Source organism: Dipodomys merriami, unplaced genomic scaffold, assembly GCF_024711535.1.
Source record: "Dipodomys merriami isolate MVZ:Mamm:240054 unplaced genomic scaffold, mDipMer1.0.p SCAF_4, whole genome shotgun sequence".
NCBI lineage: Eukaryota > Metazoa > Chordata > Mammalia > Rodentia > Heteromyidae > Dipodomys > Dipodomys merriami.
In genome coordinates, this window is record NW_027205603.1 from 75745418 (window position 1) to 75817506 (window position 72089).

A 72089-nucleotide genomic window follows, 5' to 3' on the forward strand; every position below is an offset into this window, starting at 1 on the left:
CTTCCTTTGTGTATTTAAAATAGAAGTGCATGAGCTCCCTGCTGGGAGAGCCACTGTAGAAGTGTTACCTTGCTCCCATGGTTCAGCTTCACCCTTTCCAGTTAGAAAAGAGGCACTCATCTTGATTGGGTCTTTGAAGACATTTTTCATTTTTCCAGCTGTAGCAGAGCTGAATTCTATACCTTCAAGAACATGTCAGAGGACTGGGAAGGTGGCTCAGTGGTAGAGTGCTTGCCTTGCATGCATGAGGCCCTGGGTTCGATTCCTCAGCACCACACAAGCAAAAAGAAAAAAGCCAGAAGTGGTGATGTGGCTCAAGTGGTAGAGCGCTAGCCTTGAGCTGAAGAGCTGAGGGACAGCGCCCAGGCCCAGAGTTCAGGACCCACGACCGGAACACCTCCCCCCCCCCAAAAAAAAGAACATGTCAGATCCACAGGCAGCCTGAGATTGGGTATTTTGATCAGGAGAGAAAAACATTTGCTATCTGTGAGGTTTCAGACTAAAGCAAGATACTCCAGTGCCATAGCAAACACTTTAGACAATATAACAATGCAAGTTGGTTGGTCTTATGCAAAGAAACTTAAACAATAGAATTAATTGTACATGTTAATGAAAAAAGTTCATAAGGAAGAACAAACAAGAACATAAATAAAATGAAAATGAATTTAACAAAGACAACTGTCTTTGTTTGACTCCTCATAGTCTCTTCAAATAATTGCCAGAGTAATTGGTTTAAAACTGTTAGAAGATTTTGGTGAATAAACTCTAGCATATTTTCCAAGGATACTAGAAAACCTTAAAAGAAATGATTGTAAATAGAAGCATCTTATCCACTCACATTAGTAAGTTTAAAGTTAAAATATTTATAATGTGATCATATATTTTAAGTCTTTAATCTCCTTGAGTGGAGCGTTGAAATAAGTAAACACTGGCAAAAAAAGATTTAAACTATCTCTGCAAATAACAAGGTATCTTTTAGAGGTTTTCACAAAAACACAACTATGGTAAATAATGACAAATAATTCTGGTCAGCAAAGTCTTCAAGGAGTGCTCTAGAGTCAAGACTTTGAGATTCCCTAAGAATTATTTGGACCCATCTTTTAATGAGCTGAAGTAAGGTTATGATGCATAGGCAGAGAAATTGTAATGGGCACATTTGAAGCTCTAAAGGTGGCAAGAGAGAGCAAACAAATTACCACCAGGGCTGGCTTCTTTTTCTTTTTTCTTTTACTTTTTATGACCCATAAAATCATAGTAATGGAATACTATCTAGTGTTTTTTTTAAAAAAATACGTTTTTTATTGTAAAAATACTGTACAGAGGGGTTACAGTTACATGAGTAAGGTCATGAGTACATTTCCTATCAAGCATTGTTACCTTCTCCTTTGTTTTTCCCCTATCATCCCTTCCCTCCTACCTCCACAACTACATTCCCCCACTTCCTTGCCTAGATTGTAAAGTTCCTTCTTCACCATAGTGTCTTGTACATCTTATTATTACAATGGGTCAACCTGTATCCCTATTTAAGCATTTTGTTTTTTTCCCCTTCCCCTCCCCAAGCTAGAGAGTGTATATACAAGACGTAGGGCACTGACATCAAATACAGTGAAAACAGGGGTTATAAACCGTGGGGAAGGAACATACAAAACAACAAAAAAATCACATGGTACATTATAAATACATTAGGAACAATAGCAAGAAAGAAAAAAAAACACTCGTATCCCTATCTTGGGGTTCATTTCGCTTAACATCATCTGATCCGGTCATATGTACATAGTTTTTTACCTTTTCTCTACTATAGAGCCATAGTAATCAAAACAGCTTGATTCTGGCACAAGAACAGACCTGAGGACCAATGGAATAGAATTGAAAAACCAGAAATGAACACATAGACCTATAGCCACCTAATCTTTGATAAGGGAGCTAAAAAAAAAGAATAGAAGAAAGACAGCCTCGGTAAATGGTGCTGACAAAATTGGTTAAACACCTATAGAAAACTAAAGCTAGATACTTATACATCAACCTGCACCAGAATCAACTCCAAATGGATCAAAAAACTCGGATTCAAAGCAGATACCCTGAAAACATTACAAGATGGAATAGGAGAAATCCTAGGTCTCCTTGGCACAGGCTGAAATTTTCTGAATAGAGACCCAGAAACACAAAAAATCAAAGAAAGTTTGGACAAATGGGACTGCATGAAACTGCAGAGCTTCTGCATGGCAAAGGACATAGCTAGCAAGATCAATAGAAAGCCCATGGATTGGGAGAAGATCTTCACTAACCATACAACGGACAAGGGTCTCATATCTAAAATATACCTGGAACTCAAAAAATTAAATCCCCTAACAACAAATCCTCAAAGAAACCACTGCCCGATAAGTAACTGGGCTAAAGACTTACCGAGAAACTTCTCTGAAGAGGAAATAAGAATGGCCAATAGACCCATGAAGAAATGCTCAACCTCTCTAGCCATAAAAGAAATGCAAATCAAAACAACATTGAGATAACACCTCACCCCAGTTAGAATGGCTATAATCAAGAAATCTAGTAACAACAGATGCTGGAGGGGATGTGGACAGAAGGGAACCCTACTACACTATTGGTGGGAGTGTTAACTTGTTCAACCATTTTGGAAAGCAGTATGGAGGTTCCTCAAAAGACTCCACATAGAGCCCCTCTATGACCAAGCAACCCCACTTTTGGGCATTTACCCAAATGTTCACAAACAAGACCATACTAAGGCTATCAGCACAATTATGCTTATTGCAGCATTATTTACCATAGCTAAGATATGGAACCAACCCAGCTGCCCCTCAGTGGATGAATGGATCAATGTGTTTATATATATATATATATATATATATATATATATATATATATATGCATATATATATATATGAATTCTATGCCTCCATCAGAAAGAGAATGACATCACCCCATTTGTTAGGAAATGGAAAGACTTGGAAAAAATTAAATTAAGTGAAATAAGCCTGGCCTAAAGAAACATAGGTCCTATGGTTTCCCTTTCCCTTATTTGCAATAACTAGTATATGTCTATGTTTTGATAAATGTATATGTTGCATAATTATTAAAAAGGTGGAAACATGTTGATCTCTTCAATTATCTATCAGTTCTTCATGGTGAAGCTATTCAACAGCTTTCTTATTCCTCCCTAACTGAAGTGTAGTAACCATTCTTAACCTTCTCCCACTCTCCTCATCTCCTCAAACATTGATAACTAACCTTCGACTCTTAACTTCTGAGAGAGTTTTTTAGATCCCACACAACAGGAAGGTTAAATGGTCCTTGTCTCCTGGGACTGGATTATTTAACTTTACATAATAATATCCATTTCAGAGATGAACACTTTGTTCTTTTCGTACTTGAATAATTTTCCGTGGTACATGTATTCCAGAATTCCTTTATGAGTTCATCATTTGATAGACATGTAGGCTGGTTCCAGATCTTGGCAACTGTGAACACTGCAGTGGAGACTTGTCAATAAATGGGGCCATGAAAACTATGTGACCACATGCAAAATCTTCTTTTACAGCTTTGCTTGGCTTTGCTCCTCAATATGGGCAATGATTCATTCAGACATCTTGCAACATCTCAAGATTGGGGCTCAAATAAAAGCATGAAGTAGGGGGTAAGTCTTGAAACTAATATTCAGAAATGAACAATAAAAGTTACTTCTCAGACTTACTGAGAACACTTGGCTGCATTTCAAAATGCTACCATTTCACAAGACAATTATCCAACATAGACAGCCAGCCTGGGATGCCCATATGGTGAAGACACTAGGATTTCTGTGAAGAAGAAAGTCATCTGTGGTATTGTGCATTTCACAGAACTAGAAGAAGGGATGTTGAATATTTTCACCAAAAGAAACAAGAAATTTGTAAAGAGATCAATATGTTTATTATGATTTAAGCTCAACACAATGCCTATATGTATTGAAACATCACATAGTACTCTGCAAATATGTACAAATGTAATGATTTTATGTATCAGATGAAAATAAGAACGTATTTAAATGGATAAAGAAAGAAAAAAGGAGGGAAGGGATTAAAAAGTGACAGAGGGAAGGAAAGAAGGAAGGAAGGGAGGAAGGAAGGGAGAAAGGGAGGAAGGAATTAGGAAAGGATGGAGGGAGGGAGAGGGGAGGAAAGGAGGAAGAAAGGGAGGGAGAGAGGAGAGAAAGGGAGTGAGGGAAGAGGGGAAGGAGGGAGGGAAGAAGAAAAGAAGAAAGGAAGAAAGGGAAGAAGGGAGGGAAGGAGAGAGTAAAGTAGGGAGAGCAGTCAGGATAGGGAGAAAGGGAGGGGGAAAAAGGAGGCAGGGAGGTAAGAAAATCACACATCATCTTTGCAGTTAAACATCCTAGGTAATTTTCAGCAGCCTTAATCATAGGACCTAACTTCTCCAGAGCCTGTGACCCCAGATCAGAGGAGAGAACCAGCCAGAAACATGTCTGCCTACTGCTCACTGGAGATACTACAGGCAGCAAGTGATTGTTCTCTTCCTTAGAAATCTCTCCAATCTGGAGTAAATTTCAGTCATTTACCAAACATGCTCCACATAAATCATTCCAAACCATGTTTACTTATTTGGGTCTAAAATCCTGTAGATGGACAAAGCACACATGGCCACAGAAAGAAAAAAAAGCCATCCTTACTGGAAGCCAGCCCAGTGAATGTAATTTTTCCTTCTCCAAGAAGTTAAGTCCAGGTTTTAACCCTCTGGCATCAGATGTGGCCACACAACAGAATATATTGAATTATGAGACTTCTTTTTCTCCTTTGGTCAAAGGCATATAAATAAATGATCAGGAAAAGCAAAGCTAATGTAAAAAAGAGTTTCACCAATGAGCTCATCAGGAACAGAAGACTATTATTCTTTCTTATTTGTGTGTGTGTGTGTGTGTGCATGCGTGCATGCGTGCGTGCGTGCGTACGTGCGTGCGTGCATGTGTGTGTGTGTGTGTGTGTGTGTGTGTGTGTGTGTGTGTGTATACCAGTATTAGGGATTGAACTCATGGCCTGGGTGCTTTCCCTGCATTTTTGCTCAAGGCTAATGCTCAACCACTTGAGCCACAGCTCCACTTCCAGCACTGAAAGCTTAACTGGATACAAAAATCTCACTGATTTTCCTGCTCAGGCTGGCTTTAAACTGCAATCTTCAAATCTCCCCCTTCTGAGTAGGTAGGATTACAGGAATAAGTCACCATCACCTGGCAAGACTATTGTGCTTTAAAAATTGTATCTCAGGATCATTCTCCCTCAAGTTCAAATACAATGATAAGAGTGTCCACAACTTTTTCTTCCAATTTGACCACACAATTTTAGTGATTATCTGGATTTTTTATTTTACATTTTGTCCCTTCTTTTTCAATCATTTTCTTAGAGATTTGCTAATAGAAAAGCTTCTCCCTCAGGTAATAAGATGTTTTTCCACTTCATCCCCCAGCTCATTCAGCCTGAGATTTTTAAGGGCAAAATTACTAATTCACAGGTCTGTTGTGAGAATTAATTAATTAGCATTTGCAAGATGTTCATATAAAAGGTGTTAAGAAGAATCAAACATAGTATAACAGAGAAGGCTACAAAAGGATACCTTCTCCTACTATTTTTTCTTTTAATTCTAAATAAAATTTAGGTACTGCTTGGAAATTCTTGGGCCATAGACTACTGATGTTTGAAATCTGATTGGTTTTTTTTGGGGGGGAGAGTGTTATTGATATTGTATTCCTGGTAGGAAATAACATTTTACTCCAGGATGCGCAGCATTATGTTTGCAGCTTCTTTCATTGGAGGGAATATTTTCAGCAAAGGCAAAAAATATCCAAGGAACTCACAGAAGTCTGGTAGCTTGTTTTCTACTTTGATGACTCTTCCTATTTTCCAGTTCATCAATGTTAGAGATGAATTTCTTACTTGGAAGATAATCTTCAACCATAACCTCTGAAATCCTTCTCCAGAGTCTTCATGTCTGTCCAGATTATTTACTTCCTTGTATAATTTGTAATCATTTTGGCTTTGTTATCCAAACCAGCAGTATTTCTCAAGTCCATCCACTTCCAGCTCAGAGGTACTGAAGCTATTTCCCATCTCAAGGTTTTAAGAATGTGCATAGCATCAGGAGCAATGTGCAGGTTAAGGCGGAAATCATCAGTAATTTCACATAGTTATGCTTTCTAAGGCAAGTTTCAGCAGACTCTACTTACCAGACTCTACCACCTAAGGGACTTTTGTCCCATATACTCATACTATGTGAAGGCAAAAGATCTTTATCCTATCCTTTGCTCACTGTGTACACAGCAGGCAGAGGACTAGCTTTTGAAGAAGGCAAAAACTGCATTTTGGATTTTTTGTTGTCATTCTCTCATAGAGAGAAGAAAAATGGGTGATTACATCAGAACCTAATGTAGGATGAACATCCAATTGATGTGAGATTCAGTTACTCACTCAGCACATCTTGTTGAGCTCCTACTATGTGTGAGCTAACATTTCCCAGAAAAGAGAATATAACAGGAAGCACAACAGACAAAACCATGGTCTTGATGAAACTTTACATCTTGCATAAGGAAGGGGAGTGGGGGGGGGGGGGAGAAGGGGGGAAGGAGTTCCCAGAGCCATGTAAGCCTATGTAGCTATCTTTTACATTTTAGTTGGAGTGTACTACAATTTCTCAATAAAACTTTGAGTAGGTTCGTATTCTTTTCTCTGCATTTATTTTTAACTTTGAGCAGGTTAGTATTCTTTCCTCTGCATTTATTTTTAACTTTGAGTAGGTTAGTATTCTTTTCTCTGCATTTATTTTTTGACAGTCGTGAGGTATGAACTCGGGCCTAGTACTTACTAGGCAGGTGATCTGCCACCAGAGTCCCAGCCCAAGCCCTTCTTTTCTCATATAATGGCTGTTAATTCTCTTTGACTTTAGCCAAAGCTTTTCTCCGATCTCATAGAAAAGCATATAAAAAGTGTTGGCATTTTGGGCTGGGAATGTGGCTTAAGGGTAGAGGGCTTGCCTCGCATGCATGAGACCCTGGGTTTGATTCCTCAGTACCACATGAACAGAAAAAGCTGGAAGTGGTGCTGTGGCTCATGTGGTAGAGTGCTAGCCTTGAGCAAAAGAAGCTCAGGGACAGTGCCCAGGACTGGCAAAAAAAAAATAAAAAGTTTGCATTTCAACCTTCAGCATTCTGACTTGAAGGTAATATAAAAAGTGCTAGGCCCAGTCATTGAAGGCTGAAAGAGTCTATAACTTTGCTCTAAGAATGGCAAGGTTGGTATTGTACTCTCTCACGGGGACTATGTTTCTTTGGTAAGTCTACTTTTGTAGACTAGGGGTCCATTCAAAAAAGGACTTCCTGAACGCACTGAATTAGTGATGATTCTGCACCCTGAGTACCACTTCATGACCTGGTTAGAGCCAAGATTCTGCCATACACAAAATTATTCTCTGCTAATTCACTTAGTCTGTAACACAAAGAACAAAAAAATACAGAGAGAGAGGGGGGAGGTAGGGAGAGGGAAGGAGAAAGAGAGGGAGGGAAAGTATTGGAGAGAATCTGAGAGGATTTATCTATTCTTAGGGTTCTCAGCAGATGAGTTTTTTAATTTCCTGTAACTTTGCAATCAAAGTACTTTAATATGATGACTCAAGGTAAATCCCTAGATACACGCACCATTTGCTAGTCCATCACTAATCAACAGTAAGTTCCCTGGTAAGTAAACTCTTCCAGTAACTTCTCACATATCTGTTGTAGTCAATTTTAAAAAACCAACAAAAACTTCTCTCTCTCTTTCTCTCTCTCTCTCTTTCTCTCTCTCTTTGTTTTCAGATATGTTTAGCAGAGGTTGCATTTTCTCATATGTAATATGGATCCTTAATACTATGGAAAGCCACGTTGTCATATTTGGGGATTAATTTCTTAGTAACAATGGATTTAACACAAAACATACTTCTATTGTAGTAAAGAAAAAAGCCAAAGGGAGCAATATGCATTTTTCTGTTTCTGCCAAACAAGGCAATGTTTGTTTATGCTTTAGAGAAAATAAATTAATGTGTTTTGTTTACATTTGCATGAATCTTTCTAGACACATGTAAACACAAAACACAGTTGTTGTTGTGTTATTATTAATATTTTTATGGGGCCTTTTCCTGTCAGCCCATATGGCTTCCTCCAAAAGACTTTACCTTTATACCCTAAGAAAGAATCTGTAACCCTTTCTAACCCTAAATAAGAACCCTAGAAAACATATACTTCTGTTGTGAACTGACTCTGCCATTGTCTTTTATGGAGACTTTATATGATGTGTATATGTGTATTGTGCATGTGTGAGTGGTGTGTGATCACACCCACATATGTATTTATGTGATTTTATATATATATATGTATATATACATACACAGAAGTCTCATAAGCTTTACACCTAAACTTCAGCCAATGAAATAAATAAGCAAATTCTCTTTTTTAAGTGAGTCATACTTAAAGGAGTAACTATTCTAATTATTCAGAATATTAAATTTAAAGGCAAAATTATTTTCCTCTTAAGGAATTTTGCATCAAATTGTATATTTGTTTTTTAATGTATTAAAAAGGGTTTATTTTAATCCGTAGTATACAAAAGTGTCCTCTTTGTAAAAAGTGTTTAACGTAGTTCTCACAGGAAGAGGACATATTTCTGACTCATATTTTGTTGTTTTAGTTACCCAATGCAATTGAAATTTGAACACAATTTTGTGAACCCAATATACTAACTGGTTATTTCTTATATTCTTAAACCCCTCCTTAACATTTTTCTTCTTCTTTCCTGTCTCTTTTCTTCTCATTTCTCTGTTTTTTTGCTTTATACTATGAATACATCTATTTACATATAACTATCTATGTAAATATATATGTAATCTGTTTACATAGTTGTATATTTGTATGTACACATCAAAATAAATGTATTTCTAACTCTACTCGCTTAGAAGACCATGAAACAACAGCTCCCCATGCATACTAATTATTCTAATAATTCAGATTTTAATTTCTAAGGACCTTTCTCCACTGAAAGAAATAAAGAGTTCTTTGGACAAATGATTACTTTCAGAATTTGGGCTGGTAACATAAAAATTGAACCTAATAGACTTTTGATCAAAACAAGGAGGAAATTTATTTAAAGGATGAAAAGATGTATGTCAGGGGAACACAGAAAGGAAATGCCATTAACCATTTATGAAAGTTCTGGTATTCAAACAAATAATTTGAAGAACAAAATGCAACTGATTAAATTTTTATGTTGGAATCCACTAGTTGATATTAATATGAACTAAGTCAGGAGAAGAAAAAATCTCTTTCAAAGTTAAATTTTAATTAATAAATGTGGCAAAAATAAGTAAAGTAGATAATTACATAAAGCAGTGACAAAAATAGCCATTGACTTCAAGGAAGGAAAGTTGTTGAAGGACAAAATTCCAACCTTTTGCCCTCATTGCTTTTTAGTTGGTTCTTCAGTTATTTGAATGTCTAATCCTTATATATTTTCAGAGCATTTGGTACTTTGAATTTGGATGTAGGGTATTGACACATTACACTTAGTGCGTAAGTGTCTCTTTAATGTATTACCTCCCCTCAAAGATGACAGTTACAAAGGCCTGTTTCATCATTCCACTATGTGAGCATATACACAAATATCACATCACACAGTAAAAAATGCATGTAATTTATTGCCAATGAAAAATAAAATGTTTGGTTTTGTGTTCCATGTTATAACCCTAGCTACTCAAAAAGTAGAATTATGAAGATTATAGTTTAAGAGAAGAAAGGGGAAAAAAGAGAAAAGAAAAGAAGAAAAGTGTTCATACTATATACTTTGCTTTTAGCTCTGCCCTTGTCGGGCCACAAAGCAAATATGTTTTTATTTTCATTTGACTCTAGGATGTTTAAATCTCCTCCATTATTTTTGACAACTTTCATAATTCAGAAATGTGTTATGCAAGCTCCATGTATATGAACATTTTCTGTGATTATTTTGTTGTTAGTATCTCATTTTATTCCATTGTAGATTGATAAAATTCAAGAAAGAAATTTCCATTTTACTTTATTAAGATTTGTTATATATTGTAAAAATAAGATCTACTTTGGAGAATGTAAAAAGGTTGCTGAGTGCTTACTCCATGGCTGTTGTGTAGACTATCCTATAGACATTTGTTAAGTTCCTTTTGATCAGTATTGTTGTTTAGTTCTGAAGACTTTGTGTCTGGACTTGTCTATTTGTGAGAATGAAGTACTGAAGTCACCACTATTATTGTGTTGGGATTTATTTGTGCTTTTATATCCAATAGTGCTTGTCTTATAAAATTGAGTGCGTCAAGTTTGGGTCCTGAAAGGTCACAGTTATCTCATGTTAATGGATTGTTTTTTTTTAATTTATATGAAAGGATCATCTTTGTCTCTTCACTCATTTTAAATTCTACTTAGTGATTCAGGTGCTCTGCCTATAGACCTCAATCCTCTCAGGCTCTGCTCAGCCTATGAAAGAGAAGAGAAGAGGGAAATATCACTTGAGCCCAGGGTGCTATACTGAGAGCTCTTAACCTCACATGGCAGCAAGACCCCTCTAACTGACAAGATAATTCCTTGATGATGAGCAATCTGCTAGCCAAAGTCTTGGTGTTGATTTTGCAGTGATTCTCAGGCACTAGGATTTGTTCTAGCTAGACATGGTGGGACCACCAACCACCAGGCCCGAGACTGACTAAACTCCTGGAGCTGCTTTAATTTCTCCACTTGCTCACATTAAAGCCCCTCCATTTCCACAATCACTTGTCATGGTTGTCTCATTCCCAGCTCACCCATGTCAAAGCCTGTCTTTCTCCACCAGCCTATCAAACTCTTCCTCCCAATCCTGTGGCCAAGTGTCTTGAGATATTTTGCACCAAAATTGTTTCCTTTTTTTTCAGGACCCCAAAGATCCTGTCTTGAAAAGTAGACCTGCCTTCAATATGGTACCTTCTCATTGCTCTCTAAGTTATTAGGTACTAAATATTGTCTTCTAAATGGCTTATCAAACTGGAGACGTTATTGTCCTGACAAATCTTTACACTGAGGTTTAAAGTTTACAAAACATATGGGCTTTTCCCACAGCTAGTGGCCAAGTAAGTGATGGCATCTGCCTGGCTTACCTTGTGAGGTAGGCTTTGGTTCTCCTATTGCAAGGTAGCTGGACTGGACTGGAGCTGTAAATTGTTTCCTAATTTACTCTGCTGCCTTTCTGGTTTACACCCTCCTTCTTTCCTTCATGGTTCTCCATGCCTTCCCACTCCTTTGCTCTTGACAATATAATCAGGTATAGACTCTTCTTCCTCGTGAAGTTTGGCAGAAAATACTTTTACTCTATCCCCTTCCATTATTACTACATGTAGTTTCCTCAATGTCTTTATGACAAGGCTTGGATGAAAATGCTTTTTGTCAATTGTTTGTTTTTTTTTCTTTTTCCAAAATGTCTCATTAGCTCTTATCTATTTTTATCATTAGTTTTTCTAATTTTCACTTGTGGAGTTTAAGTAAAAATTAGAAGCACACATTTTCAGGATTATTTTACTATATATTATATTTACTATATTACATTTATCATATCATCATGGAATTTCTTGTTAACTTTAGAAATGTATTTTCTCAAGAGAAAAAAAATTCTTCATAGTAAAAACTAATCCAAAAATAAAAAAATAAAAGCTAAACTAATTTTGCTTATCTCACCCAGACCTTGCAAGATTTCCCCATGACTACATATCTTGATTTTTAATCCATCATTTTTAATCCATTTGAGAACATATCTTTGGCTAGAGAGAACTTGAAATATTTCTTTATCTGGACCCATTACAACTTTGTTTCTCTGATTTTTGAGAAAAATAAGGATTTTATTAAACAAAATTCCTATCACCTTTAATATGTAGAGCTAATTTGTTCTACCTACTCTGCAATTCATCACATTTCATAATACAAACTTCCCAATTTAAAATTTAGAAAGTAATGTATACTTCTTAGAAAGGGAAGAAGAGGGCAAAAGTAAACTACTCTTAATGGAGCATGTACAGGTAAATGTTCCAGCAGATTTGTTGAGCATTAAGTCCAGTTCTCAGTAGGAACTTGTGCGGCTTACAGCAATTATTGAGCTGTCCAAAGTAATACTGTCATTAGATAACAAATGTAGGATTTGTTTTCACGTGGTCAACTTCAAAGAAAATGTATCATTATTTTATTCTTCTAACTTTCCTATGATTGAGACAGCCAAGTGATATGTCTCTTTACTTTGTCATCTCCATGGGGAAAATAATGGCAGTAATTTTCCACAGTCTTAGTGAAAAGACCTTTTTAAAGAGGCTGTAATAGATACTAGACAAGGAGAACCATGGATGGGACATATGCCATACTATAGAAATAGGTTCACCCTGCAGGAAAGGTTGAGTCATTAGAAACATCTATATGAGAGGATTCCCTATGAAGAGTTGACTGCCCCTCATATGATCTAGAAACAAGGAGGTCATAGAAAAGAGAACTTCATTCACTTAAACAAGAACATATTAATATTCTCCCTAAGAGTCAGTGATGATAAGAGAAGAGATTTAACTTGTTCTCCATCAAGGAGTAAAATAATCACTCTCCTGCCCTTTCATCTTGGATAATTCAGTCATTTCTAGTTATTCTCCAGACCTTTCATCATCTTCAAATGCTATTTCGCACAAAAGCATTCATCTTAACTTTGTGGTGAAGGCATATCCCTTCTACCATCCTGGTTCCCTAGGGAATTTGATGATAGTTCTCATTTATAAGTATTCCATTTCCCCTTGTGTGACAAGTGTCTGTAAATACACTGAGAGCTTATAAAATCCCTTAGGACTGAAATGACATCTATTTTTTTATAGCCTACCAATTGATTTAATTGACACATTAAAAAAATCGAAATAATTGGGGCTGGGAAGGTGGCTCAGTGGTAAGTGCTGGCCTTGCATGCATGAGGCCCTGGATTCAATTCCGCAGTACCACATAAGCAAAAAATGCTGAAAGTGGTACTATGTCTCAAGTGCTAGAGCATTAGCCTTGAGCTGAAGAGCTAAGAGACAGTGCCCAGGTCCAGAGTTCAGGCCCCATGACAGACCAAAAAAAATCCAAATAATTTTAACTATACAGCATTAAGTATAATACTAGCTATTGTGTGTGTGTGTGGGGGGGGGAAGTAGCATCTATCACCAAATTAAAAGCATTCTGAAAGCAGTCAGTGCATTTTACAGTTTTTATATAGTGTTATCTCATAAGCTACAATTCAAATTAATGGTAATCTCAGTGCTAATTATTGTCTCATTAACATTTGTCAACAGACTTTGATGTAGATGCCACCTCTTCATCTCTTTTTTCTTTATTCAATCCCTCTATGATATTTATCTTTTAAAGATGGAATCCTAGAAATGAGCATGATCTTAGCAGATTTTGTTTATCCAAATGTAGTCAGAACCTCCCTCACTGAAATACACAGTTATCGTCTTGCCAACCTCCTATAGCCCTTACATTTCTATGACACCATTTTAGTACTTTCATGGCTTTTCCCCTCATCTTGTCTCATATGCTACAGAGAATTATATTCTCTTCCTATTTTTTTGAAAAGCTGCTAGCCTGCTAGTTTTGGCAGAGGAAACTAGGAAATAGATTCTGGCAACAAAAAGGCACCAAACAGCGACAAAAACTTAAGGTTTACAAAGTCACGATGCTCTCCAACCTGTTGTATTGAGTGTGAAATTAGATCTTATCAATGTCATACTTACCCCCGGAGCAAATGTCCCCTGTGACAACTACATGCTGTGCTTCAAGCCAAATGATGGAATAAAATTTCCAACAATTATGTGTCTGGAGCAGAGTATCTCCAAAAGTGTGCACCTATTATTGATTGGCCTGTAGCTACTCCCAAAGTATCTCTGGGAACAAATGGCCACCACTAGCCTTAAGAAGCAGATGCTGTAGGATAATTGGAAATAAAACAAGCATTCAGTAGGGTTATAGAGGACATGTTTCATGATATAAGGTAATATAATGTAAAACAAAAGTGCTACTTGTGAAAACTGGAGAAATATACTCTGAATATAACAATGGGGAATAGGAGACTATTTCTTCCTTCTTTTCTTACTACCTCTGTCCTCCCTCTCTTTCCTCCCAAACTTCATTTGTCTGTTCCACAATCTTTAATTGAACAACTATCAACTCTACCAGAAGCTCTGTTTAAAAGTTACAGAAATTACTAAAATTAAAAGAAGCAACCAAGTTAGAAAAGGAAGTAGGTGAAGGAGAAAGGGATTCCTGTATAGTCACAAAGCCAAAAGGTTTCTTTCTACAACTAATTTCTTTCTAAAATTCAGAATCATCTATTCCATGGAATTAAGATGCTGGACCTTTTAAGAGTGATTAAATCAGGGGAGCAGAACCCTTATAAATGGCATCTGTATCCTTATAAAAGAAGCCCAAGAGAGTGGTATGTTAATACTCTGCAAGAAGATACCAACTTTAAACCATAAAGCTGGCTTCACCAGACACAAAATTTTGGAGGACCTTGATCTTACATATTCCAGCCTTAAGAACTGGAGAAAAAAATTCTGTTGTTTATAACCTACCCAGTTTATGGCGTTTATAGTAGCCCCAATGGAATAAGATACAGGGGACGCCTGGAAAAGCAGCAGCATCCTTGCCTGGTCTCCACATGTTACCAAGTGGCATCCAATGGACATATTCAGTAGATTTACACCTCTGAACACCTGCATAAATGGATTATCATCAGGGCAACTCCATGTCAGGAAAACTAGCAAAAAGACTTGCAGAAAAGAATTCCTCTGTTGGTAGTCTTACTTAAATGTGATATTTAGTTGGAGAGGACTAGGATTTAGAATATTTAAGAAGTTGTAACTCCTAGTAAGAGTTTTAGTGAGGGTAGATCTCTCTTACAATACACACTTTAATAAAGAGGTGAATTGAACTTAGAATACACTTTAAATACCGTGGGTTAGCAAAGTAACAGAAATCCAGGAGAAATGTTTAAGAAGAGAAATTGTGCACATATACATATAAAACACCAAATACCAATGTACAAAATGAGCAGAAACATAAAAAAACTTAATAAGCATTCTAAAATTTCATTTATAAATAATAGTTTAAAAAATCTGTCAGCAGCTATCAAAAAGTAAAAAAGTTTAGAAAAGTTTTTTGTAAAGCAAGTGAAACTAGTTCTCTATTATAAGACAGCCAGTGTCTGTAAGGGCCTGCATGTATCATGCACCTCTGATAGAAAGATGCAAAGATGGGAGCATTCCAACATGGAATGCATTTTCTTTCACTTGTGACTCTTAACAGACTATCTTTGAAAACTAACATGAGACAACCTCTTTTCCTTAAAAGCTGCACTTCATGGCCATTAATTAACTTGTCCAAAGCCTCCACCTAGCTCTTTCAATCTTGGTCTATATTGTGCTTTCCATTACTTTACAAAAGTCATTAATTTACTAAATGGGTCTCAGATTGTCATGATCTTACTCTATCCTGTTCTAATCTCTTAGCTTTACTAAAAAGGAATGCCAATGTGCTTACATATGCCTTGCTTTGGGATGACTCCTTCTATGAAACAATAGAGAAACATGGTTTTAGAAGTTGGGTATGAAACTCTTCGGTTTGCACCTCAAAGAGAACATTCACTGGGAAAAAAAAATCACGTCAAGCCTTTCATTTTAGAGCAAATCAGAAAAGTGCCCAAAGTTCTTTACAACTGGTATGTAGAGCATAGTGTGTGTGTGTGTGTGTGTGTGTGTGTGTGTGTGTGTGTGTGTGTGTGTGTGTGTGTGTCCATTTGTACCACAATATGCCCCAAGTATGTAGGCCTAAGTGGTGGGAACTCTAAAAGGTTTTTTAATTTTTATTGTCAAGGTGATGTACAGAGGGGTTACATTTGCATAAGTAAGGTAATAAGTACATTTCTTGTCAAACTTGATACCACTTCCCTTTTTTTTTCCTACTTCTCCTTCCCCCCAACGGCCCACCCAAGTTGTACAGATCAGTTCCAACATATTGTCTGGTGTATGTCGCTGTTACATTGGTTCCCCCCTTGTCCTTTGTCTCACAATTCTGTTGTTCCCCTTCTTTCCCTAATTCAAATAAATGTATATACAACACCAGGGCACCAAAATCAAATACAGCGACAACAGAGGATATACTGTGGGTGGAAGAACATACAAAAGAAACAAGAAATCACATCATACATTAAAAACAACAACAAAGAAAAACCTCTTGTGTCCATGTCTCTTTATTAGAACCTCAGACTCTGTTTTTGCATATATGCAATATGAGCTAGCCATTTAGCATGAAGTTATTATTGCCTTAAAACTGAAGTTTACTCAATATATTCCATGTAGTAAACCAGAGATGCCCTCTACAAACAGATATCACTGGGGTCCCAGAGTCAAAAGCAAAGCACTCTCTCCTCAGATTAGTACAGGCACATTTACAAGTGCAGAAATAAGTGTGGACAACCACCAGCGTGATACATCTAGCTAAGCAATGAAGATTTTTTTTTAATGCAGAAAAATCTATTCAGAATCTATGATTGTCAAGGACTTCGGAAATTGGCTCTTCAAACTAATTTGAACTTGAAATCTAGACTTGTGTAAACAAACAGGATCAACAGGAAGAACACATCTCCAAACTTCCCCTGATCACTCTATCTCATGTTGCTGCTCTCATTAACCAAGTTATCACATCCTCTTTTCTTTATTTCAATCCATTCATTATTCTCTGAAATTGTCATATTTATCTTTTATCTTTGTTTCTTTTATGGCCTGCCATATATCCCAGAATATATATTGTTTGAGGATATTTTATTTCTCCTTTTCCTTGTTTTTTTTTTCTAGGATCTAAAATACTATTACAATGTAGTAGAAAATCAATAACAATGGATGGATGGATGGATGGATAGATGGATGGATGGATGGAATGACTAAAGAACTCTTTTATTCTACTACTTCAACTTACGTCTCTAATAATCTATTTTTTTCTTACTCCCCTCTAGAATTACTGAAATATTTAGTTTTTTCTAAAGAACTAGAGATCTGCATTATACTTTTGGAGGCTTGTTATAAATTTTTAAAAATGGTATCTATCACATACAACTCTCTTGAATTCAGAAAGATAAGGTGAAGAAATAGTGTGAAAAAATACTGACAAACTATTTCAAACATCATTATCAAAAGAAGATTAAGTATTTGATGAAAGTGAAAAGTTCATAAGGAATCTCAGTGGAAGCTGTTGATCAATGGTGGCTAGAGAGAAAGGAAAAGAAAAGCAAAACAACATAATTCTGATTAAAATACAAGATACAATCATCTGAATTAGGGTGGTAAAACCTCTTTATACAATTATAGAAATGTAAAATCTGCTTTGTTGAGGAGTGACCATCATGGGAAGAAGGAGGAATAACAAAGAAGGTGAATAAGATTTAAATATGTTCAACTCATTTTATTTGTAAAAAACATGGAGACAACTTGTTTCAGAAGAAGGAAGGGACAAAGAAAGAGTAAACCTAATGGGGTACATTTCCTGCATGTATGGAAATGTCATAACTAATATTGTTAATAAAAATCATCAATTAAAAAAAGAATAAATATTTGATTTGAGTAAGCACCAAAAATGCAATCTTACTTTCATATTTATTAGAAATCTTCCCTGAGGCTAAACCCTTTCCAGCACTAGGCCAGGGTCCCAGGTCAATTTCCCTTTCTGACCCCATAATCAAGAAGTGGTTTACTGCCTACAGATTTTTACAAAAGATTACTGTTTCGCAAACTCATTTCCATATGCTTTGATGGCTATTTTACAGATAACAATCCATTATCTCTGGAAAGAAAGTGGGAAGGTGGTAGATATCTTCATTAGCAAGAAAGAAAAGCTTCTGGAAGCCCTCTCTGTAGTCTTGAGAAGCAAGCACCTCTTCCAAAACAATCACCAAGGACACAGCCTTGGAGAGCCAAGCACCTGTTCATTTCCTTTCTCCACAGTTTCTATCAAGTCAGCCACCAAGCCCATTATGAATGCAGTTTTAAGTTTGTCTGGATGAAGTGGTTAGTAATTAGTTCCTTTTACATTTGGTAATTTTGTTAACACAACTCAGTAGGTGTCTTGTTAATTTGTTCATTACTAGGTGGATGAAAATGTGCATTTCTTCTGTGAATACCAATTATTCCTAAATGAGGTAATTTCACCAAGACAGTGAAATTTCCTCATTCCTCCCTGGTTTAAGAATATCACTGCCAGGAATGAACACTTCCAAACAAAGAAAGCTGTAGGAGGTGGAAATAGTGTTCTTCCTTGGGGGTTGGGGGTGTTGAGTGGTAAATACTGAATTCTTTTTTGCAATCTTAAAAGGAAACCCATTTTTGGAGTGTATAGAAAGTATATTAAGTGAAGTAATTCAGGCCCAAAGAAACATAGGTCCCAAGGCTTCCCTTATTTGCAATAATGAGTATATGTCTAGGACAAGCAGAAAAGGTCTAAAGCTATGTACATATGACCATATAAGATGATGCTAAGCGAAATGATCCTCAAGATAGGGACACAAGTGGTTTTATCTTGTATTTGTAATGTACTAAGTGATTTTTTTTGTTTCTTTTGTATGTTCTTCCCCAATGGTATAACCCCTGTTTTCACTGTATTTGTTCCGGTGTCCTCCATCCTGTATATATATTTTTCTAATTTGGAAAGGGGAAGGGAAATAACAAAATGCTGAAATAAGGATGCAGGTTGACCCATTGTGACAATGAGATGTACAAGTTACAAGACACTATGTTGAAAACGAACTTTACAACTTGGGAGGAGGGAAGAGCTGGGGAGGTGGGGAAGGAAGGGATGGTAGGTGAAAAACAAAGGAGGAGATAGCAGTGCTCCATAGGAAATGTACTCATTACCTTACTCAAGTGATTGTAACCCCTCTGTACAGTATTATTACAATACAAATTATATACAAAGAAAAGAAATTTAGAAAGAAAAGATAGCACACGGCAGTGATGGTAGTGATACTGTTGCTTAGTTAGGCCCTGGGTCTCTGGCTTCTTTTTGCAGCAATTTAAGGGGTATGTCACTCTGCGAATGCAAGAATAAGTCCTTATCTCATCGTCACCTGGGCAACTTGGTCACATTCCAGGATTTGTACTACTTATGAAACAAAGGGAAAGAAGTTCCAATGTCTTCAACAAAGAGTTTTCAAATCCCACTCTTATATTCTGCTCAAAAATTGTCTCTTTTGTCTGGATCTAAGCAGCTATATTAATTCCCAGTCCTGGACTAATTGAATATTTGGAGCATTAAAATAAAAATTTTTAAAAACCAGCTCATATCTTTGACAATACTAAAAGGCCAAGAATTGGAGCAAATACATCTCTGTGAAGTAAGAAAGAAAGGAAGGTTTGATCTTTCCTGAGAATAGAGACAGTTCTATATATATATATCGATCTCTGAATGCAGCTGGTTCCCAAAATGTACAGAATTCCATTTCCTCCCAGACAGACCTTGTATGGTCCCTTTGGTTCACACACATAATCCCTGTGTTGTAAACAGAGATAATTGTTTTCTGCCCTTCAGTCAAGGAAGGTGATTCATAATTTCAAACTGGAGTAGCTGGGCTGCTCCTCCTATGGGCAGCAGGTGCTGAGAGCCTTTCTGCCCCTCTACATTGACCTTATTCCTAACCACACAGGACAGGCAAATCTACTGGTGAGCCTTCATCTTGGGACACTAGAGAAACTGTGGAGATAGGCTTCCCTGTTTTCACTTCATAGAAAACAATGAACTGCTCAGGGAGTCATGGGGCTGCCTGCTGCTCATGTGCTTTGCCCTCTCCTTGGAGCTTTCTTCCATGCCAACCCTGTGTTGTCCTCCATCTCAAGTTAAAGAAATTATTACCATCCATGATCTCATTTCCCTATGATAGAATCTTCACTCACCATACAACGGATAAGGGTCTCATATCTAAAATAGACTTGGAACTCAAGAAATTAAATCCCTCAACAACAACTCCTCACACCAGTTAGAATGTCTATAATCAAGAACTCTAATAACAACAGATGCTGGAGGGGATGTGGACAGAAGGGAACCCTACTGCATTGTTGGTGGGACTATAAACTTGTTCAACCACTTTGGAAAGCAGTTCCTCAAAAGATTCCACATAGAGCTCCCCTATGACCCGGCAATCCTACTTTTAGGCATTTACCCAAATGATCACAAACAAGACCATGCTAAGGCTACCAGTACAACATGTTTATTGCAGCATTATTTACCATAGCTAAGATATGGAACCAACCCAGATGCTCCTCAGTAGATGAATGGATCAAGAAAATGTGGAGATATATATAATTGAATTCTATGCCTCCATCAGAAAGAATGACATTGCCCCATTTGTTAGGAAATGGAAAGACTTAGAAAAAATTATATTAAGTGAAGTAAGCCAGGCCCAAAGAAACATATGTCCCATGTTTTCTCTTATTTTCAATAACTAGTATATGTCTGGCACAAGCAGAAAAGGTCAAAAGCTATGTATATATGACCAGATAAGATGATGATAAGCGAAATGAACCCCAAAGTAGGGACACAAGTGGTTTCTTCTTTTTTGCTATTGTTTCTAATGTATTTATAATGTACCATGTGGTTTTTTTATTGCTTTGTATGTCCCTCCCCCACAGTATAACCCCTGTTTTCACTGTATTTGATGTCGGTCTAATTTGAGGAGGGGAAGAGAAAAAACAAAATATTTACATAAGGATACAGGTTGACCCATTGTAACAATGAGATGTACAAGACACTATGTTGAAAAATGAACTTTACAATTTAGGCAGAGTTAGAGGGCCGTGGTTTGGGGGGGAGGGGAGAGGGTAGTTGTGGAGGTGGGAGGGAAGGGATAGTAGGGGAAAACAAAGGAGGAGGCAACAATGCTTGATAGGAAATGTACTCATTATCTTGCTCATGTAACTGTAACCCTTCTTACAGTATTTTTACAATAAAAAACTTATTAAGAATAGAAACAAATAAAGAAATTTCTCTGAGACACTTTGATTCTTAAATGAAAATAGAAAAGGGATAAGAGACTGTATATCTCATTTCCGTGGCTTTCACTATAGTTTCTAATATGTAGTACTTGTGCAATTAATATCACTACCAATGCTAATAATAAAACCAATAATAAATAGCTGACAACTCTCAAGTTTTTATAGCACTTTCCCATCTCTCTGACATATTTTAGCATAATTCACCCTCAAAATCATTATAAGAACTAGGAAGTCTTCTCCAGTCCACTATGGAATGGGTAACAATGCTCAACAAGAGTTGTACTCGTTACCTTACTCATGTAACTGGAGCCCTCTGTATAGTATCTTTACAATAAAATAAAATTTGAAAGAAGAAATTAATTAATTAAAAAAGAATAAAGAACTTGAGAAACAGCAAAAGCTAAATAGTGTGCCCAAATGTTTGCTCCCTCTTTTAGAGAAGGGGAATTATACCACACTTTCCTGGGATTTCTCATAGAGCCAAATGTCTTGTGGAGAACTCAGGACTTTGAGCAGGATTATCCTCATTCACATCCTGACTCCATGACTTGTTATCTGTGTGATATTACCAATACCTGTAGGAATCCATTTCTTCTTCTTTCAGTGGACATAATCACACCGCTATCTCTTATGGATGGGAAAGCTCAACCTTACCACAAGGCCTGAGCACAATAGAATTGGCATTTAGTGACTATTTTTCAGGTGAATGAAAAATAATATATTGCCTACATTCCATTATTTCTTCCAGATCCAAGCTAGTCAAGAAGTCCCACCTCCCAATTCTAGTATTCACAAAATGTGGCTGTCAGCTCATGGATCTGGGTCATCTGTTCACACCTTCAAAACAGTAGAGGGAACATTGAACAGGATGTGTCTTATTCCACAAGGCATTGCTAAAAGCAGGACTGATACAATCTGTACTTTTTCAGCCAGAGACCTTATGGAGAGGCTCCTTGGCTTAAACATGCAATGAGGACACATAAGGGGAAAACCAGTCTCCAGGTTGAAGTCTTTACAATGTCATACACCACAGATGTAGGAAATCTGCTGAGCCCAATGAAACAGGGACACCTGAGTTAAAGACTGGCTCTGGGACACATCTCAGTATGTTTTGCATGCTGGATGGAAGCCAAGTCCATGAGAAATTCTGCTGTCATTTCTTTTCACAGCCACTGGCAAATGAGTGTAAAATCTAGCGAGTTGAAGAGACAGGCATAGTGGCAGGGATTTAACGACAGAGTTAAGAAGATGAGACAGAAATATGCTCCAGGACTCAAGAGAGCTGAAATATGGAAGACAGAGAGCAGAGGCCAATCTACGCAGGGACCTGAGCACTTAGGAATGGCACTCCTTCTCAGAGACAGAAGTAAGCAAAGCACGGGAATCAGACTGAGATGGAAGCCATGTGGGGCTGCTGAATCCATTTCTCTTGGGTCCCTTCCTACTTTACCATACTAGAAGCTTGCAGCTGGACCTGAATATAAACACTGCTTCTTTAGAAGAGCATATGTAGAATGTAACGAATTAATGCTAACACATTCATTCAATTTCCATTTATTGACACACATAATTTTTCATTTTGACGTTTTTATCCCCGAAAGGGCTGTTTCATCATACATGGAAGAAGAGCATCAACAAAGAAGGATGTCTTTATGAGGCTTTTTGGTTAACTCAATAGCTCTGCCAAGACCAGAAACCATAAGGAGGCTTTTACGCATATGGGTTCAGAGACAACGTGGTCCCACCACAGAAGCTGGTTCCCAGAGCGCATGGCATCTGGTCTGAAAGGGTGGCAGAGGGATCTTTGCGGTAGGTGAGAAGACATCTTTGGCAAAGCCACCCTGTAACACAGTCCTAAAGGAAATCACATGTGCTTATAACAAGACTAGATCAAAACTTCAAGGGAACTTGATTTTCTTTTCTTTTTCTTTCTTTTTTTTAACTACTGATTTACAGACCTCCAAAGATAGAAGCCAAAGCCTGGGAACAAGAATAATAAATCCCACTAAAAATTCACAGAGGCTTTAAGTGGGTAAAACCTGAGGGGTGGGGGGAAGGTGTTCCATCAAATTACCAACCATGATTATTAATGCCTACCCCACCATAAACTATCCCTGGTCAGGAAATTGTGTGTTAATTTCTCTGGGTTTTGCAGATGAATAAATTGGAACACAGAAATGAGTGGGGTTTGCCTCCGGCCCTTCAATGAGTCATTGCCAATCCAAGAATTACAACTCTGTGCTCCCGACTTGCAATTTTGAGCTCACACCTTCAGGATCAATCTTCTCAGATCCACCAGACAATGGCTTCAAAAGCTTTTATGGCAATTAGAGTAGGAACACTGTCTCCTACTAAGACACACCTACCCAATTCTCCTTTTGGACTTTGGCACAGTTGCTGCCAGTAAGCAGGGAGAGACATAATTTAGTGCTTGGAGTCTTCCATCTCCAGGCAGACTTCTTAATGGCAGAAACCAAGCCTTATAAGGAGAAAAGGCTAGAGATAGAAATTCTCTCCCTGACATAGCTTAGAAGGAGAGAAAGCTTGGGTGTGGGGAAGCAGTGAATCGGGACTCTTCATCTCTTTGTTCTTGAACTGGAAACTGACATTGCTGAGTTTAACTAATATTATACCATATTATTGTTCCCAACATGATAACCCACAGTTCTTGAGTGCATGTCTTCTTTGAAAATGTATAGCATATATCAAGGAGCACTTGAGGTGATAAAAATAGAGCACAGACTTTTCTGTTTTGTTTACTGTCCTCTGCCAGGTAAGTGGTAGCAAAGACAGCTATGGAGCTTTTATTATGATCTAGACCAGTTAGATCCTATGAGGGATGAAGGCAGAAGGCAGAGATGATCCCCAAGAAACCTGAAAATCAAATGCCTCCTTTCAGATGGATTAAAACATGAAAATGCAGTTATACAGAAAGGAGAGGGGGCTCTGCTAATGATGGCTCTATAAATACTACCATTTCAGATTGTCTTTGGTAGCCGTGAGGGATGGGAGTATAATGGCAGCTGTCCTAGAAATTTCAAGGTTAAATCAGGAAAATTATATGCATTACTGATTCTCTATATCTGGAAAACACTGGTGCTTGCTACCCATCTTCTGTAACTTTCCAACTGTACTTTCAAATAAAAGGGAAACAGGTGTTTGTTGTGTGCCCACTTTTCTCACCAGGTGTGAAATGTACTGGTGAAATTGCAGAAAGCAGTTTCCATGTGTCTTATCCAATCTTCCTCAGGTCTGTATGGAGATTGAAGATGGATAATCAGTTGCCACTGGTGAAGAGAACACTAGAGCGATAGTTAACCTCAATGGTCAGTGCTCTGATTTTAGACAGAGTTTCTTCAATTTTCAAAACATGGAAGGGAAGGAAGGTTCTTCATAGCAACAGGAATTTGCAAATCTTGATCTCTGATCTCTGATAATGTCTATTTACACACCCGATGGGGTTCAGAGAGAGAAAGACAGAGAGACAGAGAAAGAGAGAGAGAGAGTAGATTTTATATTGTACTTCAAAGAACTTACTTATCTCTTTATACAAGATCGAACTTCTGATTTTCACTTTAAGGGTTTTTTCCCTCTAAGACCTCTAACAAACAACTCAACCTTGCAACTCTTTACAACCACAGCCTAAAGTCTTGCTCCTGTTATAAGTAGAGTAACCAAGTCCAAAAGATGTATCTCAAAGGTTTCTTTCTCTAAGTATCTATATAAGCAGTGTTGTGTAGTTTGATTTGATACTGGGAATAATTTGGGGAAAGAAATACATGACTCAACTCAGGCTGTGCCCCGGGACTCTATGGCCCTGTGAGATTTCTGAAAAAGATGGATGCTATTCTGCACCCAGGGCTCAGAACCATCTAACCAGTCCTCCATAATAAGAGCCAGGCAAAACTTTATCAAAGGGAGAAACAAAAAGGCCTGACTGATGATGCTGCCAGCATTTCAGCAGCCAGGTTAGCTTTGTTCCAATGCCACTCTGTCATGTTTAACAAGCAGATATTAAGAAAAAGTTTATAGAGAATCCAGATAAAAGTTTGTCGGTAGAGATGAGAGCTGCCAGTGGGCACTGCTCATCACAGCTGGATGTAGACTCTTCCACAATAGAGAGAGGGGGGAGAAAGAGAGAGAGAGAGAGAGAGAGAGAGAGAGAGAGAGAGAGAGAGAGAGAGACAGAGACAGAGACAGAGACAGAGACAGAGACAGAGACAGAGACAGAGACAGAGACAGAGAGACAGAGAGAGACAGAGAGAGACAGAGAGAGAGACAGAGACAGAGACAGAGACGGAGACAGAGAGACAGAGAGACAGAGAGACAGAGACAGAGACAGACAGAGAGACAGAGAGACAGAGAGAGACACAGACAGAGAGAGACAGAGAGAGAGGGGAGGGTTGATATGGGAGCAGCTGATTCCAACCCCTTCTAGAAGCAAGGTTTAATCATCTGGCACCTGAGAGTCTGGAGCTCCACCTGGAGAGAGACACAGCAAATAGGAGTATTCTGGGTGTGAGCCTCATCCTTAGACATTAGTTCCTTGATTGGTCTTGACCTGGTGTGAAATTCACATCTGGAATGTATCCATCTACGCACCCAAGGATAACGGCAGTAAGAAACGAGGAAGAAGTTGCAGGAGAGAGATTTGACTTATGGCTTGAGAAAGGAGGGAATCTGGGAACATCATAAAGTGTCTGAGCACCCTAGGAAAGAGCAATATAAGGCAACGTGATTATGTTCTGGCATGTAGGGCAAGCTGATGGGGCTCTTTATCAATCCGCAGTCACACTGCATTCTTCCCGAGTCCACATTCCTTTCAACTGAGTGCTTTGTGAAATGTGGATGAGTCAAGCTGCCTTAGAAGGGCTGTGTGTCACCGGTGCACCAGAGGTAAAGTTTCAAGCCCCATACAATCCTGCCCATCTTGCTTGCTTATCTTTTCTCTCTCTGCTAAGCCCTATTTCTACAAATTAAGATCAATTAGAAACAACTATTGCCTTGGTTTGTAATAACAAAACTTGACTTTGAAAAAGAACAACTCATCTTCTCAATGTATGTTTGGCTCTCCTACTTCAGCCATGTGCCTTCATAATAAAGGCCATTGGTGCCTTTAATTTACAAAGATCATACATTATAGTCATCCCATCTAAAAAACCTTAAAATCTCTTCTACCTGTCTGCTAACAGGGATGTGATGTTGCTTACAGCGAAGAAGTTCCTTCCAACTTGAATCACAAATATATTTTTCTTTTATGGAGGCGAAATGCACAATGTATAAAATTAACCATTTCAAAGTCAACAATTCAGCAACATTTAGTTCATTGCAGTCTTGTAGACAGTGCTTGGAACTACCTCCAAGTAGTTCCAAAACACATGTAATCACCCCCAAAGTATCCCTATAATTCCCAGAGCTCCATTGTCCTCTCCCACTACCCCTTGGCACCAATGGATTTTCAGAAGCCTGCTCATACTTGCATTATGTGGTGGAGCCAGTATTGCTTTCCCATTAGAACTCCCACCCCTACTAGTCTTGTTGGGTTAAGGGTTTTCTCAAAGTCTCAACCACAATTAAGATCTTGGATCTACACAAAACATTCCAAAAGACAAGGTTCCTACCACTTCATGATTGCCTTACACTGAACAAAGCCACCACAGTCAGGAGCTCAGCTTTCTTTCAAGATCTTTGTCACTATTCCTTATTTGACTGGTGAGATTTTTCTTTGAAACCAAATCATAAACCCACAGTTCATCTCATTGAGACTTGAGAGCTCCATTTTAGAGGAAAGAAATACAGGTGATTCCTCAGGGTTAAACGTTCTCTAGCCAATGGATTTATATCTGAGGACAGATTTAAAATCACAAACCCTGCGTTGTTTCCAGCCCAGACCTCTTCTGCTCCTCTGGGATTTTACACACATGCATACTGACTTCCATTATACTCGTCCTATTTTTAGTTACACATAACTTTTAAAGAAGTTTCTCTTGGAAAGTTTGAGGATTTTCAGTGGTTATTTTTGTGATTCCTAAGGAGAAAGACCTAGCTTTTTTCCACCTCAGAAATGCCAGTAATTTTTTTCCCCTTTTTTCATCTGACTCAAACAACCAGATTGTACTGTGCCCTAATTCTCTCTTACATGGCTCTCCCTCATTCAAGGAGAGCAGTTTTACTGAATCTAAAAGAAAAAAACTAATTTTAAAATAATTTTTCCCATGTATAGTAAAAAAAATGTCTAATAAGGTTCATTTACATTGTTACCTGAGGCCATAGGGAGTTGTGCAAAGTACATTGCATAATTCCTCCAGGCTGTCAGTAGGTGTGTTTTTCTCCACAAGTAGAGAGGAGAGAATTTTCAAAGACAGCAGGATGCCAAAAAGAAAAAGGAAAAAAAAGCAGTAAAAATGTTAATACTGATGCAATGGAGGGTTTTTCTCTGCCCTCTCTTTTGTTCAACTGGATTTTTGTAGCATCGCTTTTCCAAACATCTTAAATAAATGATACTGATAACTAATGTGCATTGAATAACCCTAAGTACGCTGACTCCACAAGGCTGTTTATCTCTGAGTTCTCACCCTTTCTGACCCAACTGGAAGTGGTCAATAGTACTCTTGCAAAGGGATGCCTAGAAAATTCTCAGCAGTGAGGAAGAAAGGGGACTTGATGCTATGTTCATCCATTCATTGATGACTTTTAGCACTGTATTCTTCCTATCCATTTTCAAAAAAAGACTCTCAGTGTGTGGAGAGATTGGGTTTATCCATTTCTAAGCAGAAAGTACCATCAACCCATCAGCATTTGTGGCCAACACAAAAAGGAGTTTTTCTTCCATCCCTTGATTGACCTTAGTGAAGACACAGCTGAGTTATGGGATTGTGTGAATGATTATTTCATTTGGGTTAAGGGCAGTTAACATGAAGCTCAGTATTGCAAGATATATACTTACATATGTAAATACTAGGCCACAGTCATTGTAAGTCATTTCCAGACTACAAGAATCAAACCTACACTGTCACATAAGAGTCCTATGGTCACAGAATTGTGTGCAAAAATAAATAGGAATAAGTAAATACCTAAATGAAAATAGGAAAAGGGATACTATCCACCTATTCACTAGGTGCACTTACTTCTTGAGAGAGCTGAAGTAATTTTACCAGTGAAAACATTTTTGTTAGCATTAGGACAATGAGAAAGAGGAGAGAATGAAATTCAAGGAGGCCTAATAAGTAGTAACTCAAGTAGTAACTAAACTATCTTTAACATAACATGGGTCACAGGCTGTCATGTCTATATGACATGAGTCACAGAATAATCTCAGGAGATCACAAGTGAGCATTTGTATCCTCAGATTTTCTAGAGGAAATGTAAATGACCCCTAATTCACAGATACTTGAATCCACATCTATGGAGGGTTCAAGTGTCCTTTACTTATATTTTATATCTTATTATATTTTTATATTATTTATATTTTATATTTATATCTTAGCCCCTCACATACACAATATGTCATCATCGCTTTTACTCGTTCTATAACACGGAGCAGCTATGATTCTTACCATCATCATGCTAGCAAATGTGCTTCGGTGAACATCACTACACAGCCCTTCAACTCCAAGCTAACAGAAGAACACAAAACCCACAAGAAAATGTCATAATTAACTGACAAAATGCAGTGATTCAGAGAAAAGAATGATAACTACTATTATGAGGAGAACTTCCTGAAGTAAACTTTATTTCTGCAGTGTCTAAAGGGAAAAGGAAATTCACGTGAGAAAGATGCATCAAAGATGCAGGGATAGCATAGCCGAGAGAGAGACAGAATGGAGACAGAGACACAGAGAGAGACAGAGAGAGAGAGGGAGGAAGAGAAGTGAGAAGGAAATGGAGGGAGGAGAAGAAGTAGAGAATCCAGGATCATTCATGCTGTTAACTAATAGTAAATATGTTAAATTGCTAAGCACATATAGAGATCTGACAAGGTAAAAACACAGAGACAAGATTAAGTTTTCCCCATGTGAGGAGAAACATCATGAGTGAAAATGTAACTACTATATATTAGGACACTTTAACGAAGCAAGATACGCATGCTGTGCCCTACTACACCAAGTACTGATCCTAGGATGGAAGGGAGAGTTGGGCTGGGAGACTTTTCTTACAAAGTTTTGGATTCTGAAGCAGGGAGTGCAACTTGAAAGTAAAGTAGATTTTCTCAATCTGCCAGTCAGCATAGTGAAACAGACCCAAGAGAGCATTTCCAAGTCCTCAACGTAAGTGAATATCTGTCCCAAAAAAAGCAGCTAGAAGGTTCCCCAAAAGTGAAGCTATAAGTTTGGGCTATTTTTACTATCATACTTTCAATCATTCTTCCTTTCATTTTGTTCTTCACTTCCATTCTTCTTTCCTTTTTTGGATATGTTTCTTGTTCACCAAAAAATACATCGAGTCTCTTTTCTCTTTAAGTAGTTTTACAAAGCAGTTGACATTTAACAAAGCAGTTTATGAATATAATAGATCTTGATCAATGTCACCCCTTTCAACATTCTCACCCATGGCTCCCCTACCCATCTCTTCCCTCACTCCTCTTAATTTTGCAAATCAGGTAGAAAGCATGTTTTCTAACTTAAGGAATTTTCTGGAAACTCCTCTTTCATTTCCACCTAAAAAGAACAAACTATATTTTCACAGCATGCTCTTTCAGGGTGCCGTTTGATAAGATTGCGTTGAAATAGAAGAGTCTATTTCTCGTTATCCTGAAAATCAACATCTCCTTGCCTTCAAGGTGAGCCAAGGACACTGAGCTTGTAACAGCTGACTGGCTAGCCAAGAACCTTGCCACTAAAACAGGAAACTGACTTGAAAGGTACAAACACAGATGGCAGCCTAACCAGCCTGGCTGCTGCTCTTCCTCCACACCCACTATGAAGTAGTACACGTAAACCCACATGGGTGGAGTACTTAGACAATAATAACAGAAGAGTCATTTAGCAAGAGAGCAGCCCATGTCTACAACCCGATACTTCATTATGCATGGGATGGAGAGAAGGAGGGAGAGAGTGACAGTGTCTGTCATTCATTCACCACATGCCTGGTGGTGATAGACAGGGTAACGACTATTGACACTAGAGAATCCCTCCGCCAGCTTAACATTTGACTAGAAATAGCTGAAATTAGTATTTTGATAAATAGTATTTCCAAATGCTATAATTGGAAAGGAATGAGCTATTTTAGTTTCTATTTGAATGTGTACCCCAATTATGGTCATCATATTTAATATGATGGTAAAGGGTGGAGAGGCACCTAAATCTTTGAAAAGTTTTTTTAAATAGGAAACATATGATTTTTCTTGACTCATCTCTATTTTTAAACCCCAAAGTACACATTACCCATTTGCTGCAAAGATGAATCACTGTGGACATTCCGTTTTCAATGAAACTTCAAAATATCTAAAGACTAGGATTGGCTCATCAGCAAAGATATCAAGATGGCCATGAGCAAAATAAACATTTCCAACTATTTACCATAACAGGGACTAGAAATGTAAATAGATTGAAAACTTATAAGCAGGTATTAAGAATCTTTAGGGAAGATTAACAAAACAAACAAAGGGCATGAAAGAAAGGGAAAAATGATTTCCTTTTCAATCTAGTCATCCAAAGACATATATAGAAAACCTAGGAAGAACTTAGTGTGACTTTGTTGTCAGAGAGCTGAATCCCAACCTTGGCCCTGTGACCTTCAGCTAACATGTCTGACTCAGCTGCACTTTCCCCATTATTTATGCAATGGGACCAATTGCATTATGTAATATTTAATGAGGGTTATATTAGAGAGAGAACATTAGAAGACAAGCTCCATGAGACCAAGGCCTCTTATCTATTGATGATCCTTCAAAACCAAGTTCTAGTCCTGACATGCTATAGCCATTTACATGCTGCAGATCTTGTTCTAAATAGTCTTGAGCATTTTAACCTGTGTATTCCTCACAGCAAGTTTTATGGATGTGGAGACAGAGGCGCTGAGAGATCAAGTTACCTTAAGTTACCTTAGATTATGTTAAGAACAAGAGCCACAATTTGAAGACTGACTCCGGAGTGTCACAGATTACTTAGCACTCAATAAATACTTATGAACTGAACACACTTATGACATGATACATATCAAGCATGTAGAAATATTCAGACACAATATTGGCACTGGCCAAATGGATTTCTTTTCTTTTTTGCCTTTATATTTAGATATGTAACAAATCATAATTGCTGCCTCAGATACACACATGTGTGTGCATCTTGTGCTTCTGAAGATTCTCTTTGGAGAAAATAATCGCAAAGGAACTAGATAAGATCAGAAACAAATCTTAAATCACTGAAAGGGGATAATGAGTTGTGATTTTCCTAAAATCATGTTATCAAATCCAGCCAAACCAAATCCTAAGCAATCCTGGGAAGAAAAATTGAACAGAGATGCAGAGCACATCTTTAGGGGTCAGGTCATGGATCCAAGTTATAACTCCATTATTTATTAGCTGTTACTTCAGACAAATTATTGATCTCTTTTAGCCCTCATCTGAAATGTGGTTAATAGCTTGCAATAATACCTTGTAAATTGTCATGAGGATTAAATGCATTAACTGATGTACAGGACTAAGTTATAGTGCTTGACATATGCTCAGATAATTATTGTTGTTGAGAAAATAAGAGTTATAATGGAAATTAAATTTGCTGATGTACTAAAATTGAGATAAAATAATTTAGCCGCAACTGTACTGTTTGAGTCAACACACACACAAATATTGTAGATAGTTCCTATTTCTTCCACCACTGGAGTCTCTTCTTGGTGGATCTTAAGGCTCTCAGTATCCTCAGCTTTTTTATTTCACTCTAAGGAAACTTCTAGCTATTCTTTAAAGGCAACGTTCTGTGTGCTGAAACTTCTTGACAAAGAGTAAGTGATTGCAAGAGATGGTGATTTTTTTTCCTTTCACGCATGTTCTAATGTTATTATAAAGGTGATGTAAGAGGGATTACCGTTTCGTAAGTGAAAGAATATATTGCTTTTTGAACAATGTCAGCCCTTCCCTCGCCTTCTCTCAGTTTTTCCCTCCCACCCCTACCCACAAGTTGTGTAGTTCATTTTCAAAATAGTGTCTAGTGAGTACCATTATTGCATTTGTTCACTCTTTGTCCCTCCATTTCTGTTCCTCCCGCTTACCCTCTCAAAGAAAGAAAAATAAATAAGACAAAGAGAAAAAACAAAAACAACAACAAAGAAAAAAACCCTCTTGTTTCCATCTCCTGCAATTCATTTCAGTAAATATTATTTTATATGATCAGATGTAAGATGGTGAGATTTTTTTAAAGTATTTTTATTATTTTTAAGAAGTTGTACAAAGGGGTTGCCGTTTACCAAGGCACTTTATGAACCCAATGCATCTTGATCAAGGCCACGTTTTCAGCATCCTCACCCACTCCTCACAACACACCACTTCCTGTATGTCCTGGGCACTGTCTCTGAGCTTTTTCATTCAAGGCTAGTGCTCTAACACTTTGAGCTACTGGCTCTCTGACGGTTAATTGGAGCTAGTCTCATGGACTTTCCTGCCCAGGCTGGCTTTCAACTGCAATCCTCAGATCTCAGCCTCCTGAGTAGTTAGGATGACAGCCATGAGCCACTAGCACCTAACTCCTTACATATCTTTATCTACGTATTGAGTTTTTTTATTTAACAATTTATATTTACAATGAATCTTGATCTGTGTCACCACTTCATTCCCCCCTCCCTCTACCACCACCACTTCAATCTACTTTTCTTCTATTTCTCTATTCTGCTCTCTTATCCTTTCTAAAATATGATCCCATTATATTTATCCTCACAGTAAACTCAGATTACAAATGTGATGCATAAAGCCATATTTCCTCAAAAACAAACCTGAAAATAGAAGTATTACCCAATGTATCACTAAGGAGATTAGAAGCTTTGGTCACACTTAGAAGGCCATACTAATTTCACTGTTCTGTTCATCCTGGATTATTTTAGCATAGGCTTTAAGATATCTCTGATTGATTGCTCTGATCTCCGCATTCTCTCATTGATCATGATTACTGTGGTGAGCCTGGCCGAGGTGGCTTATGCTTGTAATCTAGCAACTCAGGAGGCTGAGACTTGAAGATCACTATTCAAAACTAGCTCAGGCAGGAAAGTCCATGAGACTTTATCTCTAATTAAACACAGAAAAAGCCAGAAGAGAATTTGTGGCTCAAGTGGTAGAACACTAACCTTCAGCAAAAAGAAAACAGCTCAGGGACAGTGCACAGGCCCTGAGTTTACCAGCACAAAAAAAGAAAAGAATAAATTAAGAATTACTGTTTTGCTCCTGAATCCTAAATAGGTTAAGACCATATCCAAAGTAATCGGGCATATGAGTTGGGTAATTTGGTTACTTGTGACTGGAATTCAACTCAAACTTGCTCAAGCATAACAGTAAATCTATCTATAGGATTGCAATAAGTATAAGCCCAAACCCTCAGTTTGCTTAATCTGGCCCAGCTAGATTCAGGTTCTCCAGTTATGAAACAGATTTTACCTTCCCCTCTCCCTCTCCCTCTTCCTCTCCTTATTCTCTCACTCCTCCCTCCCTCTTTTCTTTACGTTAATGTCCTTCTCAGTTAAGGATTTTCTGAAGGATCCAAAGATGACCACCTATACCAGCTTAAGAGAAAATGTAGTTCCAGGAAGTTCACACACACACACACACACACACACACACACACACACACACACATGTGTATGAGTAGATATAGATATAGATATGTGTGGAGATATGTTGTTGTTTGGTTCTGAAGGTTTTTGTGTGTGTGTGTATGTCAGTACTAGGGCTGGACCTCAGAGTCCTGTCCCTGAACTTTTTCCCTCAAGGCTGCTATTCAACCACTTGAGCCATAACTCCACTTCTGGCTATTTTGCTGACTAGTTCAAAATTTGAGTCACAAAGACTTTCCTTCCCTGGCTGGCCTCAAACTCTGATCCTCACTCCAATCTCAGCCTCCTGAGTAGATAGGTTAAATGTGTGAACTACTGAAAATTAGTCATATTTTTAATTTGAAAAACTAGAAGAAACACATAAGAACATTAATAAAATATATAATTCATTGTGCTGTAACTTTTGATCTTCTCAATTTATTGGGGGAATAATTTTTTAAAGCACAAATAATTGATGAAAATGTAATCACATAACATTTTTTCCCAAATCTGTTTTTTTAATACAGTATATCACTGGCATGTAGTAAATAATACTGCAAATTACTGAAGCATTTAATTTAGTTTTCAAAGAAAGACATCACAAAGCTTTGCTCTGCCATTTCTCACATTGTTTTTGATTTGTTGCTGTTGCCTTTTGCTTAACTGCCACTTGACTCTAGATAATGGCAAGTAACTAGATAATTGTAGGAACTAAAATGATCATGAACTGTGGAATTATTCAAAATTTAATTTGATTCCCAAGATTCTTTATCTGCTCATTCATTCATTCATTCATTTGTTCATTCTTCAAGTGTTTGGTAGGCACTAGAGATGAAGGATTATGTAATGTTTATGGACCTGAGTAAAAATGGAGAAATCACTTGAGGATGAAGAATCTGAAGAGGACAACTCATAGCTGCCTTATGGAACAGACAAAGACAGTACTATTCTTACTCTGGTTTCAGATGGTATCCTGAAAAGAAGCTGCAGAGACTAAGAACATAGTCCAGGACCTTTGTCAGTGATTTTACTACTATTTGGGCTGCTGGTGAAAAGTATGGGTTGTATAAAAGGATGCTTGCTGAATGATACAAAAACTACATGAATTCCAGTTCCACAAACATCTCCTGAGAAATTATTTGATAACTACTAATGACATGAATGAATAAAGAGTCCCAATATAGCACAAACATAGCATAGAATGGTCTCAAGAATGTCCCTGTACCACAGGAAACACAAACAAAGACTGGGAAAATCCTAAGTCCCAATGCTTCTAACCAGATCAAAACAAGGTTTACATACAATGCGACCTGCAGTCCTCTCTGTTGTATCTTCAGTTGTTGTTCAGCTGAAATTCATATTGATTCACCATATCACACTTTCTGAGGCTAAATATGGTGTCCTACTGGAAAAAATGTCACATTCTAATTTATGTCCATTCCACTTTATGTTTGGCAGCTCCTTTATTGAAGAGAACTGAAAGCACTGGTGGCCTCCGACTGAATATTGGGTACGTGATGTGGAAAGACTGGCTATTGGCAGTCAGCAGAGAATTACTGCCCTCTTGCTTGATTCTCTCTTAGTACTTTGATATATGTCATGGGTTTGTCTAAAACATTTCTGCCTGCTATTTGTGCTTTGGGGTGTTTATATGCAATAAATATCTTGAAACATGAAAAAAATAACGAGTGTGTGAACAAGAACTACTGAGACAGATGGGACTACAACAAACACATTTGGCCTGTTGCAACACATAATTTCATCTTTAAGAAACTGCTATATAACTCAGACGATGTACTCAGCAGCAACACAATCCAGATAACATGGAAGGAATTGGCAGTGATGGATGATGGAATGATTGTTCACTTATTCAACATATGACATTTGCACTCCTAGATTTATCTTCCATTTGAGGAAAGTAATGACAGTTCTATCACCACATTTATCATTTCCTTGCCCCAGTTATCTCCTGCATTCAGGTCTCCTCCCTTGCTACTAAGTGTTTAAGATTTTATCATCCTATATGCAAAGTGGGTTTGACATGCTCCATGAGCTGTACTTGAAAAGGAAAGCAAGTAAAGTAACTTGTTCCTGGATGGTATCTTAAAAGTTCATTCTGTATACAATTAACCTCCTGCTGGTATTCTTTTAAATGGATATGAATTTGGATGGACAGCAAATTTTGAGATTGAAGCAAACAGGAAAAAGATAAGATGCCTAAATGAGTTCTATGCTACGTTCCAAAATGCTAATTGTATATAATATCTCACTATATACTTTCCAGCAGGAAATCCTCAGTTGGCATGGGAAAAATTGATAATTTGTGGAGTTGTACTTCACTTTGGGCAGTATTCAGTGTCAGAGAGGAGAGTGGATTGTATCTAGCTAGAAAACGTGGTATTTCAAGTATATGAAATTAGTAAAACAGATTTGAACCACTTCTAAGTGTCAACTATAAGATAGTAGATTCTTAAAGAATGCTCTTAAAGAAAGAAGATTCATTAAAATACTCAACAAATATGTGTTAACAACTCATATGTTCAAAGATTAGATGAAGTCAAAAGGACATTTTAGAGCAGGCACCCATGACTTATACCTGTAATCCTAGCTACTCAGAAGGCTGAGATGTGAGGATTGGGGTTCAAAGCTAACCCAGGCAGGAGTCTGTGATATTCTTATCTCCAGTTAATCACAAAACCAGAAGAGGAGCTGTGTCTCAAAATGGTAGAGCTCTAGCCTTGAGCAAAAGAGCTCAGGGTCATGAGTTCAAGCCCCACAACCAACCAGAAAAAAAAATACAAGTAAATTTAAATAAGAAAAGGAGTATGGGCTCGAAGGAAGATGTAAAACTAGACAAACACATTTTCTACACATAGGGCTTCTTGTTAACAGACTTCTTTCTCAGCCTCCTAAGAACCAAGACATTTTTTATTTTTACGAATATCTGTAGAAAGAAAGTATTGAGTGGTGCTGTGGCTCAAGTGGTAGAGCTCTTTCCTTGAGCATAAGAAGCTCAGAGATAGCGCCTAGGGCCTGAGTTCAAGCCTCAGGACCAGCAGGAAAAAAAAAAAAAGAAACTGTGAGAGCAGTAGTGGAGAACGAGCCCTAGCCTGGAATCTTCTAATCTCACTGTATGTTCTTGGCTACTTTATTGGAAGTGGCACTATAGCTCAAGTGGTAGAGTGCTAACCTTGAGCTAAAGAGCTGAGGGACAGCACTCAGGCCCAGAGTTCAAGTCCCACAACTGACCAAAAGAAAAAAGAAAAAAAAAGTATTAGCCTAGCATATTGGTGAGCATACTCCTGTGTACTAGACATGGGAAATATTGTATTGAGTAAGACATTGTTTATTCCCTAAAATGAGTTCACATGTAGAGAAGGTAAAATATATTAACATTTTATGATGAGTTGATTCAACCAGGCTGGGTAGTCACAGACAAGAGGCTAGATTCTGAATGGATCTGAACCTTTCAGTAGCAGCACTGGAGAAATGCCATGCAACTCCTTAAGATGATGGGAAATGGCAGTCTAAGGATTCGTGGCTGCATGCCATGGAGAAGTCATTCAATCCAGACTATAGCAAGATGAACACTTCTTTCTAATGCTTCTCCAAATATAGAAGAGGAACAAATATCAACATCACCTACAAATTAATGTCAAAGCAAATTCTACAGCTTCAGATCAAAACACCCTAATCTTTAAGAATGGGACCAAGGAATTTATGTTATGCTCTCAAAGTAATTCTGATGTGTGGAAAGATACTACTCAAACTTAAGGAGGACCATTGTAGGTCATTCTTCATAGCAATAACTTTTCAAAAACTTAATGCATGATGTGCAGATAAGTAGACATTTATGAATATAAGTAGATAATTGCCAAAAAGGTTCAAGATAAATTAGTTGCTAAGTCTATTTGGAAGGATATTAAGCAAAGGACGAAAAAAGCAAAAATATTAAATCCAGGGGAGACAAAATATTCCACCAAAAAAGCACTAAGTAGCAAGGTTTTGATATATGATTCAAGACTGACTCACATGGTTAGTCATAGTCATGTAAATACTAAATATTGATTTAGCTAAAATTAAGATGTAACTAGGCTGTGAGACAGAGTGAGTGACAGGAAGTGGGCTGGTGTGTTAAAACTTGTGTTTGGAGGGGATGGGGTATCCCCATCACCCACAGTAGAAAGTCAATAGTGCCTAAAACTGAAAAACCACCAAGGAGCAACATGTATCTACAATATTTGGAGAGGGAAAATGTGAACGCTCAAAGAATCCACTAAAGAAGTCGAAAATAGTTGGCTCTTAGAGAAGGAAATGGGAAAGGTTGACAATTCTCAGGGCAAACTTGCAAAACAAAATTGACTATACTTTGGGCAAGTTTAACAGATTAAAAAATAAAACGAAGTCCAAAATAAACAAACACATTCCTTCTTCTCTTTGAAGATGCTTTCCCAGTTCTTTGATAATAATCATCTCCCTTCATTTTAGAGCCTTTGCTTTCAAGTTCAACTGTTTTTATAACAGAAAATTATTAGAAATTATTAGTCATTACAATCCAAGAATTCGAAGTTATTAGAATTCAACCACACTCATTTATTTACACATTGTCCTCAGCTGCTTTTGTGTTACAACAGCAGAATTGGGTGGTTGAGATGGAGATCACATAGTTCTCAAAGCCTAAACTATTTATTATTGGGTCAGGCACTGTTGGCTCACGCCTGTAAGCCAGGCTGTTCCAGGGGTCTAAGATTTGAGGATTATGCTCTTAGAAATTCTTTATCTTCTATTAGCTTGTGTCGAATCAGCTTTGTGTGTTAATACATTTTGCCTTTCCTAGATGTAAGGTCTATTAAGTGCAAAAATAATATCTTAATTATCTTCAGAGTACCCTGTCCATCACCTAAGAAGAGCTAAAATTTCTTGATTGATGATACCAATGATAGAGGCATGGGACCCTGTAACAATCACTGTAGTGATCCTGGTTAATACCTATTTGGAGAAGCAGACTATGCCCTGGGCTGCATTTAAGTTGAAGCTTTCTGAATAAATAAAGCATAATCATCTGGAAGCAGTCATACCTTAAGGAATCAGTGGTGTCTATTCATCTTCATATGATAAAGCTCAGGTTTCTTTCCCAACATTTGTCTCAATCTAGACTGTAAGTTCTCGGAGGCAGAGGTTTCATGTTTATATGCCAGGAAATCCTAGTGGGTGCTTGTACCATATGCCGTACCTAAGGGCTAAAGATGAATAAGCAATAATGCATGGTTGGTTGTTATGAGATTTGCTTTTTGCCCTAGAACGCATTTGGAAAACACTGATGATAAACTTGATAATAAACTTTAGCTGTCATCTAAAAGCCAAAACCTAGTCTGAATGACTCAAGGGAAAATTTGATTGGAGAGTTTCTTATGACTGATAAGCAACTCACAATGTACACTGTCAACACTGGTTTATGCAAAGTAAACACTGATGGTTTTAATAAATACAATTATTGAAAAGATGAATTCATGGCTTGGAAGGAATCATAGACTCATCTATTCTCAGTATCTATCTCCACTGCTCCATTCTCCATGTGTACTTGAACTCTGTATAAAGAGAAGTCTCCTACCCACCAATGGAGTCAATAAACGAACTTCATTTATTCACTCATTTAGACTAATAAGAGTGCCTCTTAGATATTCACATATCATTTTAGACTCTCTTATTAGAGTTATTTGCTTAAATAAGAAAGAAGTCAGTCACTACAGCTTAATTAGTAAATCTATTTTTCATTTCTTAGAAACCTATAAGTCTAATCTTCTGTGTGATAGTCCTTCAATTATTAGGAAGAAATGCTATCCTCCAAGATCATTCATAGCTCTGCCTAATGATGATCAATTTCTTGAGCCCATTGCTCATGTGGCATCATTTTATGTCTCTTCCGAGTTTGCAAACAGCAGTTCCCAAATAAGATCAGCAAAAGTATTCTTCTATATTATAGCCTGACCAGTGGAAAGGAAATTCTAGCAACTATCCATGCCCTTATTCACTATATTTACTAAAACAAAGAATTAGATATCTATATTTTAAGAAATGAATTTATGATATTTGCTGCTACTAAACTAATAACTAAATCTAAAGTTCATAATCTTACTTGAATGGACTGTTTCTATACTATATTCTTCCTATCTTATATTTATGTGGTTTGTTTTAGGGAACGAGTGGCACTGTATTTATGCATATTAACTTCCCTTTGCCATATTGACTCCACTTAATTATGTAATTAGAAAATGAGTGAAATTCTAGGCTATTGATATGAGTGTCACAATTCTTGTTCTCCTTTGTAGTGGTATAATAGATAGGGCTACAAAGAATTATAAATCAGGATTGTGTTATAAATACCAGAATTGGCAAAAGTACAAAATATAATTTATAACATATGAATATATTCTTCTTGTTTTATTGTTTTGTCACTGAATTTATAAAAGAGGGAGATAAAAAGAGGGAGATAAAAAGTCAAGAATATGTAGTAAGATGTAATATCAAGTTTGTGTCGTAAAGGTGAACAGAAATTAATCAGGCTAACAACATATTAAGAACACTACATCCTGGGCTGTTTAATGCATTAACCTTTAGTTACAAATGTAACTAAAGCCTATCTAAAGTCCAATGTATTTTGTTTTTTTTTTCCCTTCCAATCCCTTCCCATCCTCCACCCCCCTCTAGCCCCCCACCTAATCCTCCCACACACACACAAAAACAAAGGAGGAGGCTACAATGATTGATAAGAAATGTACTCATTATCTTGCCCATGTAATTGTAACCCCTCTGTACGGTATTTTCACAATAAAAAAATTAAAAAATTAAAAAAAGAGAATAAAGTCCAATGTATTCTGTTTGAAGAACACATAATGAATTTTGAAGTTTTTGTAAGAAAAGAAAATAAAAGAACTCATTACTAATTTTATATTAGTTATTTGTTGCAATCATTTTGTAAACACATTTGTATAAAATAAGTTGCTTTGTTAAACTAATACCACCTGTTTCTCTTTACTTTTGAAAGCATGGTTACTAGAATAGATAAAAACATTTATGCAATTTACATTATTTTTTATAGACAATATTGCTCTAAAAGGTAAGAGCAGATAGATGAGATAAAGAGCAGCAAGAAATTTGAGGAGGCTATATGTTCCTGATTCTAGTCCTAGTATTTCCTTTTCTTTCTGCCAGGAAAGTGCTGTACCACTGAGCTATCCCTAGCCATGATTCTAATTCTTCATTTCATCATCCTTCTTTTCCATTAACCAGTTTGGCTAAAATATGTATAATCCTTTCAAGCATATTATTAAAAGATTTTGATATTGAGAAGACTTAAGGCCTACCTTCAATAATTCACTTCATGATTGACATCAATATGTCTTTCAGATTACTTGAAATCCAAGTATACTTTATGTAGTCCATATTTCTTTATCTTGGTCATGACATTTGCTTTCTGAAACAGAAGATGACTGCTTCAGATAGTATCATAGAGGGCTCTGAGTCAAGAATATCAACTGATAATTAAAGGACTTCAGTGGACAAACCTCATAGATACCTTGCAAAAATGTTTTCTAGGCCAAAAGAGCAATGAAAGTGTAAGGTTGAAGAAAAGCATTTTGTGAATGCTAAAGGAGCAGTAAGGAAACCAGAGTAACGGAGCAGAGTGTATGAAGGTCAAATTCATAGAAAACTGGCCAAAGAAGGAATGGAAAAACAATAGGTAGAAAAGGAACAATAGTCCCTGTTAAGACTTTCCTTTTATATTTCAGTAACCTAAGAAGCAAACAGAAGATTGATGGCAAAGCAAGATGATCTGGGTTATTTTTATTTTTCACCGTATCTTTCTGGTTTCTGGTTAGGTAACAAAGAGGTAAGTGTAGGACAAGTTGGTGATGGCTTAGACTATAATTTCTCAGAATAAAGACAGTTTGGAAATAGGGGAGGATTTTGTATATTTTGATGATAGAAAAGCTAAGACTAATCTAATATATTGGATATAAAATGAAGGAGGAGTTCAGGTTTACATCAGAAATCTTGGCAAGAACGAGTTAAAGAGCAGAAGTAACATTTGCTGAAGAATCTAAGAGGAGTGTGTTTGGGAATTAGTTTATCTTGAAAGACTCACGTTTTTTCACCATGAATGGATTTTAAAGATTTGGAATAGCCCAACTGGATAGCTAGTCTTGTTGAAAATATTAGACATTTGTGATTAAATAAATTTCAGTTCATTGTTCTCAGTCTTTATAAGGACATTAAAACGTGTATGCCGAGAAACATGCTATCCTTGTAGTGTACCATCTGTAATCCCATCCCCTATTTCTCCTTTCTTTCTTTTTTTAATTTTATTTTATTGTAAAGGTGCTGCGCAGAGGGCTCACACTTACATAAGGAAATGAGTACATTTCTTGTTGACCATTGTTATCCCTGCCTTTGTTTTTCTCCAACTATATCCCTTCCCTCCTCCACTTCTCCCCCACTCAAAGTTCTAAAGTTCGTTTCCAACATAGTGTCTTGTGGGTATCATTGTTGCAATGGGTCGTCCTGTGTCCGTGTTTCAGCATGTTGTTATTCCCCTTCCCTTCCCCAAGTTAGATAAGTGTATATACAAGGTGCAGGGTATCAAAATCAAGTACAGTGACAAGTGACAATACAGGATATGCCATAGGGGAAAGATCATATGAAAGAAACAAAAGAAATCACATAGTACATTAAAAACAACAACAACAAATAAAGACCTCTTGTGTCCATATCTTGGGGTTCTTTCCTCTTAGTCTTATGCATGTAGCTTTTGAGCTTTTCTGTTCATCTGATAAAATTATCCTAGGTGTATACTAATTATTGCAAATAAGGAAATCCCTGGGACCTATATTTCTTTGGGTCTAGCATACTTCACTTAATATTTTTCCAAGTCTTTCCATGGGGTAGTGTCATTCTTTTGAGGGGCATCTGGTTTGGTTCCATATCTTAACTATGGTGAATAATGCTGCAATAAACATTGTTGTGCTGGTAGCTTTAGTATGGCCTTGTTTGTGTTCATTTGAGTAAATGTCAAGAAGTGGGATTGCTGGGTTATAACAGACAAGGGCCTCATATCTAAAATATACTTAGAACTCAAAAAATTAAATCCTTCTAAAACAAATCCTCAAAGAAACAACCACCCCATTAATAAGTGAGCTAAAGAGTTAAAGAGAGACTTCTCTGAAGAGGAAATGAGAATGGCCAATAGACAAAGGAAGAAATGCTCAACTTCTCTGGCCATGAAAGAAATGCAAATCAAAACACCATTGAGATTCCATGTCACCCCAGTTAAAATCTAATAACAACAGATGCTGGAGGAGATGTGGCCAAAAGGGAACCCTACTGCACTGTTGGTGGGAGTGTAAATTTATTCAGCCACTCTGGAAAGCAGTATGAGGTTCCTCAAAAGCCTATTTCTTATTTCTTTATGAGTCTATGTATGCTCTATGGTATCATGTCATTAGCACTGAAAACATGGGCATGTGCGTTGTTTCAGGAAACTTCACTTTTCTTCTTTCAACACACTCAATGTTCAAAAGTAGTAACCCAATTATTCCAAAAATAGAAGTTATGGTTTTGAAAGAAAGGATCTAACAAATCTAAATGTGTGGAGCATTTTGAATAGACTTTCGAATGGTCAATTTCCAGTCATTTCCTGTTAAAGCTCCCTCTCAAAGCTCTTCTAATGTTACATTTGTCTCCTGGTTGGCTGAGCTATTTTACAGGGAGAAGGAGAAAAAGAAGTATCATCCCTTACTCCCAAGCTCCCTGAGCATCTCTAACTGACATCTTGATAACTATATTTTTATAATCCTGATGTTTCCCCTGATTGAGAAGCATGGATTTGTATTTCTAGTTTCAGTTGATGCTTTTATTACAAGAAAATTCAGTCTGAAACAAAGAGTCTGAAAATTAATTTAGTCTGAACAGGCTGATAGAAACTCATTTCCAACAGTTCTGGAAAGCACATTTAAAACATACCAGACTTTTTACATAGCTTTGTATATCTTAATGAAAAAAGAAAGCTCAAATCCAGACTCTCATTTATATGTATAATCCACTTGAGATAGGAAAATGTCAAACAGTCATATTATACATGCCACAGGTAGGAGTAGAAATATTAAATATTAGCAATGTCCTGATAGGAAATGGAGTAACAGTTGATTTGTGTATTAGAAGGTATAAAGAAAAATGTGCTTGAGGGGAATGCAAGCAAAGAAAATAAAATTCTACAGAAGCAAAAGTAGGAAATCTACACATTCAGTTACACAGTAAAGGTAAAATGAAAGTAGACTAATGTAAACAATGAGCGCGCAAAGTATGACCACACATCCCATCCAGTCTCATTTGTCATCAAGAAAAATTTTTAAAGTTGTTTCTAAAACTTCCTCCACATTGGCCAACTCCCTTAAAATGAATTATTAATAAGCAAAGATCTAAACAGACATTTAAATTACAATAATCTTTAAGTGTGTAGACTATGTCCATTTACTGTTGAAATGTGCATAACTAAACAAGTCTCACATGCTTAGATTTGATAGTTTAAACATGTTTTAGTGAAATGATTCAATTGGATTTCAGTCAATTCTGATCATATTTCTGACAAACCTAAGTCTGTCTCAGATTGCTCAAGTATAGAAGGTAAATGCGACATAAAGCGTTAAGATTAACCTATAAAAATTAAAAATGAAAGAAATGTATTACCACATAAATCACTCTAGGAAGTAATGGAGCATTACGTTATAGTTAGTTAAAATGTACATCAGGCAAAAATAGCTCAGGATAATGGTATGATGCAATGCTGGATGCAAAGGATAAAATTTAGTATTGTTCAAATATAAATATTTGAAATTAATATCATATAGCACTTGTGTTTGTGGAATTATCATGGCACCATCAAAGAATCAATATGATTGTAAACCTTCCTTTTTAATTGCTAGAGAAAGTCAGATAGGACATGGAAAAGAATTGCACCTGGTTATACTGGGTCACTGATTCCTTAAAGAATGAAACTATGTGATGGATTAATTTTTTGTGTCACCTTAACTGAGCTCAGGGATGTCCAGAGAGACTTCAATACATTCTTCTGGGATATGTCAATAAAGGTGTTCCTGGAAGACATTTTATATCAATTACTGGGCTGAATAGTGAGCATCACTAGATATAGTGAGCATCACTTGCCAATGTAAACAGGTGTTAATCCAATCCATTGATGGATTAAGTATCACAAAAAGGTGGGAATGGATGCATTCATACTCTTTTCTTGAGCTAAGATGCTCAATTTTTCTCCTGCTCTTGGACATTAGATCCCTAGGTTCTCAGGCCTTCAAATTTGAACTTAATTATGCCACTTGTTAACCCTGGTTTTCAGTGTATAGTTAAAAGACTGTGGCTTCTCAGCTTCCATAATCACAGTGGTAATTCTCAAGTATATCTATTTATGTCTTATAGATCTATATCTATAAATACAGTATTGCCGTTTGTTTTTCTAGAGAACCCTGACTAACATATCTAGTAACCATGTTTTGTGGGCTATTTGCAGTAACTGGGACAATCTACCATTCTTAGGCATCAGGAGTTTGGTCAGTATTCAATTCTCATGAGAAGTTAATTAAGGAAATTGTTTTAAATTGTAGCTGTTGATATCAAAACCCTAAAATAAAAACATTAGATCCATATTTTCATTTTTCTCTACTGCTCTTGCCTTAGCAACTATGAGATCCTTTGCCTATATTCATGTTTATGTGAGTTTTAAGCATCTTGAAAACATTTATTATTAATCTTATGATCTATTAATAGCATAATATCAAAATGTAAAAGCTAGAAAAATTGTTTCTATTTAAATATTTCTTTATTGATCTGTTATTCACTTCAATTTAATGACTAAGTAAACATGCAGAATTTTCATTCTTGAATAACTAAACCATAGCTATTCTGAGACACTGAACCTGTAAATGCAGGAGAAAAGGTCTTTGTAAAGTGAGTGTGGTAACACAATTTATAATCCCAGCACTTGGGAACCAGGAAGATCATACATTTGAGGACGACTTATTCTACATAAGATCCACCTCAAAAAAGAATCAGGAGAAGAAAAGGAGGAGGAAGAAGAAGACAATGAGAGATAAGAGAAGGAAAAGGAGTGGGAGAGTAGAGGAGGAGGAAACAAAAAGAAAGGAGGAAAAGGAGGAAGAGGAGAAGGAGAAGGAGGAGGAGGAGGAAGAGGAAGAGGAAGAGGAAGAGGAGAAGTCACAGAAACTCACTTAAGAAATTTAAAAACACTTTCTTTTTTCTAACTTTACCTGATTTGGATGTACAAATACTGCTAAGATGGAGAATATATTTCAGTAGCTCCTAAATTCCACTGTAAGTAGAGACCATTACTATTAAAAAATATTGAAATGTATTATACTTATCCACTGATGATATTTCTATTACTCTAAAACATGCCAATATGGTCAGATACCTATATGGTCAGACCCAGAGTGACAAAGGATGCACATTTTCTCTCATATGTGGAAGCTAGAATTAATTTATGACTATATAAGGAAACACTTTGAAGTAGCATGCAACTACACAAATATATTAACTGAAATATTGTAGATTCAGGCGAGAGAACCCAAATGATGTACTTCCTTAAAAAGGCTAATTCACAGTCCAACAAAAGGCGTACCAGGAAACAGGTGCTCAAAAAGGAGATAGGGTTCATGGTGGGGGAGGGGGGGAAGAGTAGATGACTGAAGAAAGAGAGGGTGGAAAATGCTGTCATAAAATTCAATTCATATCCTCCAAAATTAAGAAAATTGAGTGAAAGGATGGGGTTGGAAAGGATGAGAAAGAATGAGGAAAAGGGTGACATTGATCAGATGCATTATATTCATAAACTGCTTTGTTGAATGGCAACTCCTTTATAAAGCTACTTAAAGATAATAAATATATATCTTATCAAAGCATAAATAAGCAGAAGAGAGAAGACATAAACCTCACTTAGACCAATATCTAATTACAAGACTTGATTCATAGAATGACTACTAGAATGAATTCAAATACATGCACAAATTAAATATATCCTTAGGAGGAAATTTCCCCATGCTAACAAATGACCTAGCATATCCCCAGATAGAAAGTCCAGCTTTGCCTGCTCCTCTCTGGAAAGCAGAGACTGCACAGCTTTATTGCCTGCCCTGCTGATTTGCTGTTTGATAGTCACTGTGACCTCATTAAGCAGAAACTACATGTTATGCTAACAGAGACCATGCCAAAGTGTATGGAAAGAAACAGAGCCAAACATTCACAGTTAAAAAATAAAAGCAAACACTAAAACAAAAAAATATAACATCCAAAGTTCAAAAGATCATGTCTTTGGGGAACACTTTTATGAAATAGCATGCCTTTAAGTTATACTATGGATATTTGTGGAAGACGGTTTTATATTTGTCCATTTATATTCCTCATAGCATTTACATACAAGGCACCCAGGAAGAATATATATCCAAGCTACTTTCTGAAACACTCACATTTCATTTTTCTTTCTTCACTATTTATAAGGATGTTTTTCTAGCTGATTGATTTAAAGAAATGCTTTCTATAAATCTTCTTTGCCTATTAAATCATAGTGAGACTACATGTGAGAACACATCTTATCAGCTAGAGATTCCTATCTCTCTACTAAACACAGCCAAAATGAAAGAAAAGAAACAGAAAAAAGGGAAAAACTAACTAAAATAAATTGCTACAAAAATATGATATCCTAGAACTATGATAAGTAATTGGTAACTGATGGCTGGCATATTGACTAATAGCTTGAAATAAATAGTGAACAGTTAATAGTATAACAAACTGTTGGGGTTTATTATACCAATAATTCTGTGAAACTACTAGGTTTCAAGAACCTGTAGCTGAAATAAACTATACTCTTTAGCACCCTCCAGCAGTGGTATTTATATACAATCATATATAATTCCCTTCTTAAATAAATTACTTGTGTGAGAAATGGATCATTTATATTTGCTTGGTCAGAAAATATAAATTTCTGAGGTTTATAACTAGATAATTTAATCTTACAAACTTTATGCATTTTTATAGTTTTTTTTTAATCTTCTCACCTTCCTTGCAGAAACCAATACCAAAATATCTGCAATGCCAGCTTGCTCAGTACAGGGCTAGAAGAGATAGTGCTAATCAAAGAGCTTGAACTTGAAGTATAACTTAGGAGAAGAAGGTATTAAAGACTAAGGCATTAATCTTTTAAGCCCCAGTGTCAGATACCGAAGAGGAAAAAAAAGGTAGTGCATTTAAGTGAAGTACCCTTAACAGGATATGCTAGAAACTAAGCTTGAACTTTGAAGGCAGTTGGGATGAAGGTATAGAGTGTAAGCTATCATTTTTGCTATATATACTAACAACATTGAAAGGTAAACTAGACTGTGTAATGATAATGGCAGATATTTAGTAATTCATAGGAAACAATGCTTAGCTTTCTCTCCTCCCAAGTTTCTATATCCTTCTTTCCTTTTACCGTGAGGAACTAGGTGCCTGGGTAACAGGCTTTACCTCACAATTGCTCAATGGCAACTGCCACTTGGTGAGTTTCCCTCATGTACCAGCTCATCAGCCCTTCTCTCTACTCTCTAATCAAGTTGTAAAAGAGAAGGATTCCCTCTGTCCATTCCTATAAATATAAGTTAAGCAGCTGGAAGCTGTCACATAGCTAGTATACAACAAGGTTGGGATTTGTACATAATTCCAAATCCTATAGCCCTTCTACAATAGCTGACAAACTACCAACTAGTTCCTCCAGAAAGATGTATCAGTGGTCCCAACCATGCCATTGTGGGCCCAAATGACCATATCTATCACCACAGTCCTGGTGGGATTCTTGTTTGAGGTAATAGAATCTCTTACCTCATTTCTTGTGCTGTGGTTCCATCCATTATGAAAAATTGGGACTCTGCCTTCATCATTGGTCTTATCATCTGAAGACTACCCCTGATATATTTTTTCCATCCCTTTGCCCAACATTTTTTTTGGGTCCGGTCATGGGGCCTGAACTCTGGGCCTGAGCGTTGTCCCTCAGCTCTTCAGCTCAAGTCTAGTGCTCTACCACTTGAGCTATAACGCCACTTCTGGCTTTTTTCTTTTTGCTTATGTGGTGCTGAGGAATTGAACCCAGGGCCTCAGGCATGCAAGGCAAGCGCTCTACCACTGAACCACCTTCCCAGCCCCATTTGTCCAACATTTTTATCCACTAAGGATGACAATAATCATGAAGAGTGATCATTGTTTTCTCATCTTATCCCAGGGAACCTGCTGAAACCTTGAAAACCATTGCATATTTTACTCGTTACAGCTGCCTAAATATACACATTAAGAATTATTTGAGAAAGAAGGAAAGAGAAGCTCTAACAGGTCAAATAAATGTGTTCAGGGCAGTGAAGTCAGTAAGGGAATAAAGTAAGGATATGAATTTAGATCCACCTGTCTCATGTGCTATCACACTATATCACCTTCTTCTCATACCCCTTCCCAAGGACTGAAAATCAACCTCTACCTTCTAATAGTGACTAAAGCTCTTCTTTCTGAATAGCCTAAGTATTTCTCATTGCATATTTCACTTACCTTCTGAAACTTGAGATCACTTCCTAAAACTTAGGCTTCATGGCCCAATATAAATTAGCACTTTAGCCTATTGATAAACTACTCATGGTGTACTATGCTCTGTGTACTAGATCAAGTTTGCCTTCAGTACCTGCAGGAGACTAGTCTCCAAGTATTAATCCCACTAAACTTGGACACACATTATGTCTTTCCTTTCATTGTAAAGGTGATATACAGAGGGCTTACAGTTACATAAGTGAGGTAATGAGTACATGTGAGGTAATGTGTCACCTCTTTCCTCATTTTCTCCCAGTTTTTCCCTCTCTCTCAACCCTCTTCCCCCACAAGTTGTATAATTCACTTTCAACATAGTGTGTAGTGAGTATCACTGCTAATTTTTTTCCTACCATTTCTGTGTTTCCCTTTAGCCTCCCCCAAATAGATAAACTTACATACAAGACAAAATGCACAGAAATCAAAAACAGTGACCAAGAGGGAAAACACACACACACACACACACACACACACACACACACACACACACACACACACACACACACACACACACACACACAGTGAAATAACAAAAAATCTCTTGCTTCCATTTCTTGGAGTTCATGTTAATAAACATCATTTTATATGATCATATGCAAACAGATATTGAGCCTTGGTGATCCTCTCCCAAGAATATCCCCTTTGGTTTCACTATGTGAATGTTTAGAGTCCTGTTCAACTTATTATGTCCAAGTGGAATTTTTTTGTCTTTTAAAATCCATTGTGTTACTTTTTAATTTATAGGCACATTGTAATTAGTACAAATGAGGGAAACCATGCAACCTATGTTTCTTTGGTTCTGGCTCACTTAGCTTAATGATTTTTCCCGTCTTTCAATTTCTTTATGAATTTGGTAATATTAATGTTCTGGTTCCATTGTGATTATATATACTACATTTTCACTGAGGGGCATCTGGGTTGATTCTATATGTTGGCTATGGTAATCAATGCTTCAGTGGACATGGTTGTGCTGGTAGCTTTAACGTAGCATGGTTCACACATAATCTCTTCCATCCCATTTGGTTTTACCTGGGCCATTTCTAATATGAAGAACTTCTTCCTCAGATCTCTCATTCCAGTTTTTCAAAAGTGTCAAGTGTACAGAACTCTAAGGAAAGCTGTGAGTTCACATTGTGTTCTCTCATAAGCCAGAGAAATGGAAATAACTCTTCTTATCTCCTTCCTCAACCTTGCTTTTCTTTCTTTCTCCCCTCTCCTGCACCCAAGATCTAGTGCCTTAGTGTTTCACAGAGTCTGTGGTAGTTAGGCTGTGGTACATATGTTTCTGTAGATAATAGACTTTCTTCATAATAGGACAGAAATCTTTGCATTCATATATATTGTCTCCAGCTCTCCAATTCAAAACTGGTATTCAATGAATATCTATAGATTTAAGAAAAGGAAGAACTAAAAACAAAATAGGAGCAATCACAAGCAAGCACAAAGTCTACAGGTATCTAACTTTCAATAATGTTCTGACAGCTAGTTAAGTAACCCATATACCCTCTCCAAGTCCAGCATCAACTAACCTCAAGAAATGACAGAGCAACAGAAAAAGGGAAAAGAAATTGGGAGAAGACAAAATTGTGTTTCTCTCTGATCAAGAAGGCCTACTACAATTCTCTCTTTATAAATCTACAGTCTTTAGCCATAATCAAAGCATACTCCAAACTAGGAGTCTCTTTTTAATTATCTCCTGGATTTTGAAGATTTCTTTCCCATTTCTCACCTATATGTTTTTTTTTCTCTCTCCCTCTCACACACACACTCTCTCTTAAGTTCTGAGATTTAAACTCAGGGTCTTGTGCTTGCTACTTTTACACTTTAGCCCTTTATTTTGGTGATGGAGTCTAGCAAACTTTACTGTGTGGGCTGGCTTCAAATAGTGGTCATCCAGATCTCGACCTCTTGATTAGTTAGGATTACAGGCAAAATTCACCAGTGCCTAACTCAGTTCTTTGTGTTTCTCCTATAAATTTGTGCTACAAAAATCTCCTTCATACAATAGAAATGATTTATCAAAGTATGAGTAGAGATCAAAGCTCTATTAGCTGAAGCATAGGTCCAATTATATTATCATTTTAGGGATTTGGGATTTGACTCTCGTCTGTCAGTTTCATTTCTCATTCAAACTGTAAGTTCTGTTCTCCAGCACATATAAGTTTAGTACTATAAGGCAGTGGAGTCCTCTCTTTAAACTATGAAAGGAAGCCATATTTAAAGTTGAAAGGACCAGAAGCAGCTTAGTAAAGAGAAATGGGAAAGTGAGAGATGTTAAGGAAAGGAAAAATGGTGTCATTGATTGATATGCATGAATTCTGGTGAACCAAGAATCATCTAGAATACTCCTTAGGCAGATATAAAGATATTTCTGCCATGAGATTCTGATTTAGTAGGCTAAAGTTGTGCCCAAAAAAATCTACTCTGGGGAAACAGCTTCAGACAATTCTGATTCTTGTGAAAGGATCATACTTTGAGAATCACTGGAGCATACTAATCTAGCACAATACTTCTCAAGTTGCAATAAATGAATGCCCCTCAATACCAACTTGCTAAATTTAATTTTTAATTTATGATTCCATAGTTCTAAATATCTGAGATTCAGGGAGCATGATGTTTTAGTAGGGACAATACAGCATAAGGTTCTTAAAACTACCAATGCAATTCCCTAGGAAATTAAAGTACAGAAAATGACTGATACCAGGATACCATCCCATAGATATGTTGTTAACTCTACTCTTTCCTAATTCTTGTGCCCAGATACTTTCTGAAATAAAGCCCTGATTTTCCTAACAGTAAAACAGGAATAATAGGTGCTTTTTGTTTGTTTGTTTTTTTAAATAAGAAGAAAAGTTTGCTGTGAGAGTTACTACTCCAAACTTTGGCACTCCTCAGAAGAAAAGCATCACAAAAATCCCCAAGATACAAAAAAAGTAGAATGATTGAAAATAGGATTTGTTTAAACTTCATGAGAATGACTTCTTCAAAGCAAAATGGTTCAGGGTTCTAACTAATATAACAAAATGAACACCAGGAATCTGGTACTTCAGATATCAAGTGAGTGGTAAGTTCAAGGGTAAGAGGTAGACAAATGAACAGTGGAAAGGCAGGAAAATTCAGTTTTCTTGTGTGTGTGTGTGTGTGTGTGTGTGTGTGTGTGTGTGTGTGTGTGTGTGTTTGCAGTTCCTGAGACTTGAACTCATTGCCTGGCTACTATCACTGAGTTTTTGCTCAAGGATAGCACTCTACCACTTAAGCCCCAGCTCCACTTCTGGCTTTTTTGTGGTTAATTGGAGATGAAAGTCTCATACACTTTCATGCCTGAGCTAGCTTTCAACTCTTATTCTCAGATCTCAGTCTCCTAAGTAGCAAGGATATAGGCATGAACCACCAACACCTAACTAAGAATGCAGTCTTAGTATCCAGTGCATACATGCAAAAATGAAATGGTAAATTGAGAATATAGGTTGGGTTGAGAGAGATCGGGGAGAATAATGAAAGAGGTAATATTAATCAAGATATATTATACTCACAGACTCACAGGTGGAATTGTAGCCCCTTTTAATAGCTACAGCAACTTAAAGACAGTAAGTTATAATTTTTAAAATAATGGTCTGAGGTTCAGACTTCCACATTGGTTCTAATTAATCCTTCACCCGAACATAAAAGAATGCTCAGTTGTACATTCAAGCATCCCAACAGCCCATTTCACTGAAGAGAATCTACGTCCTCAGAGCATAAGCTGTTGACCAGTTCCACATGTCTGTAAAAGAGAGAAGCTCAAGATTCAAATTCTATTTCCTGTCTCCAAGCCACAGATATCTCAAATAGGGATTCATCTGCCTACTAAACAAGCAGTCACCAGCACAAATATGTGAGGCTAAAAATTGTACAGCTGTGTGGCACCTCAATTAAAACATGAAGCCATTTTTCTACATAAGAAGGTACAAATGCTTGTGGGATGCAAATTTTCTACACTTTATGACAACAAAGAAATTCTAAATGTGTGGTGGGCTGCTTCTAACAGTGTCATTGGACCCCTGGGGGCACTCATGGTCACTTCTCAGGAAATTCGTAAGACACATTGCCCCCTATGTGCCATAAAAGGCCATTATGAAATGTCATGTAGAGCCCATTATTTGAGCCCATTACTGGAAATCTGTCTGAGAAACTCTGTTCAGATGCAATAATGATTTAGGCAGGTCAGACTTCCCAGAAATGAAGAAAAGTGCTGAAAATAAATAGAAGACAATAAATCTCTTAATGGTGCAAAGGGGGAAAATAAAGCAAATGATGCCTTATCTGGCAAAGATATCATGGTCACCGTTTATTTTGTTTCCTTCTTTTAATCCTCTTTTTTTCCTTTTCAAAGGCAGCAATCAGTTAAAAATTGAAAAAAAATAAGTGTGGTATAATGTCACACACTTATAATCCTGACTACTAGGGAAGCTGAGATAAGTAGGATCAATGGTTCAAGGATAGTCTAGTCAAAAAGTGCTTGAGACTCATTCTCAACCAATAGACATGGTGACATGGGCCTGAGACCCAAGCTACATGGGAGGCCAGGATTGGGAAACTGTTCCTAGGCTAGCCAGGGAAAAACAATTCACAAGATGCCCTCTTAGTAGAAGAAGCTGGGTATGATAGCAAGCACTTATCATCCCCTCTATGATGGGAAACACAAAATAGAAGGATTGCAGTCTAGGTCCAGACTGAAACAAAAAGCCAAGACCCTACCTCAAAATAACCAAAGCAAAAATGGGTAAGAGGTATAGCATCATTATCAAGCACGAAGCCCTGAGTTCAAACCCCAGTACTGAAAAATCAAGATTTTTGAAAATAAAAGATTATAATTTACAACATAGTACATAGAGAGCATATAATTTACAACATACAGCATAATGGGCATAATCTGTGATATAGAAACTAGCCAATTTAAGAAATGGGTGGGCAAGTGGCCACACTAAGTATTATTTTGTGAATGCACAGATGAAAACCATGCAAAATACTGATGATACAAAGATGATAGAATTGCTCTTCCTCTATGAAGACCTTAAGGGGAAAGAAAGGAAAACAAAAAGAACAAATGAAATTCATTTTACTTCTTATCTGATTTTATCCTAATTCAATATCAGATTTAGAGCCAGGAACACTAGATTGCTATTGAAAGATTACCCTAAAAATCTACATCTTGCAAGTCTGACCAATTTTGATGATACTGAGGAAAGGAGGCACAATGCACATACTTAAGATGACACTGACAAGAGGGCAAGCAAAGAACATAGGACCTCACACATCTTTTATTACAGAGTAACCATATCTACGGTTAAGTGAAACCAGTCTACATCTTGAAATGGGATGAATTTCATCACCAATTCTTCCTTCTAGATGTTGGAGGAGTTAGGAAAAAGGTAGAGTACAAGAGAGAGGGAAACTTGCAACCCTCAGTAGATGAATGGATCAAGAAAATGTGGTATATATACACAATGGAATTCTATGCTTCCATCAGAAAGAATGACATTGCCCCATTTGTTAGGAAATGGGAAGACTTGGAAAAAATTCTATTAAGTGAAGTAAGCCAGGCCCAAAGAAACATAGATCCCTTGGGCTGGGAAGTGGTAGAGCGCTTGCCTTGCATGCACGAGACCCTGGGTTCGATTCCTCAGCACCACATAAGCAAAAAGAAAAAAGTCGGAAGTGGCACTGTGGCTCAAGTGGTAGAGCGTGGGACAGCACCCAGGCCCAGAGTTCAGGCCCCACGACCGGACCCCCCCCAAAAAAAAGAAAGAAAGAAACATAGGTCCCATGGTTTCCCTTATTTGCAATAACTAGTATATGTCTGAGACAAGCAGAAATGGTCAGATAAGTTGATGTTAAACTAAATGAACCTCAAGTTAAGGACTCAAATGTTTTTTTCTTTCTTGATATTGTGTCTAACATATTTATAAGGTAATTCTTTGTTGCTTTGTATGTCTCTCCCCCATGGTATAACCCCTGTTTTCACTGTATTTGATGTTGGTATAATTTGTGGAGGTGAAGGGAAAAAACAAATTGTTTAAATAGGGATAACAGGTGGACCCATTGCACTAATGAGATGTACAAGACAGTATGTCGAAAATGAACAATACATCTTTTGGGGGTGGGAGGAGATGGGAAGGGATGGGAGGGGGAAACAAAGGAGGAGGCAACAATGCTTGATAAGAAATGTACTCATTATCTTGCCCATGTAATTGTAACCCCTCTGCACAGTATTTTCACAATAAAAATGAAAGAATAGAGAGAGAGGGAAAATTACAAAATAAATTTAGATAAATTTGAGTCCTACAGAAGGAAACGAGTAGCTGGCACTGGTGGCTCACACCTGTAATCCTAGGTACTCAGGAATCTGAGATCTGGGGATAGCGGATCAAAGCCAGTCCAGGCAGAAAAGTCTGTGAAACTTATCTCCAATAAACCACCAGAAAACCAGAAATGGCGCTGTGGTTCAAATGGTAGAGTTCTTGCCTTGAGCTGAAGAACTGAGGGACAGGACCCCACAACTGACAAAAAAAGAAAGTAGTGATGAGGATAATAATCCATTTTGTGTTGTGTTGTGTGTGTGTGTGTGTGTGTGTGTGTGTGTGTGTATCCTCTTCACTCTGATAGCCTTATCTTGTTTCTTAAGTTCAGAGAGAAGAATTAGGCAACAATTGGGCACAATTAATGAATGCTATTCATTGATGAGTATGTAAAATGTTGTGTGCAATCTGAGCTACATAGAAGTCCAGGGCCAAGAGTTAACATACAATTAGGGGAGAAAATGAAGGAGAGGTAACAAGGTACAGCAAGAATTGTACTCATTTCCTAACTTAATGTACTCATTTCTTAACTATTATAACCCCTCTGTACATCACCTTTACAATAAAAATTAAAGTATTGCCAGAAACTGAAAAAAATGCAATTAGAGAGAGAGAAGAGGCTTATTCTTGCCTAAATGGTACCTCATCCTCATCAAATTGTGAAAGATCACAGTTTTTAGATGTTTAGGTCCCAGATCAGTGGGTCCATACAGAGTGATTGTGCCTGGTGGCAAAAGGCATCAGAAATAAGGCCCACAGGTGAAAGACTGGACTGGAGCATTCATGACTGATTCCTGAACATAAATGAACTGCTTCAGGCATTAAGTGGAAAATCATTAAGAGAAACTTTGAGAACTGGTGATAATGATGTCCTGAATTATTCTGAACTGTACAAATACATTGGCATATCTCATGTTGTTTCTTATTGTAATACTAACAGGTGTACATGACAGAAAGTATTAATATTTTCATGGTGTAGATGAGAAAACTGAGTCTCACACTTCAAGCAATTTTCCAAAGGTTTTTCCAGGATATCCATCACAGTTGGGAATTCAAACAGAGAACTTTTGCCATTCAATACTGGGCTTTCTCCACTGGAAGATATCACTGTTTTGGTGTTGGGAAAGTTCCATTTACTAATTTTTGGAAAATTATAATTAAGAAAGCTAACTTACTATCAGGAAACTGAAAGGAATTTGGCACCTCAAGAAAATGTTACAAAAAATGAATAGGGTTGACTAAAATGTAAGTCCACATGAAGAAAATAAGGCATCTAAGGAGACTATGCCCAGCTCACTGAGAATCCAAGATAACCTGGCAAGGTTTGGTATCTAAAAGTGATGGAAGATACAAGGGACCCAGTATAAAGAAGGACTGTTGAAAAGCCTCAGAGAGGAGCTCCATAATTCAGAGCACAGTGTGTCTTGTGCTCTTGGGTTATTTGAACATATAGAATGAGAGTGAATTATTTTGCAGAATGATGACATTAATTGAAATTTGACTTTAGACCCCTGAGCCCAAACTCTAAAAGTTCTGCATGTCAGGTCTATCCACTTTTTCCTGTATCTCAAATAAAGCCATGCAGTAAAGGGCACAGCAAGGAAATTTATCATGTGGCAACCACAGTCAGACACATTTTAATATATCTTCAGCTGTATTCTGAGAGCGGACTCACTAAAGGCTTACTGTGCTTAATGATCTAGATGCCTAAGTAGACAGGGAAATAGGAGCAGGAGATCAAAGATATGCACATTTAAAACTTTCCTGGTGAAAGAATGTCCTGGTTAATCGTTATTTCAGTCTTTAGTTAGGGAGGAGGTACAGAGAAGTTGTTATGTGGCCATCACTGGTCAGGATAAAGAAGTTATAATTACCTGATGCTGGTGTTTCCTAAGGACTATTGCTCTTTTGAGTTAATTCTGGTTCCTATAGCAATATTCTTGATCGCGTAAGTTAAGTTCTGGGTTCCAAGGTGATTGCCAAGTGGCTTAACACAGACATGCAAAACAAAGGCAGAAATGCCAACCTTTCCTTCTGCTTTAATTCATGGGCCCAACAAAAGCAGCTTTTAAGGACCTCTTACATATTTTGTACCTATATTCTTGTCTTGGTCTCTCAGCAATAGTAATTTAGAACATAGGATGGTGTACTTTTTTCTAGAAAGAGAAAGAGAGTAAGTGCTTTTGGTTTGGTAGGTCAATATGACTTCCCTCATAACTTAATAGCTCAATTCTGTCATCAGCAATAGAAAAACAGATGTAGAACATAAATAGAAAAATTAGTATAGCTGTGTTTCAATAAACTTTATGCACACAACAGGCAACGGGATAGGTGTGACCCAAGAGTACCAGTTTGCCAAATGTTGAGTTTGTGCAAAATCATATACATGTAAAGCTTTGAGTGTCTTCATCTCTGTGCCTGAATTAAATTGAGGGTAAATGATGTCTCATTAGCTACTTTGCTATTACTTTAAAAAATATTATTCACCATTACCACAAGAAACACACCACTGTACTTCCTGAGGAATTATTACCTAGGACATTGTTATTCAGTATCCCCTGAAAATATCACCATCAAAATACAATATAAAACTTGTTTTCTTCTATTACACAAGTCCAATATTTCTTAAACACATGTTTTATCACTGCTCAGGCTTTCATGAGGTTTTATGCTTAGTGCCACTGAATGTGCAACTTTTATAATTATCGTATTTTTTCTCTTTTGTGCCTTTTCACTCTCTCCTTCTCCTTCCCTCTCACTCCTTCTGCATCTCTTCCTCTCTCTCATCCCTCTTTTTCTCCCTCTCCTTCCCTTTCCCCTGTGCTCTCCTTCCCTTTCCCCTCTGCTCTCCTTCCCTTTTTCTTTCCCTGCCTACCCACGTGCACTCCTAAGACATGTTCAAGAAAGTTTATTGAAACCTTGTAACCACAAAAAATGGCATATCATCCAACTGGCCCTGTCATGGGAATGGATATATATATAAAATGTCCTTCATTCATTTCACAGAGTATGTTACAGTCGTGTGGATAAATGAACTCATTTTTCCATTAAAATGGATAAAACTCAAAAGCAAGGTGAAAAGAAAACTCAAGTGATAAAAGAATATGCCACAGAATGGCACTCACGTAAATTAAAACAGAAAAGATGAATAAATTAAGCATGTCTTCAATAATAATGGATTGTTCAGTACTAAATGCACATGAAGTTGTCAGGTGGATGATTATTTCTGGAAAAGAAATGGGGGATAAGTGACACAAAGGATTAATGCACAGGGTAGAGGTTTTGCGATACTCAAAATATTTTTATTTCTTATGAAAATTCTAAAGAAAACAGTGAAAATGATAGCATCATTTAAAGTTGAGTATGAGGTACCTATGAGTCTGCTGCATTCTCTTTGTATCCATTCACTTTTGAAATGTTTTATAATTTGTACAGATGTCTTAAAGACTATAAGAGATTAGAAAGAAAAACAAAGTTAAGAAATGGACAAGTGTTTTCTTACTTACTGCCGTACATTTTGTGGGCCTGTCATGGATCTTACGTGTCACCAGAGACCTCCACAGTCCCTTCAACCCCAATTCTACAGCTTATGGAAATTTTTAAACATGATTTTTTAAATTTTAATTTCTTTTTATTTAATTCCTTATGAAAAATCTTTATACAAGTAGATTCAGATAGATATCTCAAGATTTAAATTAGGTACTCTTCTGAATAACTTAAGTCATTTACATGGTAAAGTTAGAGCCTTCAGTGCAATGGACATAATGAAAAGGGGTAATAATTAAAGTAAGTGTGGGAGCTAACTGGGGCCTGATGGTTAGAAGTCAATTCAAGACCTTAAGTTCAGTCCTATTATCACCAAAAAAGAAAAAGTACAATAGTTGTAAGTCTATATATCAACTGGTAGAGCACTCAGTTCACATACAAAAAAAACCCCACAATCAACTGTTTATTGCTAGCTGTACAGAAAAGACCTCCTCATAATGCCACTTGTACCATACTCTGTAAAGGATGGGTTTCAATCAGGAACATTTCATTCACAACCCCAAAGCAACACTCTCCACCCACAAATAAACTATCTATAATTTACTTCTCAATCAGTTTAATTGAAATAGTTACATAATGACCTTCACCAATTTTATATGCACAATTTAATGGGTTTTAACTAATATAACTACCATAATAAAAATATAGAATTTTCCATAGTTCTAAAGTTCTTTCATGTCTCTTCGCAGTCAAAGTGTTGCAAAAAACCCTGTCTATTGGTAACTACTAATCTATTTTTGTCACTAAAGATTGCTTTTCTTTTCAAAAGTTTCCACTGGCTCATGACTGTAAATCTCATCCTACATGACTATTATCCTACTCAGAAGGCTACAATCTGAGGATCTGTGTTTGAAGCCAGATAGGAAAGGAAAAACTACTCTCACCTCCACTTCACCAAAAAGACAGCAGTGGAAGTATGGTTTAAGTGATGGAGTACCAGCTCTGAGTTGAAGCCGTATTACCTGTACCTCCCCAAAACTACATGACGTATTTTTCTTCTTTTATTTAGTGTGACACTTTCAAGATTAATGATATGGTCCCATGTATTTTAACGTATTTTTCTTAATTGTGCTATAGCAATGAAATAAAGAAAAGGATCTGTTTCAAAGATGGAAAATAATCCATTCAAAAAACATCAAAAATAACTTCATTCTATGAAGCCATGGAAAATAGTCCTGATTGGAAAAGGAGAGCCACGGTCTCAGAAAGAGAAGACTAGGAGAGAAGGGAATTTGACAGAACAATTAAGAAGGGGAACATTTGAAATTATTAAAAATGTATGGCTATCAAAGCCAAGAAAAGGAAGCAAAAATGACCCAATTAAAAAATATATAGAAGAAAAACATAAAATTAATTGTAGAGTAAAACAGAACATCCCGTATAGACAATGATCAATATTTACAAGTTATTATGAGAAAAAAATTACTGATTATGATTTAACTCAATTGAAATGCCACCTTTAATCCAAACATCAATGAAATAAACACGTGCAAACTGGGAAATCATGACATTAAATGGATACAATCTTAGCTACTCAAGTGGGAATTAAGGAGGGTCATGGTTTGAGACCAGTCCAAAATTAGTGAAAATTAGTGAAACCCTACCTCAACCAATAAAAGCTAAATGTGAGGCCATGTGCTTGCCATTCCAACTAAAAGGGAAGTACAGATAGAAAGATTGATGTACAGGTTGGGTTCAGGCAAATATGAGAGACTATTCAAAAAATAACTAAAAGCAAAAGAGTCTGGGAGTGTGGCTGAAGTGATCGAGTGCCTGCTTAGCAAATGCAATGTTCTGAGTTCAAACTCCGTACAAGGGAAAATAAAGAAAGGCTTAAAGAAATTTGCACCAGGAAGACACATGTTTGCCTGGACCTATTTTAAGTGCTCCCTGAAGTATAAAACTAAGGGGAATCTGATCCTTATAGTTTTGCAATGGTAAATAGATCTCAAAGCCTGGTGCTTGAAGCAAGCACTCTCCTACTTGCGCCATGCTGTTAGTTCTGTTGCTTTTAGTTTGTTTCTCAGATAAAACCTTGTGTTTTTGCCTAGTCTAGCCTTGGACTGTAATTCTACCACCTCTGACTCCCAAGTAGGTTGAATTATAAGCATGCACCACAATGCCAGGACACTTGGTCTTCATTTTTATTTTCCAACTTCATCTTGTCCTTATCATCTCATGTCTGTATTGTAAAATTGAAACCCCCTTTGTAGAACTATTTAAAGATATTATAAATAAATAAATAATAAATGAATGAATGAAACTATTTGATCATAGATTCAATTTCCAAGAAATAACCAAAATAAATAAACTATGAAAACTTATAGTTCAAAAACAGTACCTACATGGCCTAGTGGTGCAGCTCAAGTGGTAAAATATCTGCATGTCAAATACAAGGCCTTGAGTGCAAAGCTCATTCTGACAAAAAATACATCAAATAAAATAAAACAAGAACCTACATGTTGCTTGCTCTCTAAACAGTCCCTTTCCCAATCAATTTTACATAAAGCTACCAGATTACCTTCCCTACTTTAATTTTTATCACACTGTGTTCTTGTTTTATCACATCGTGATTCTTCTGCATCAGTGAATCAGGTGCAGTCTCTTAGAACATCTTTGGAATATCTGCCTTTTGATATTCCATGTTTTTCCAGAGTTTGCTCAAACAAGTCCCTTTGTAAATCTGGAACACGGAGATGGTTTCCTTTCCTTAGTAGGCTTTAGATTCTGTGCTCTCTTTCTGACATCCTTGCACATAAAATATTTCTATAGCCAGGTGCTGGTGGCTCACACCTGCAATCCTAGCTACTCAGGAGGCTAAGATCTAAGGATAGCGGTTCAAAGCCAGCCCTGGTAGGAAAGTCCATGAGACTCTAATCTCCAATTAACCACTAGTAAACCAGAAATAGCACTGTGACTCAAAGTGCGAAAGTTCTAGCCTTGAATGAAAAAACTCAGGGAGAGGCCCAGGCCCTGAGTTCAAGTCCCATGCCTAACAACAACAAAAATGCTTCTTATACCCCTCCATATTCATATATCAAAATCATATTTCCATTATTTTTTTCATGGTCCTTCCTAGGCCACAAACAGATTTATTCTTCAGCATCCTGTTCATATCCACACCTTCTGGTTGGTTCTCTGTTCTGCTCAGGGGCTGTATCCCAGTCTTCCCTGAAAAAGCTGTCCTGTTTCTTTCCAGCATTAGGATTGTGTCTCTAACAATAACTATACCTCACCATGGCCACAGGTCCCAAACAGTGGCCTCTTTTCAGAGCTCCAGCTCTCCCTGGTCTTTGCTAACTCCACGTTTCCCTTGTTCTTTCAGCCCTACTGGTCTTCCTTTATTACCCACAGTGCAATAGTTCTGCTTTAAATTTTCTCCTTCACTATATCGGCTTCTCTGTAAGCATGCATATTCAGGGGCATGGGAAATAGAAAGCGACTATAAAAGCGCCACTGAGAAAGAACACAAACTAGATGAGCCATCTGGAGTGAATTCGATGGCCCACCAGGACTCTAGCCCATACGACATTCATCTTTTTCAATCTTTTTCTTTGCCTTCTATCGTGGCTGTATATCTGTCTGCTTTACCCACAGATTAGGGGCATTCTGAGTAGGGAAAATAAACTGGATTTACTTTTGTGATCTAGGTGCCTGGTATATAATAGATATTCAATGACAGACTGGGGAGTAAGATCATCATAATGTATGTAGCCAATGTTCGTGCCCTCCCTTTCTCTCCACTGAAGATCTGTGGTCACTGGCTGTTCCTAAATAGGAGGGGATGTTTCACATGTACTTTCTGTTCTTAGATGTCACTCTGATTAGAACTATTGAGAGAACACAGCCCTGACAACAGTGTACAAAGGGAGAACACAGAGGATTCTCAAAACCAGAGCACTTTGAACCAGAGATGTGTGAACCCAGAAGCATTTCAAGACTGGCATCATGTCTTGAACTAGTTTTCAAAGGAATCAGACTTGGCCAAACCCAAAGAGTATTTTGCCAAGCACTTTTCCCCTTAATTTTTAAACCCATGTGTATTTTAAGGGAAATTCAATCCATATGTTTCTGATTCATTTACACTTAACTCATCAAAATGTTGTTTTGTAAGAGTTATTTGATGTCCCAGTCTTTTGAGCTTTTTGTGAAGAAATTTTTTACCCCCCTTGGAAATAGAAACCCTCTTTGAGAAAGTCAAACACACACACACACACACACACACACACACACACACACACACACACAACATATAAAAATTGATCCTTGAAAAGTTTGAAGTTATTTCTAAACTAAGGGTCCACAGGATTTCAGTGGATTCTTTCCTGGACCTGCTGTGACTTCCATGTCTGGAGAAATCTCAGAGCTTTTGTCAAAGGGTTATGCAGTTGCACAAGGATAGAGACCTGACCTGCATAAACCGCAGACACGGGAGTTAAAACTCCAATCTGGGAGGCATGTATATAAAGGTTGGACACAAGTGGTTTTTTTCCTTGCTTGCTATTGTTTCTAATGTATTTATAAGGTACTATGTTATTTCTTTGTTGCTTTGTATGTTCCTCCCCCACGGTATAACCCCTGTTTTCACTGTATTTGATGTTGGTATAATTTGGGGAGCGGAAGGGAAAAAATAAATTGTTTAAATAGGGATACAGGTGGACCCATTGCAACAATGAGATGTACAAGATGTTATGTTGAAAAACGAACTTCACGATTTAGATGTGGGGGGGGGGGAATGTAGTTGTGGAGATGGGAGGGAAGGGATGGTAGGGGAAAAACAAAGGAGGAGGCAACAATGCTTGATAAGAAATGTACTCATTACCTTGCTCATGTGGTTGTAACCCCTCTGTACAGTATTTTCACAATTAAAAAACTTATTTTAAAAAAAGGTTGGTAGAAGCATGAATAGAAGCTAGAAATCAAACGCCAGACCCAGAGAGACAAAGAGAAAACACAGATCCTTTTTCTGTGTACAGAAGTTCAAAGATGAAGCAGGTTCGAAAAAAAATGTGGGAAATATCCACCTCATAAATAAAGCACATTCATCAGAGCCTTCTGAATGCTTGTGTAGAAAACTGATTCAGATATTAAGGAGGCAATCACAAGAATTTATTACCAATTATTTAGATGTGTCTGTTTACTTGGGTCTTGCCATGGACACATGCAGTTCTTTGCATTACATGTGTGTATTTCTTGAACACTATCCTCCAGCTAGTCAGAGAAATGGACACTTGCATATTTGTATGACCAGAAACTGGGATGAGTGATAGGTACAGTGCCTTAATTCAAGACATGAAACAAAGTGGAGTGAGATTCTTAGAGCTCAAGTTCTTGTTTAGCAACATCCTGCGTAAGACACCAGAGGAATGAAACTGGAAATGTAAGAAATAATAATTGAACATTTTTTTACTGAAAGTTTAAATATGAATAATAATCAATGTAGACCTTCTCAAAATGCAGAGAAAAGCCTGGGAATGAGTTTATGTTCACCAAGAGAGTCTAAAGGCATGAATGTGAGATTGTTAAATGACAATGGTTTGTCAATATGACTACTTACATTTTTTAATGGACGTGAAGGTAGAGACATTTAAAGAAGATGTTAGGCTGAGTGCAATGTCTAATGTCAGTCATCCTAGATACTCAGGGGGTAGACACAGGGGAGACTGTGATTCAAGGTCAACTTGGGCCAAAAAAGTAGCTAGAACCTATTTCAAAGAACAAGCCAAGCCATGTATGGTGACATACATTCATAATCCAAGCTACTAGGTACGTAGTGGTAGGAAGATCACAGTCTGAAGATAGCCCAGGCAAAAACCACAAAATCCTATCTGAAAAAGAACATAAAAAGAAGGGACTGCCAGGAGCTGGTGGCTCACGCCTGTAATCCTAACTACACAGGGGGCTGAGATCTGATGATTGTAGTTCAAATCCAGCCCAGGCAGGAACATCTGTGAGACTCTTATCTCCAATTAACCACCAGAAAACCAGAAGTGGTGCTGTGGCTCAAGTGGTAGAACACTAGCCTTAAGCCTTAAACACAATCCCCAGGCCCAGAGTTCAAGACCCACAACTCTCTCTCTCTCTCTCTCTCTCTCACACACACACACACACACACACACACACACACACACACACACACAAAGGAGTGATATAGCTCAAGTGGTAGAGCATCTGCCTAGCACGTTTAAACCTGAGTTCAAACCCCAGTACTGTAAAAAGAATGGGACAGAGGAGGGCAAGACAGTATTGCTGGACAAGGTGGCATCCACCTATAATTTCAACATTCAAAACTCAGAGTAATGAGTCCACCTGTATCCCTATTTGATGTACAAGACGTTATGTCAAAAAATGAACTTTACAACTTTGGTACGGGAAGGAGGGGGGAGATGGGAAGGGATGGGAAGGGGAAACAAAAGAGGAAGAAACAACGTTTGATAAGAAATGTACTCATTACCTTGCCCATGTAATTGTAACCCCTCTGTATGGTATTTTCACAATAAAAAAAATTGCAGAGTGCAGATTACATGCTTGTCCACAGTCTGAACTGCATAGCATAACCATGCCTCAATTTTTTTTAAAAAAAAAAGTATTAGGAGTCCATAAGTAAAAGTAGTCTAGAAGAGAGGCTAGACTTATTTACAATAAAGTAAGAAATACCAAATGCTACCAAGAAAATACTTATAAAAATATGAGCTTTAGAAGCTACCGTAAAGCATGGGTGGGGGTAAGGTAAGCACTCTTAATCTGGGGTCAAAAATCAGGTCAAGTTATCTGCATTAGATAGAAAACAGAACTACTCAATCTTGTTATCTGTTCTCTCAAATAAAATGGCACGAATGTTTCATTCTAATTCACCCAGAAGAGTAAAAGCCTCTTTATGGTCATTACTTGTTTCCCTTTTAGTATCCAGAGTAACTAATACATGCTCAGCATCAAATTCATGCTTAGTAAATATTTGATGGGTAAAGAGATGGTAAACCTAATTAAGAGAGCTCTGTTGGGTGACTGCCTCCATCTGGTAACTCTTTTATATATGTATCCTTCATCTAGCAGCTCTGATGGCCATTCCAACTTTCTCCAAACCCAATAAGGCCCAGTCCACATGTCTGCTCCCCTTCTCTTCATCTTGGAGACTGCCAGTCACACTTATTATCTGGTCCACTGTGCCATCTTTCCTTCCAGTTCTTTCATAGAAGTGGTGGGCACTGTTAGGTCCTACCTGCACCTGACGTTTCTCCATCACCACTGAGGACTCCATCCTTACAACTTGGGTGTTATGCCAGTCTAGAAATAAGCCAGTTATGCAACCTGTTCTAGGAGATACCTCAGTGTTGTCTACTCCTCCAATGACCATGTTCCATTAAGTGTCTTAATCTCTGCTTTTCGTTTATTACAGACACTGTTTGCCCAGTTGTCCAGTGTGTTATGAGCCTGCCTGTCTCATTACCCAGGCTGCGACGCTCAGGAGGACATGTCACCCAGTAGCAGCAGTCACACGGCTGCTCTCTAAGGAACACATGATGCCTGAAAAAGAGATAGATATCACAGCCAGCACCCGATGGCAGTCAATGAGTAGTTCAAAAGGATAGCAAGAAAGTGTCTGGATTTAAACAAAGGCACTTAGAATTACAGAAGTGATGTTCAACATTTGATTTGAGGTGAACTCCATTGAGAATCTATGGGAAGCTGGTAGCCCTGTTTACACAAGCTGATCAGACTATTTCAGAATCATGTGGTCAGCTTACTAACTGCTACCCTTTGTCAGTGGTGAAAAATGGAGCAGGCTAATGTCACATGAATCCTAAGATCCTAGGATTCTAATAAAATATTAACACAAAGAAATAGAGTTATTAATGCTTACCCTATGCCTGGCTTGTCATAACTAACCTTGTTTATATTGCTTTATTTAATTTTCATAACCAACCTATCAATTCAGCACCATTATAATTTCCCAATAAGACGGTAACACAGATGAGAAAATTGAAGATAGGAAAAGCCAAGTGAGGTACGGGAGAGCTCAGACCAAACCCTAACTGTGTTTGTATCATCTCTCCAAACCCCAGGGAGTTCTAGAAAAATAGTGTTCCTCCAACATTTAGTTGTGCATTGCCACTGAGGGGAGCAGCCGATGAACAGTGTTGTCAATCACCTTTTATTTCTTCAAAGTGGAAATTTAAATGCTGCAGCCAGGAGGAAACATGGGTCCTTTTTGCTCATACATTATTGGCCAGACTGAGTCACATGGACAAACGTAAAGGCAACAGGAAATGCAATTTTTTTCAGTATTGAAGATTATATGTAGGGCCTTCCACTTGCTATCCAAGTACCCTACCATTTCAGCTGTGTCCTCAGACCTAGGGATTTAGATTTTTATTTTGTCTTGTTTTTCAGTAATTGTTTTCTTCATATTGAGTCTTGCACTTTTGCCCAGGGCCAGCTTTGAACCAGGATTCTCTCACCTCTGCCTCTGAAGTAGTTGAGATTATAGGCATGCATTGCCACACCTGGATTAGGAATTGTAATCTTACTGTATGACCAGGATATTAAACATTTGACTAGCATCAGAATATCTATTGTACTGTAAAGGTCTCTGCTATTAACAAAAAAAAAACCCTCTATATATCTTCAACTGAAAAACTGAAATCCTATTTAGTTATATTTCTGCATAACCATGTTATAATCATAGATATGGGTATGATTCACACCAAGTGAATGTTTTGCCTTCCTGACAGCCCCTGAGCACCTCTAGTATTCTGTTGTGACCTATTTGGAATGTTGAGATTGCACTAAATTCCAGAGGCCTTGCTGTGATCTACTTTTAAAAAGCTACATGTCAAAGTATAGCATTTAAGGATAGCAGTTTTAGAGGTCACCAAATTTGAGTTCTATTTCCTTCCAATCTGGACCCTTTTCTTCTGAAGAAGAAAAAAAGACTTCTAAACAAGGGTGTCATTTTCCAAGCCACCCCAGAACTCACAACTCATTCAAGCAATGCTGTTGGGTTTTTTTTTAAAATAATTTATCTCCAAAATCATTGCATTCTGGCAATGTAAAGTAATAGAAATAACTTTACCTTCCTTTTGGCTTTTTCTTGTCCCTGAATAGTATGGATTTTTTCCTAGTTTGCAAGCTACAAGTACTTGTCACAACCATCATCTCATTTGCTCAGCCTTTCATATAAGTATTATATTCATCAGAGCTTTCCAGATGAAGAGATGGAAGACCAGGATAGTTAGGAAAGAAAAAAAAAGAAGCAATAAACAATTGGCTGAGAAGATACTGACCTGAAATGTATCCCTTCTCTCCTTATTCTGGTCTGGGTTTTTTCCTTCCTGTCCAACCTCCCAAATCTTTGTGATGATTATCCTTGGATGCTGGTAAAATTGGTAGTATGGAGTCAATCTCTTCTTTTTGAGCAAGATTGTGGTTATCTGGGACAATGTGTCATCTGTTCCCAAACAACTCTTTATGTAGGAGGCTGTTGCAAAATGTTACAAAGTCTTAAGCACATATCCTCTTGAAGAATGGAAACACTGTTTGGAGCAGTGCCTGTGGCTCACACCTATAATCCTAGCTACTCAGAAGGGTAAAAGCTGGAGGACTGAGATTTGAAGTTATCCTAGATAGAAAAATCCAACAGACTCCAGTCAAAAGCCAGACTAGAGGCATGACTCAAGTCATAGAGCACCAGTCAGTTAAGAAAGCAAGCTGAACAAGGGTGAAGCTCTAATTTCAAACCTAGGTACTGGCAGTAGTAGTAGTAGTAGTAGTAGTAATAATAATAATAATAATAATAATAATAATAGAGCTTAGAAGGTGGCTTAGTGGTAGAGTGCTTGCCTTGCATGCATGAGGCCCTAGGTTCAATTCCTCAGAACCACATAAGCAGAAAAAAACCGGAAGTGGCCCTGTGGCTCAAGTGATAGAGTGCTAGCCTTGAGTTGAAGAACTGAGGGACAGCGCCCAGGCCCTAGAGTTCAGGCCTCACAACCAACAACAACAACAACAAAAATAATAGAAATTTTAAATAGTACTAAGGACAGTATTAACATCTACCAGACATTCCTTTCTCAAAAATTTTTCATTAGCCGGCAATAAATAAGTAAAATGACCCCTTGGATGTAAAGATCACAAAGATAAAGAATTAAGCCTTTTAAATATGTTAAAAACAATCACAAGAAAGAAAAACATTTGAATCCTTATCTTGGGGTTCATTTCCCTAACATCACCTTATCTGACCTTTTCTGCTTGTCTCAGACATATACTAGTTATTGCAAATAAGGGAAACCATGGGACCTATGTTTCTTTGGGCCTTACTTCACTTAATATAATTTTTCCAAGTCTTTCCATTTCCTAACAAATGGGCAATGCCATTCTTTCTGATGGAGGCATAGAATTACCTTGAGTATATATACCACATTTTCTTGATCCATTCATCTACTGAGGGGCATCTGAGTTGGCTCCATATCTTACCTATGGTAAATAATACTGCAATAAACATAGTTGTGCTGGTAGCTTTAGTATGGTCTTGTTTGTGACCATTTGGGTAAATACCCAAAAGTGGGATTGCTGGTCATAGGGGAGCTCTATGTGAAATCTTTTGAGGAACCTCAATAACTACTTTCCAAAGTGGTTGAACAAGTTTACACTTCCACCAACAATGCAGTAAGGTTCCCTTCTGTCCACATCCCCTCCAGCATCAGTTGTTATTAGAGTTCTTGATTATAGCCATGCTAACTGGGGTGAGGTGGTATCTCAATGTGGTTTTGATTTGCATTTCTTTTATGGCTAGAGAGGTGGAGCATTTCTTCATGTGTCTATTGGCCATCCTTCTTTCCTCTTCAGAGAAGTTTCTCTTTAAGTCTTTAGCCCACTTATTTATTGGACAGTTGTTTCTTTGAGGATTTGTTGTTGGGGGTTTTAATATTTTGAGTTCCAGGTATATTTTAGATATGAGACCCTTGTCCATTGTAAGGCTAGTGAAGATCTTCTCCCAATCCGTGGGCTTTCTATTGATCTTGCTAGCTATGTCCTTCGCCATGCAGAAGGGGGTGGGAGATGGGAAGGGATGGGAAGGGGAAACAAAGGAGGAGGCAACTATGCTTGGAAAGAAATGTATGCATTACCTTGTACATGTAATTGTAACCCCTCTGTACAGTATTTTCACAATTAAAAAAACAGAAAAAAAGAATTAATCTTTTCAACACCTTCTATGAAATTATCTCTCAGTATCATTAAAATTAATGATGCTTCCTGCCAGGTGCTAGTTATATGCTTGTCATCTTAGCTACTCAGGAGGCTGAATTCTGAGGATCATGATTTGAAGCCAACCAAACAAGAAAATCACTGAGACTCTTATCTCCAATTAAGCACAAAAAAGTCAGAAGTGAAGCTATGGCTTAAATGGTAAAGCACTAGCCTTGAATGAAAAGGCTAAAGGACAAATGTCCAGGCCCTGAAGTCAACCATCAGGACCAGCATATAATTTTTTTTAAAAAAGATGGCTGTTGTTGATAGAGGCTTCACTCCAACAGATTTATGTTCTTAGAGACTTGCACGCTCTAATCCCCGATGTTCCCTGACTAGTGTTTGCTCATTCAACTCAGCCTTCTTGCCAACTCTCAGGCTTGCCAAACATGCTTCTAAGGCATGAGCTCTGAGATACTCATCTTTCGCATTTCACTGAGGTGTTTGCTCAAGTGGTATTTCTCAACCCAGCCATCTGAAATAAGAGCTACTGGCCGCTCTGTCCTCTTGAATCAGTTGTCTTCAAACTCACTTGCCTTTCACTCACAGGAAGAAATACACTTCACATTGTGGTTTCACATGATATACACAGGCATCTGCAGCCAACAATTCATAAAATAGTACCTGTTCTCATTAGGGCACTGCACTGTCATAAATAGACACAAACATAGAAACTCCAAGACACCCTAGTCTGGGACATACAAGTTTTCTAGAGCTCCAGTGACTACACAGGCTAGCATGAGCTTCCCTGAACCTCCACTGTATAGCTGAAGTGGTTGAGCCAAAGATTCAGGGGCAGAAGCTAAAAGCACTGAAGCAGAGAACATGTATGCACATCATATGCAAATACTATGTATGCTTTTGCAGGTTTTGATATCTTCAGGTCCAAGTGTATGGCTTTTCCTCTAAAAAAAAAATCACTTACAGAAATACAACATAATGGGCTTATCAAGAGCCTAGCCAATTCCTATCTGCAAAATAACCAAAAATGTATTTTGAAATTTTAAGTCTTAAAGCTTAATATAGCAGTCCTCTTTTTTTTCTTAAAGCTGCTTATTTTTTTAAGTATTTTCTCAAACTAATTTCTAATACATTCCATTGTCTTGCTCTTGGTTTTAGATTAGATAAAAAGAAAATACATCTCTTTAAATGTCTGTTGAAAAGGATTGTTTTCTTCCTTTTAAAGATAAATGGCAATTTTTTGGATACCCTTCATGTTGACTTGAGATAGAGACAATTTTTCTGCCTCTACAAAATGCAGAGAAGGAATTCTTAATGATTTTCAGTCTTCACTCTGTGGCCAAAACTGAAGGAAAAAAAAAGATTTAGAAAGAATCTTCACAAGGTGTGTGTGTATGTGTGTGTGTGTGTGTGTGTGTGTGTGTGTGTGTGTATGTTTGCATTTAAAGTGTGTTCTATGGGGTT